Below are 52,977 nucleotides of genomic sequence, written 5' to 3' on the forward strand. Positions count from 1 at the left end.
TCTGAGGGAGGTGGGGGAGGAAGGAAGCACCCTGGGCTCTGCGACAGATGGAACCAGAGGGGCAGTCACTTCTCATCCCACATCCTCCACTGCACTCTTATGAGGGGCAGCCCCAGCTGGGCCTCCTGCCACTTGGCAGGGCTTTCATCCCTCACCAATTACCCCTCCCCTAAGTTGCCCAAAGGAATTGTGTCACCTCCTCCCTCTTCTCAAATGGGTTCCCCTACACCCTGGCCAGCAAATAACCAGCTGGCTCCCCTGAGAGGTACCAGCTATCAGGGTAAGTCAGAAGCCTCTTCTGGGGCCTCCCCTCCACCACAAGTGCTTTCTGGGTCAACACCCATCCTTTTCCCCTCCCGCCTTCCTCCTTCAGGGCAGAGGGGACCATCCTCTTGTACTCAGCTGACATTCCCCTGCCCCAGTCTGGCCTCTGCAGGGATCACCTACCTCCACTATCTCCTCTCCTCCTCTTATCCCCAAATCCCTCTTCCTGTGTTTTTCTTTCCCTTCACCCCACAAGCATCCTCAAGGCTTCGCCCCTCTAAAAATGCCACTTTTACTGTCCGTCAAAATGCTCTTCTAGCCATTGCCTTCCCCTCATAGGCTGAATGAGTAGATAGAAGTCACTTTTATGCTCCCTGGCTACCTTCTCCAACCTCAGAAACTTGGAGTCTGCAGCCAGCCACCACTGGTGTGAGTGTACATTTCAACATTTTGAATGGGCATACTCTTTTTTGCAAGGGAGGGGGCATCTTTTTGTGTGGAACGTTCAATTTTTTTTAATTTACATGAAAATGTTTTTTTAAACATGAATAGTTTGAAAGGATATACAGTGAAAAGTTCATCTTCCTCCCACTCCTGAACCCCCACCTTCTGAGGGGAAACCACTGTTACCCATGGTAGTGGGTTGAATGGTGTCCCCCCAAAAGGTAAGTCTAAGACTAACCCCTGGTACTTTTGAATGTGACCTTATTTGGAAATGAGATCTTTGCAGATGTAATTGACCTGAGGATCTCATGAGGAGATTATCCTGGGTTTAGGGTGGGCCCTAAATCCAATGACTGATATCAGAAGAGAAAGGGGAGAGATACTTGAGACACAGAAACACATATGTAATGATGGAGGCGCCGATTAGAGCGGTGCCGACCTAAGCCAGGGAATGCCGGGAGCCCCCAGGAGCTGGAAGAAGCAAGGAATGTTTCTCCCCTAGAGGTTTTGGAGAGGCCACGACCCTGCAACCCTTCATTCCAGACTTCTGGCTTCCATAACTGCAAGAGGACACCTTTTTGTTATTTGAAGCCAGCAAATTTGTAGAAACTTGTTATAACAGCCTCAGGAAATTAATATAGCTATTTATTGGGGATGTTTTCGGAGATAGTCTACTTTTATACAACTACTTGGATGGGCTCTTTAACCCACTTTTTAAAATTGTAAAAATAGTTTATGATTTACTTTTAACTTTTTATTTATATTGGTGGGGTGGAGAGGGACAACTTAATCTAACGTCTTAACCTAGCCCCAATCTTGGAATAAAAACTACACTGGTGCACCTACATCTACTGCCTTATTTTTCTGATTGCAGATTATTTCATTCTATGTATGTTTCACAGTGTCTTTAGCTAATGTCCTATTGGTTGGTGTTTCTGTCTTTTGCTATTACAATCCAAGTTGCCATGTCTATCCTTATCCATAGCTCTTTGCATATGTGAGAGTATCTGTTTCATAAATTCCTGGAAGTGGAATTTCGAGATAAAGGGCACATGAATGCTACATATTGATGATGTCTTCCCACGAACAGTGCTGGAGGAATCCACCAGAATAGGCTAGGTTCTGCTTCCAGCACATGCACGCCCCAAATCTCAGGGGCTTGAAATGTCAAAGGTTTATTTGTCTCTCACCCCACATGTCCATCAAGGACTTTGCTTCACTACTTCATTACCCTCACCCCAGAACCAGACTGATAAAGCAACCATCATTCAGAACATTGCCGAACACTGAGGCTGATGGAAAGCAAAGAGGTGACTCCATGCAGCTTCCACCAAAAGTGACCCACAACAGTTCGGCTCACATTTCCTTCTCCTAAGGGAGACAAATGACCACATCTAAGGTCAAATGTAGGAAGCTGCAATCACACCAAGTGCCCAGAAGGAGGAGAATGGGTATATTTGTGAACACCACTGGCAACTACCACTCATGGTCACACCTAGGCCAACACAGAGTTGCCAAATATTTTGACCTTTCCTTAAGTTAAACAATTATCTACATGTGTTTGTCTTTGAACTGTCTCTTCATTTTTTCATTTTGGCTGTGGATCTTTTGTTTGATGATTCATAATAGCTTTTTATATATAATACCAAAATTAGCCTGCTGTCTCTTATGTATGTTACAGATCTATTTTCCAGTTGTTTGATTTTTTACTTTATTGTATTTTTTTCATAGAAAATTTTAATTTTCATGGAGTCAAACTTATCAGCCTTTTATTTCATGACTTCTTGATTTTGTACTGGGCTTAGAAAGCCCTCCCCCTTATCAAGATCATATAAAAATTGTCCTCCTTTTTTAAAACTTTTTTTAATATCTTGGCTTCCACTGGGATTTACTTTTGTATAAGGAGCGAGGTTATTTTTCTCCAGAAGGCTAGCCTATTGTTCCAATACCATTTATTCCATAACTCATTTTTTCTCCCTGATTAGAAATGACGTCTTAGTAACAAAACTCCCTTGTGGCTCTGCATCTAATTCTGGCTGTTTTTGTAGCTTTAATATCTCTAGTCAGTAGCAAACTGTGAAAATGTGCTATATACTGACCTAGCTATTTGATTTCTGAGGAATTTATTCTAAGGAAATAATTAGGCAAGTGGCCAAAGAGGTACTAATGATGCAGAAATCATTGTGCAAACGGAGAGCAACTAAAGTGGGTGGAGGCCCTACTGTAATCTAGCAAGGACCCCAGCGATGTTCACCCACCATTCAAGGATGAGGCTGGAGCTGGCCCAATGGCCCAGGATGGCCAAAGGGTCCAGGACAGCAGCACGCTTATCTGTAAGAAATTCTGCTGTAAAATGGGTGTGCTCAGCTCTCAGAACAGCCTCTGACTCAGTAAAGACTGAACAGGGTATGGGAAGCCCAGACATGTGGTTGGGTGGGAAGTTTGCATCTGGTCCCACTGCTGGGAGCCAAAGGGAGCTGTGGCCACAGCTCCTCAATGCCCTTCTGGCTGCACTGCCTCCTGCCTCTTCGGGTGGTGTGAGTCTGGGCTCCGACTGCAACATGTTGATTCATTTAGCTCTCCCCCCCTCCTAGCTTTACTGTCTCCTCTAATAAAACTCTCACTTTGATCTGCCAGGGTGTCATATATTACACTTCTGTTTGCTCTTATTGAATTTCTTCCAGAAGTTCAGCAATCCAAACATCCATCAATGGAGGGACAGATTTTAGTCTGTTCATATGGTGGGATATTTGGCAGCTGGTAATAAGAAATAAATGGATGTTTATATGTTGACATGGAAAGATGTCCAACATCAATAACTTTTAAACCACATGTTATGATCCCATTTCAATAAAGTGGTTACACATGTATATATAATGTTTGTCTCTGCATAAACAACACAAGATTTAAGGTACAGACCCCAAATGGAATTATAAGAGAGCCTTGATGTCTGCGTTCTACAGTTCTATCATGTTTAAAATTGTAAAATAGGCTGGATGCAGTGGCTCACACCTGTAATCCCAGCAACTTGGGAGTCCGAGGCAGACGGATCACTTGAGGTCAGGAGTTCGAGACCAGCCTGGCCAACATGATGAAACCCCATCTCTACTAAAATACAAAAATTAGCCAGGTGTGGTGGTGGGTGCCTGTAATCCCAGCTACTAGGGAGGCTGGGGCAGGGGAATTGCTTGAACCCGGGAGGCAGAGGTTGCAGTGAGCCGAGATTGCACCATTGCACTTCAGCTGGGCAACAGAGTGAGACTCCACCTCAAAAAAACCCAAAAAGACATAACATTGTAAAATAAACATGGCTCCCCTCCTGGAGCACTTAGAACTCCTCCTGTTTGTCCACAAAGCATTTTCATCCTTCCTGTCTCATTTGCCCCAGCCCTGTGGGGCATGCTGAGCTGGGACTATCATCTCTGTTTAATAGACAAGAAAATTGAGAGCCAGAGAGGGAGAGCATTTTGTGCACATCACACAGCTGTGGGTCAGAGTGGACTTAAACTCCCTTTCCAGCTGTTACCCATAGCCCCAGAGGGCAAGAGTTGGAGCTCAGGGCTCCTCCTCCTGAGGTCGGGGAGACGGGGCTGCAGCTCCCTACTTGAGAGCATTTCGTCCCATGTACAGTAAGGGCTACATGGCAAGTGACAGATACAAAGAGCTGCCCGCAAACCTGTCAGGGAATGCATCTGTCTCCCCCATGGGTTGTGAACTCAGTATAAGCAGGGAACCTGTCTGAGCCAGGTCATCCTTGGCATCCCTAGCAACAGGCTAGAGCCTGACATGTATGTTTAATGACTGAGTTAATTACTGAGCACCTACTATGTGCCAGGGATTGTTCTAGATGCTGGGTATGGCAGTAAACAAGAGCCACAGAATCCCTGCCCCTGTGTAGCCCTCCCTCTAGTAGGGCGGAACAGACGACAAATCAAACATGCAGTGTGTGAGATGGTGATGAGTGCCATGGAGGAAAAGGAAAAGAGAAGAGGGCGGGAGACCTGCACTTTAAAACAGGGCAGTGTGCAAAGAGGACACTGGAGGAAAGCAGCTGAGAGGACGGGCCGTGGACCCAGTGGAGAAGTGCCGCCCCAGACTGGAACAGCCCAGAGATGGGAGGGAGCCGGCAAGGAAGAGCTGGGCAGGAGGCTGGTGCGGGGGCAGACCTGGGGGAGCTCGCCAACCATTCTGGGGACTCTGGCTTTTCTCAAGGTGGAGAGTTAAGGGCAGGTTTTAAGCAGAGGAGGGTATATTAGTTCATTTTCATGCTGCTGATAAAGACATACCCAAGACTGGGAAGAAAAAGAGGTTTAATTGGACTTACAGTTCCACATGACTGGGCAGGCCTCAGAATCATGGCAGGAGGTGAAAAGCACTTCTTACATGGCAGCAGCAAGAGAAAATAAAAAGGATACAGAGGCAGAAACCCCTGATAATCCCATCAGATCCTATGAGACTTGTTCACTATCATGAGAACAGCACGGGAAAGACCAGCCCCTATGATTCAATGACCTCTCCCTGGCTCCCTCCCACAACATGTGGGAATTCTGGGAGACACAATTCAAGCTGAGAGTTGAATGGCAACACAGCCAAACCATATCATCCTGCCCCTGGCCTCCAAATCTCATGTCCTCACATTTCAAAACCAATCATGCCTTCCCAACAGTCCCTCAAAGTTTTAACTCATCTCAGAATTGACCCAAAAGTCCACAGTGCAAAGTCTCATCTGAGACAAGGCAAGTCCCTTCCACCTATGAGCCTGTAAAATCAAAAGCAAGCTAGTTACTTCCTAGATACAATAGGGATACAGGTATTGGGTAAATACAGCCATTCCAAATGGGAGAAATTGGCCAAGACAAAGGAGCTACAGGCCCCATGCAATTCTGAAATCCAGCAGGGCAGTCAAATCTTAAAGCTCCAAAATGATCTCCTTTGACTCCAGGTCTCACATCCAGGTCACGCTGATGCAAGAGGTGGGTTCCCATGGTCTTGGGCAGCTCTGCCCCTGTGGCTTTGCAGAGTACAGCCTCCCTCCCAGCAGCTTTCATGGGTTGGCATAGATTGTCTGCAGATTTTCCAGGAGAAGAGTGCAAGTTGTCAGTGGATCTACCATTCTGGGGTCTGGAGGACGGTGGCCCTCTACTCACAGCTCCGCTAGGCGATGCCCCAGTAGGGACTCTGTGTGGGGACTCCAACCCCACATTCCCCTTCTGCACCGTCCTACCAGAGCTTCTCCATGAGCACCCCACCCCGAAGCAAATTTCTGCCTGGACATCCAGGCATTTCCATACGTCTTCTGAAATCTAGGTGGAGGTTCCCAAACCTCAATTCTTGACTTCTGTGCACCTGCAGGCTCAACACCACATAGAAGTTGCCAAGTCTTGGGGCTTCCGCCTCTGAAGCCACAGCCCAAGCTGTATGTTGACCCCTTTCAGCCATGCCTGGAGCGGCTGCGACACAGAGCACCAAGTCCCTGGGCTGCACACAGCACAGGAACCCTGGGCCTGGCCCACAAAACCACTTTTTCCTCCTGGGGCTCTAGGCCTGTGATGGGAGGAGCTGTTGTGAAGGTCCTTGACGTGGCCCGGAGATATTTTCCCCATGGTTTTGAGGATTAACACTAGGCTCCTTGCTACTTAGGCAAATTTCTGCAGCTGGCTTGAATTTCTCCTCAAAAAAAATGGGTTTTTCTTTTCTACTGCAACATCAGGCTGCAAATTTTCTGAACTTTTGTGCTTTGCTTCCCATTTAAAACAGAATGTTTTTAGCAGTACCCAAGTCACCTCTTGAATGCTTTGCTGCTTAGAAATTTCTTCCACCAGATACCCTAAATCGTCTCTCTCAAGTTCAAAGTTCCACAAATCTCAAGGGCAGGGGCAAAATGTTGCCAGTCTCTTTGCTAAAACATAACAGGAGTCACCTTTGCTCCAGTTTCCAACAAGTTCCTCATCTTCATCTGAGACCACCTCAGCTTGGACCTTACTGTTCATATCACTGTGAGTATTTTTGTCAAAGCCATTCAACAAGTCTCTAGGAAGTTCCAAACTTTCCCACATTTTCCTGTCTTCTTCTGAGCCCTCCAAACTGTTCCAAATTCTGCTTGTTACCCAATTTCAAAGTCACTTCCACATTTTCAGGTATCTTTTAAGCAACACCCCACTCTCGGTACCAATTTACTGTATTAGTCCATTTTTATGCTGCTGATAAAGAAATACCTGAGACTAGGAAGAAAAATAGGTTTAATTGGACTTGTAGTTCCACGTGGCTGCGGAGGTCTCAGAATCATGACGGGAAGCGAAAGGCACTTCTTACATGGTGGCAGCAAGAGAAAATGAGGAGGACGCAAAAGTGGAAACCCCTGATAAACCCATCAGATCTCCTGAGACCTATTCACTACCATGAGAATAGCATGGGAAAGACCATCCCCCATGATTCAATTACCTCCCCCTGGGTCCCTCCCACAACACGTGGGAATTCTGGGAAATACAATTCAAGCTGAGATTTGAATGGGGATATAGCCAAACCATATCTGAGGGACATGATCTGATTTATAATTTTTGAGGATTGCTGTGACCGCTATTTGGAAAATAGATGTCAGGGGGCCAGGGTAAAAGCAGAGAGAGCAGGTGGGAGACTGTGAGCCACACTGCTAGTGGCTTAGACCAGAGGCAGCAGTGGGACTGTGAATGTATTTGGATTTGCCCACAGTTGAGATGTGGGATGTGACAGTGTTTTGGCCTTGTCACTTAAGGAGCAGCTGGGGAGCCCAGGGAGGAGTGGCTTAGTGGGGCACTGAGGAGTTCTGGGTGCATGGGTTTGAGCCATTCACCAGATGGCCAAGGTGTGACATGGAACTTAGGGGAGATGCTGGGCTGGGAGCTGTCAACATATCAATGTAATTCAATGACAGGGGACTCACAGACATCACGAGGGAGCATGTCCAGGAGGAGGAAGTGACCAACTGGGTCAAATGCGGCCCACGGGGCAAGCAAAGTGAGAAAGGAAAATCAGTCAGATGCTGGGGTCCGGTGCTCTGATTTAGCCATGTGGAGATCACCAGGAAGGCCTGTGTAGAGACAATGCAGGAAGAGGAGCCAAAGATGGCCACCACAGACATCGCTTTCAAGGATTTCCCTGTATCCTTGGAGAAGCAGGAAGATGGGTGATGGCCCAGAGCTGATGGAAGTGATACAGTCGAGACAAACAAGCTGGCAATGCTGGAGAGTAGGGAGCATCTCTTAGGAGGTGAGAAGGGATGGATCCTAGTGCACAGGTGGAAGGCTCCATCCTCTGGACAAGGGTGCAGCCATAATCACAGGGGAAGGTAGAGAAGGAGGCACAGGCAAGCAGGTAGGGAGATGTGGAGGTGGGAGCCAGTGGAGGTTCTCTCTTTATTGAGTCTATTTTCTCGTTGGAATAGGAGGCAAGGCAGCAACTATAAGGAAGGCTGGGGGAGAAGGATTTGGGGGTTTAAGGAGAAAGGAGAAGGCATGTTGCTGTTATTATCTGGGGGCAGGGCAGCACTGCACGGGGCCACGGGCCTGGGCTCCAGGACAAGTCACGCAGTCTCTTCCTGTGTGTCCATCTCTTCGTCTGTGAAATGGCAATAGTTACAGAATGTACCTCACAGAGTTGTTTAAAAAATAGTTGATAATAACGTGCTTAGAATATTGCCTGCAACATACAACTATTATATACGCTTTTACTGAGATAAAAAATAAAATAAATAAGTCAGGCAGAGTGATGGACTTGGAAATGGAGTGGGTTTTTAGGACGGCCTCCAGGGCCCACCAGAGCCGAGTGGTTGGTGAGCGAGACCGGAAAGCGTGTGTGTTTCTCTCTGGCTGTGCTCTCTGGAGTTGGGAGAAAAGGAAAGTGGTGGTCAGAAAGGGGGTGTTTGGAATGGAGGTTCTGGAGGAGCTTGTTATCATAGTGACAAGGGCAAGAGCATGCAGGTGGGAATGGGAGGCTGAAAAACGGGCAGGCAAGGTCTCTGGAGGTGGAAGAACTGAGGTGCCAGAGCCTGCAACCGACTCTCTGGAAACACGCTGAAATCCCCCAGCAGAGAAAGGGGCTATGAGCCAGAGCTGTCTTCCGGTATAATCTGATGACAGGAACTTCAATACAGTCGTGCATCCATATGTCCTTGGCAATTCTGTCATGGTGCAAACATCATATAGTTAGACCTAGATGGGGTAGCCCACTACACACCTAGGCTATATGGGATAGACAGCCTATTGCTCCTAGACTGCAGACTTGTACAGCACAGTGCTGAATGCTGTAGCCAACTATGACACAATGGTAAGTATTTGTGCATTTAAACAAATCTAAACGTAGAAATAGTATAGTAAAAATACTATAGTAAAAATAAAATATAAAAGAAACAAATGGCACGTCTGTGTAGGGCACTTACCATGAACAGAGCTTGCAGGACCGGAAGTGGCTCTGGGTTTCAGTGAGTGAGTGGAGAGTGAATGTGAAGGCTGGGGACATTACTGTACATAACTATAAACTTTACAAAAACTGTACATTTGGGCTACGCTAAATTTATTTTTTTAAGTAACTGTGCTACGACGTTAACAATGACTATGATGTCCCTAGGTGAGGTGACAGGAGTTTCTCAGCTCCGTTGTAAACTTATGGGACCACTGTCATGTACGTGGTCTGTCATTGCTTGAAACATTGCTGTGTGACGCATGACTGTGTTTATGGAGGAGAGAAGGACAATATCCAGAGAGTGGAGCACTGACAGCAAGGAGACCCTACCCTCCTCAGGCCGGGGGAAAGGACTGCAGGGACGGCAGCAGTGTCCTTGGGGGACAGGGACCTTCCAGTCAAGGCCAGAAAGGGACGGAAACGCTGCCAGAGGCTGTTGAAAAGCGAGGGGTTGCTGGTGCTGGAGCAGGATTTGGAGGACGCAGTGACGTTTCAGGAAGGGAGGAAGGAAGGAACAGGGAGAGAGGGACAGGCCCAGAGAACCAGGCCTCTCCCAGGAAGCTTCCGGCCACTCTGGAGCAGCAGCCGTGCCCAGCTAGACCAGCAGAGGGCGCCAGGTACCTGTCAGCGGAGCCCACGGCCTGCCCGCCGCCCAGGCCCGGCCCAGCCCATAAGCTGCTGGCACCTGCTCTCACCCGTGAGCTGAATCAGCCCCCGCCTCACCCTCAGAGTCCACAGAGAGGCAGATGAAAGCACAGGCGACTGTGAGAGGAGCCAAGACTCACAGAAGGGACAGGCTAGGTGCTGCGGGAACTCAGTCAGATGGGCACTGAATCCGGGCAGGCTTCCTGGAGGAGGCAGCTTGGGATCTGTGGTCCAGTTATAATGGTGGTAGGAAGCAGAGCATGGCCCAGCTGGGGACACTGGGATGGGAGGCTGCTTTTTAATGCCTCTCGAGGCCAAGGCATGGCCCCCTCCTGAGGGTAGGGGACCCTGGGAGATTCTGAACAAAAGAGGGTCATGACCAGCGCGCCAGCCTCAAAAATGCTTTCCTCTCCACCTGCTCAAGAATGGCTCTGGGCGCAATGCAAATCACCAGTCTCCACCCTCTCCTCTCCTCCCCTCTCTTCCCAGGAAGCCCCTTGTCTGCCACTTCATGGAGAAAAGGAAGCCACTGGGGTCTTCCTGGCACCTACCGCAGGCAGCCCCTCTCCATCCTGTACCTCCTCACTCCCTGCCGGCTTAAAAGGAAGAGATGTTGCTGTTCTCTGATATGTCTGCCTGGCTCTCTCTGTCTCTCTTTTGTACACATCAAGGCTTACTCACCCCTTTTCCTGCCAGCCTCTGAGCACGCTCAGATCTCTTCCACCCTAAAAAAACAAAATGCAGTCCGGGCATGGTGGCTCACACCTGTAATCCCAACACTTTGGGAGGCTGAGGCAGGTGGATCACCTGAGGTTAGGAGTTCAAGGCCAGCCTGACCAACATGGAGAAACCCCATCTCTACTAAAAATACAAAATTAGCCGGGCGTGGTGGCACATGCCTGTAATCCCAGCTACTCGGTAGGCTGAGGCAGGAGAATCGCTTGAACCGGGGAGGCGGAGGTTGCGGTGAGCTGAGATCGTGCCATTGCACTCCATCCTGGGTGACAAGAGGGAGACTCTGTCTCAAAAAAAAAATGCAAACAGAACAAAACCTCCCTTGATCACCTTCCATGTTACAGACATTGGGGTACAGCAGTGAACAAGATAGACAAAATCCCTTTCCTCATGCAGCCCTCATAGTTGAGTGAAATAGGTAATAAATTAATGTTCAGCCTATAAGTTGGTGATAAGAGTGCTAGAGAATGATGAAAAGAGAAGGATAAAATGTGTCAGTAGAGATGGGGGATGGGCAAGCCAGACTTTTCAACAGGCTTGTCCAAGAGGGTCCAGCTCCTGCAGCTCTTCCTATAGCGCACCCCACCTCTGCCTCCACCCCAGACCCCTCCACAGTGCTCTGCCCAAGGCCACCTCAGTCCTGCTAGTGTTTCTCCAAGCATGGTCCAGGGGCCACCTGCATCAGAGTGGTGGAATGAGGCTGCGGCAACTCCTCCTACCCTCCCGCTTTGAGAATTGTAGATTCCTCTGACTGGCCCAGAATCTCCAGGAACTGGGCCCAGGAATCTGCATTTCATAAACTCCTCAGGAGATACTGAGGCAGCCCTAGGTGTAGGAACCACAGATTTACTCCCTGAAAATGTAGCACTGCCTCAAGGGGTCCAGGCCACCCAGCTCCACTCTGCAGCCATGGCTCATGCTATTCCCTCCTCCTGGAATGCCCTTCCCGGCATTCTTTGCCTGATAATTCTCATGACACCCACCCCAAGGGTCTGCTCCTCCAGGCAGCACTCCCTGAACTTTCTGCCCTATGTTCCCTCTCTCCTCTTTGCCAAGGGAGTCCTCTATGTGACCATCTCTTCCTCTGGACTAGGAACTCCTACAGCTGGGACCCCCTTTAGTCCAATTCGGATTGGTCTGGAGAGAGTGGTTTTAGAGCCCAACCACCACTTAGGAGCATCCCTCTGGTGGGTGTGGTGGGGTCCAGCCTGGAGACAGTACCCAGTGAGGGGCCATGCGCTAGTGAGCACCGGCTGGAGGGGTGGTGACAGTGGCTATGGTGGGGAGGGAAGAAAGGGGGGAAGGGAACCTTGTGGAGGCAGAAAGCCAGGCCTTGGCAGCAGAAGGGACACGACCCAGGTGGGGATCCAGAACATGAGTTCTAATCCCAGCTCTGCTACAAATTCATGGTGTGACCCTGGGCAACAACTTGGACCTTTATGAGCCTCAGTTCACTCATCAGCAAAATGGTGGCAATCACTCTACCCTCACTGAGGACATGCGAAGTCAAACCAGATGGCACGTCTGAAACTACTTTAGAAAGTCATGACATGAGGCCAGCATGGAGGAGGAGGAAGGACGGGATCTGAGTGGTCAGATGGCAGCCCCACTCCTCCACACAAACACCCAACTGTGTCACCCAGACTGGCCATTTGGATCCAAAGGACCCCAAGGGCATGCACCCAATTTGCATCAGTGCTCTGAGGTCCAGGGTGAAAGGAAAGAATCCCCAGCAGCCTGGGCCCCAGGGCAAGTGGAGGTGGGGACCGGGAGGAATGTGCCTTCAGCTGCTTCAGGGGCCCCTAGCCGTCACCCCTAGGCCAAAATATTTCCATCACCTCCTGGTCAGGGTGTTAATGGTGCAGAGAAGTCAGCCATCTGAGCCAGGGAGGAAGGTCAGAGCTCCAAAACCTAGCCCAGCAACAACCACTGAGGTCCCCACGAGGTCCCCAGGCCTGGAATCATTCCTGTGAGGCAGGCAGGCAGAACTGCCATCCCATGCTAGGGGGTAGAAAACTGAGGCTGGGGAAAGCCCCATAGGGAACCAGGGCCAGGGTCTAATCCACCACCACAGGCAGGGAAGAGAGAAGTTGCTCCCTGGGAAGGGGTAGGGAGGCATTGACTGGCACCCTATTATTGCGATGAGAAACCCCAGGCTTGGGCAGATGACTTGAAATTCAGGATGCAGAAGGCAATGCTCAGAGCTGCCCAACGAATGGGCAGGAACATGTCTGAAAGAAGTTACACTTCCTATCCGAGAGAGAGAGAAAGAGAGATAGAGAGAGAGAGAGAGAAAGCTAAAAATCAGACAGGATTTTTGTTTCCTGTGTTTTAGATCTCTGTTGTTAGATGCATATGTGTTTAATTGTTATATCTCCTGAAGGCTTAACCTTTTATCATTAAAAAAAAATAGTCTTTCCTGGCCGGATGCAGTGGCCCCAGCACTTTAGGACACCAAGGCAGGTAGATCACTTGAGGTCGGGAGTTCGAGACCAACCTGGCCAACATGGTGAAACCCCATCTCTACTAAAAATACAAAAAAAAAAATTAGCTGGGTACGGTGTCACGCAACCATAGACCCAGCTACTTGGGAGTCTGAGGCAGAAGAATCACTTGAACCTGGAAGGTAGAGATTACAGTGAACTAAGATCGCGCCACTGCACTGCAGTCTGGGTGACAGAGCAAGACTCCATCGCAAAATAAAACAAAACAGTTTCCCTAGTATATTTTCCCTTTCTTTCTTTGCTGACACTTTTTTTTCCTCTCCTCCGATTTTCCTCAAGGTCATTTTCGTGCAGATGACGTGGGTTTGTTGCGGGAAGAGATGGCCCTACTCAGCTTTCTGAAAATATGTATTTATAGCCAATACAGGTGCCACGGGACATCAGCGCCACCTGCAGATCCCACGGCTGCCCCGGCTTCCCGAGGCTGCGGGACCAGCTTCCCCTTCCTCCTTGTCATAGCCCTGGTGCTGTTGAGAATCTGCCCCAGCAGGCTGGCCAGCAGAGGCCTGGGGGCCTAATCCCAGGTGAGGACAGATGTGTCCTTGTGGGAACTGAGGGACATAACTTCTCCTCACGGAGCCTCAGGTTTCCGTCCATTTCCCTGGGGCTATGATGCCTGCCTGCCTGCCTCCCTCAGAAGGTTGGAATCACACTTGTTTTGGAGGGGAATCTTCGTAGGTCAAGTCCAGCCTCCCACTGGTGCTTGAATCCATGCTCCAGGATGGCCACAGGTGGTCATCTAGCTTCCTTCGAATTCACTTATCTCATGGATGTGATAAGTGGGGACCTAACATTTTGTTAATTTTTTAAGTAGAATTAGCCCAAACACGGTGACTCATGCCTGTAATCCCAGCACTTTGGGAGGCCAAGGCAGGTGGATCACCTGAGGCCAGGAGTTCAAGAGCAGCCTGGCCAACATGGTGAAACCCCGTCTCTATTAAAAAAAAAAAAACAAAAAACAAAAAAACACAAAAAATTAGCCAGGCTTGGTGGTGGGCACCTGTAATCCCAACTACTTGGGAGGCTGAGGTGGAAGAATCACCTGAACCCAGGAGATGGAGGTTGCAGTGAGCTGAGATTGCCCCACTGCACTCCAGCCTGAGCAACAGAGCGAGACTCCCGTCTCAAAAAAAAGAAACAATTAGAGTTAGCATGATTGCTTATTTTCTGAATGTAAAAAGTTCTTTTTCTGGTTATTATTTACATGCTGATTGGAAAAACTTCATAAAATAAAAAATATCAATGAGAATCCTACCACCCAGATATAATCACTTTAATTTTTTTCTATTCATATTTGCATATACAGATATACATATATATATATATATATAGGATCATATTCCGTATCTATTGGGAGGGCATTAATCTGCAAGTATAATTATTTAACAAACACTCATTTTTCTTCCTAGCTAGAGTAGCTATGGTGGCTGGCCGTGGTTCACTGGTTCAACAATGTTAGGTCCAGCATCTCTGTGAGTCTCTTGGAATTTCCCTCATGACTGCAAGAGAGCTGCTGCAGCTCCAGCCGCTACATCTGTTTTCAATGCCAGCAAAGGCAGTCACTTCTGCATTTTTATTATAAAAGCAAAAACTTCAGAAAGTGACCCCCAACAGATTTCTCTTTAGGTCTCACTGGCCAGAGCTCAATCTCAGGACCACCTCCAGCAGCAGAGAAAAGGATTGTCATGATTGGCTTTGGACCAATCACAATTCATTGACTGAAAGTGGGGATGTGGTCCTCACTCACAAACAAAATCAAGGAAGGAGGGAATTAACAATGTCTGTTACAGCATGCATGCTGCTTTATAATCTGCTCTCTTTCTCTTAATTATACATTACAAAATCTGTCCACATCAAAAAATATAGACTCAGTCACTCATTTAACAACAATTTATCGAGAGGATACTGTGTTCCAGGAACTTAGCTAAGCACTGAGGGCACAATAATGAATGTAATAGAGTCCTTGCCTTCACAGAGCTTAGCGTCCAATGAAGGAGATAGAAATTCACCAAAGAAGTTCACAAAGAAATGTAAAATTATGGTGGTAATAAATGCTACAAAGGAGAGAGATCTGTAGTGCTGTGAGAGTGGTGATAGGGGATTTGATTCAATCAGGAGGGTCACTGTTTTGAATGGCTGTGTATCTGTCCCTTGCATAGTTGTGGCATGATGACTTAGCCGGTCTCCTGCTGCTGAACGCTGAGATTCTTTCCACATTTCATCTACCATGATCAACGTGGTGATAAACTGCCTTCTGTAAGTATAGTCTAGCACAGTTGTCTGATTTCTTCCTTAGAGTAAATTCTCAGGATAAAGCCAGGCACTGTGGCGTGCTCCTGTAATCCCAGCTACTCAGGAGGCTGAGGCCAGAGGATCACTTGATTCAGAGTTTGAGACCAGCCTGAGCAACACGGCAAGACCTTGTCTCAAAAAACAAACAAACAAACAAACAACAACAACAAACTAGAATAAATGAGCAATTCCTACATGTGGAATTGCTAAATCAAGGGGCAGCCCCGTGTGAAGGCACTCACACTCTGCCATGCAGCTCTCTCAGAAAAGCTGCCACCACTCCCATTCACATCAGCAACGTCAGAAAGAGCTCTGTTCCTCCACATCTGCCGGCTCCACCTATTATTATCTTTATTATACCATCTTTACAAGATGATGCCAGTGTTATGGGAGAAACATAGCTTCTTGTTTTAATTTGCATTCCCCTGAGGTTAACCATGTTTTCATTTATTTCTTTTGTGGGATCACAGATCTTTCTGGTGGATGAATTCCTTTTCTTTTCCTGTCTGATTTCTAGTTCTCTCTGTCTGTCTCTCTCTCCGTTAGGAACTGTAACCTCTTTCAGACATGTTCCTACCCATTCTTTGGGCAGCTCTGAGCACTGCAAAGCCCTCCTTCCATGGAAACTGTAGCTGTGTCCTTGTCCATCACTGGGGCCTCCCATGTGCTCCAGGGCAATATCCACAGCCCACCCTGGTCCAGTCCCCAGTCACTCACTCACCCACGTCCTCTCCAGCCACCCTCCTCTCCTATTCTAAGCTCAGTTCACATCTATCCCAGGTCAATTCTGGAACGTGGTGGGGTGGCTCAGGGCTGGAGCCTTCGCCCAAGCTGTTCTTCCCTAAGGAATCCTTCAGAACATAGCAAACCCTTCAGGACACAGCTTGGTGGGAGTTCCTCTCTGAGAAGCTCCTGCTGACTCTCCAGGTGGGGTCAGATCCCCGCCACGCTTCCTTCTGCTCAGCACTGACCTGTCACTGTTCACTCTGCAGTTAGCCTGGGGTAGTAGAAGTTCCCCCAAGACAGGAATGGGTCAGAAGTGTGTCTCTGCCCCCAGTACCTACCACAGGCAGTGGCACTAAGCAGGTGCATAGTGTTTGTGGTTAGAATAAATGAATAAGTGAACAAATGAATGAACACATGACTAGATACAATCTAGCCCTCCTTACCCCCAGGCTTGCTGATCTGACCCCCAAAGCCTGGTCTCGCCCACCTACCCACCACACCGTGTCTACTCTTCTCCAGGATGTGCAAGGACTATCTGCAGAATCACCAGTGGGCCCATTTTCTGACCTGGGGACTTCCTGAGCCACTGGGGCCCTCATTTGCCATTGCCCTGGGTCATCTGTGAACTAAGCACTGCCTTGGCCAGGGCTCTGGTGTCTTGGCGGGAAGCAACAGCCTCTGCCACAGGGTTCCCTGCCCTGCTCTGCTGGGTTTGTGGTCAGCAAGGAGGAATCCAGGACACCGGCTCTGCAAGTCTCAGTCCTGACCTGGCATCCACCCAGTGACATGAGTGGAAAAAACCTTTCACAGGGCAGGTTGAGAGTGAAATCCCTGCCGCAGGGCACAAACCAGCCTTCTTGCCACCAATACATGCCCCCATTCCCTTTTGTATCTGTTAGCCAGTATATGACTTGAACATTTCTTTCATGTCACTCCTCTGCTCAGGAACCGTCAATGAATCCCCCTTGCCCATCAGAACAAATCTGAGCTCCATGGCAGGAATTCAAGAAGCCCCATGGCCAAGCTGCGGCCTCCCTCTCTGACCCTGTCCTCCACCACTCCAGCTAGGACAGTCTCCTTCTTCCTCCTTTCCTCCCCCAAGGCTTTGCCTATGCCATGCCCTCTGCCTGAGATACCCTCGCCCCTTCATTCTACTGTTTTAAATCCTGGCTTGCAACTCCCACCTCCTCTGGGTTGCCTACCAGCTATCCAGTGTTTGATAACTCATGTAAGAAAAACAAACAACTAAGCCCTTCAGCACTGAAGAATCACCGGGCTTGCTTATGCAAAATCCAGACCATCCCAGACTTTTCTGAGGATGGTTCTAGGACACTAGATTTTTAAAGTTTCCCAGGAGAGTCTGATGCCACCAGCCCAGCTGGGTCCATTGACATGCACTTGGAAGCACTGATGATACAAAGCTCGAATTATGCATGTGCTTGGATGACACAGTGCCTACAGGCTTGGACAACCCAGGTGCACATGGGCACCTGATGTCTACTAATATCATCTCTGCAGGCAACACTAACAATGATGACTGACTTTACTGGGGGCTCACCAGGTGCCAGGCACATGCTACACTCAATATGCATGATCTCATCCAATCTTCACAACATGCCTATTGGGTCGACATCACTAAACTCAATTTATTAATAAGGAAATTGAGGGCCAGAGAGGCTAAGTCTCCTTGCCAAAGTCACAGAGCTGGCCAGTAGGGAAGCCTAGTCTCCAACCCAGCGCTGTTTACTCCAAAGCCAGTGCTCCTCAGCCCTGGGCTAGTAGTCCATGCCCCTGGGCCATGAGCCTTCAGAGTGGGCATCCGGTTCGGTTCAATTCTGTTCCACCAGCACTACTGTTCGTTGCTTTTGCTAAGTCCTGGGGATGGAAATATGGGAGGAAGAGGCCCTTGTCCTTGAAGGACCTCCCAGTCCAGGTGGGGAGACTGGTACTCACACAGCTAGTCATTCAGAAGTGCTGGGGACAGAGCGGGGCACACAGTTTGGGAGGGATTCGGAGGAGAGGGTGCAGTGGAGATAGATTCCACCCTGGGAGGGGAGAACAGGGCTAATTCAGGCTCCAGGGAACAGGTAGCATTTGAGGGATGACAGAGAAGGGGATGAAGGGCACCTGGGTGGAGGGAACAGCATGAGCCAAGGCAGGGTGGCTGGAAAGGTGAGGATGCTGGGGCTGCTGCACAGGAGCATATGGCAGATGATTCAGCTGGATTGGGCAGTTGGGGCCAGATCGTGAAGGGCCTCAAATGCCAGCCTGAGGAATCTGACTTTTATCTTGTGGGCAATAGGGAGTCGTGGAAGATGTTGGCGGGGGTGTCTCCCTCCACCCTAGCACAGAGAAAGGCACAGGGAGATGCTCAGTGGAACCTTGCTGCCTGACTTATTGATACTGATTTTTCTCCTTTCCCACTAGGGTCAGAATGGCCTGGGGCTACTGGATGATTCCTGGCAGAAACAGAAGGCCCTGCAGCTCTACCTCCTCTCCTCCATTTAGCTCTTCTCTGCAAGGATGGGCAAATTATTCAGCTTCTCTGAGCCTCAGTTCCTCATCTATAAAATGGGGACAGCTGGGTGCGGTGACTCACACCTGTAATCTGAGCACTTTGGGAGGCCGAGGCGGGTGGATCATCTGAGGTCAGGAGCACGAGACCAGCCTGGCCAACATGATGAAACCTCATCTCTATTAAAAATACAAAATTAGCTGGATGTGGTAGCGGGCGCCTGTAATCCTAGCTACTTGGGAGGCTGAGGCAGGAGAATCACTTGAACCCGGGAGGCGGAAGTTGCAGCAAGCTGAGATCGCGCCATTGCACTCTAGCCTGGGCAGCAAGCGCGACACTCCATCTCAAAATAAATAAATAAATACATAAAAATAAAATGGGGACAATACACCAACCTTGCAAGCTGCGAGGATGAAATGAAGTCAAGTGTGCACAGCACAGCAGGGGCATTGTTGAGTCTTATGACATGTGGACCAGGTGGCATCGTGGGAAGAACACAGGCTCAGAGGACCTATGTTTGAATCTCAGTTTCTCCCCTGGTAATACCCATCTCTCAGGGCAAATGGAAAGATTAAATTCAACGAAATGATTTATGGGAAGCACCTGACACTCAGCAGCTGCCTCGAACCCTGTTTGACACCTGTCTGACAGCACAAGCAATCCTGCCCCTCCTCCAAGCTTCCAGGGTGCTGCCCCTCTCACTCAGCATGCTGCTCCCCTCCTGCCCCGCAGGAGGCATTTTATACACCTTAGTCCCTGCACTTGCTGTCGGCTCACCTGCCTCTCAGCACTGGGCACACAGACTTTGTTTACCCCTTGCAAGAAGCTTTTACATGCATCTTCCTCCTGGTGAATGCACTCACCTATTGTTTTATTTATAGGCAGGACAGTGGCTCCCTGCTGCATAGATGAGGGAAGAGACCCAGAGAGGGAAGAAGACCACCACTGTCTAAGCACCTACAATGTGCCTGAGGCATTATACCCATTATACCCAGCTCTCCACAAAAACCCAAGAGGGAGGTATTATCCTCCCCACTGCATAAATGTGGACATTGAGGCTCAGAGAGGGGCTGTGACTTGTCCAAGGCCACACAGCAAGGAACTGGCTGAGGCTGAAGGTAAAACCAGGTCTTTCTGATTCTAGATTCTGGGATTTATAACAAACATTTGCAATGTGGGGTCAACAGATCGGTCCCCCGGGGCTGTTTCACGGACTAGATAGGGTAATAGGTGTGGCGGTGCCTTGCATGGTGCCTGGCATGCAGTGCTCAGGCACTGGGAGCAGAAGTGGAATCTTGCCCACCCTCACCCAATTTTACAGAAAATAGAGGAGCCCAGGGAGGGCTGTGATATGCCCAAGGTCACGGCGAGCAGTCAGCAGAGCCCAGGTTCCCTGCCCCCTGCCTTCCCTTGCCCACCCTTTCCAGTTAAGGGCAGGGGCCATCCCTTCAGGGCCTTTCCCTCCCCAGAGAGTGGAAACTTCCAGAGTCCCTCTGACCTGACAGGAGAGTGACCAAGAGCAGGAATTTTCACCCTTGCACACACACCTGGAGCCTGGGGCTAAACGCTAGAATCCCAGGCTTTGCCACCCCAAAAGGCCCCTCCTGACCCTTTCAGAGCCTCCCCAGCTTCTCCCCAGGACTTTCACCAGCACCTTGCTCCTCTCCCAGTGGAGAGGGGGTGCCCCAGAGGCTCTGGTGCTCTTAGGGGGGACTGCAAGTCGGCAAGGCCAGGGGCGTGAAGCACAGTGTTTTATGATTTTATTTTATCCTAGATAAGGTTGAAGAAGATACCCAGTCATAGAATAAGCCCCGCCTCCTGACAGCAGCCGGTTCAGAGCAAAGGCCCGCTCCTTACACCCTCGCCAAGCCACGAGCACTGGCCCAAATCCAGTAACAAGTCCTTTCTAATACCTCTTTCAGAGACTCCCCCTGGCTCGCCGTGGTGTTCATTCCCCCTTACTGCAAGGAGAAACCCAGCTTGTTAACCACAGGTGCTCCCAGTGGTCTTTGGCTGCAGGGCATTGACAAGCTACGTCCCATCAAACACCCCCAACACTTCCAAGATTCCAAGATTCCAAGCTATGCGCACTTCATCTGTCATTTGCACATGAGAAAGCTGAGGGCTACAGAGGTGACCAGACTTGTCAAAGGTCACAGAGTAGGTAAGGTAACATTGTATCATCCAAATGAGGTATCTTTGAGAGTGAAAGGGGGCCTCCTCATAACTTAGCAGAGGCAGTCGGTGTCAACCGGGACCTTCCTGGGCAGATCAGGTGTGTGGTCTCCCCATCACGCAGCAAGAGCCAGGGAGACCAAGCCTGGGTCTCACCACCTCACTCCACTACCCCAAGCCCCCTGCAGATGCTAACTCTACGACAGGGTTAGCATCTTCCCGCTGGCAGGTCCAGCAACCAGAGGCTCTTGTTTAAGTCTAAAGGCCCTGCAGTTGTGGTTCAGGGGTGTGGGGATCACTCTTGAGATTCAGCACCACACAGCACACCCCACGGTCATGCCACTGCAGTGAGAGCTTACTTCCCGAAGAGGGCCTGCGGTGCCCGCCAGGCGTGAGGCCTCACGTATCCTGCCCCGAGGGAATGGGTGGTTTTAAAGAAAAGAATTTGCAGGTGAATGAAGATGACCCCTTTAAATGTTGAAAGTGGTTTTATTTTAGCCCTTAGTGCTGGCGCTCTTTCTAATGTGGGTTGTAGGCTGCCCTGCCTTAGGCAACAGAGTACAGGAGCGTGCTACCCCTCACCTCATCCGAAGACTCAGCTGTGAGCAGGAACTCCTGTCCCGTGTCATGACAGCAGAGAGGGTGTGCCCTGTGGCATCCTTCACTGCAGAGGCAGAAGTGACCCAGAAAGAAAAGGGAGTGTGTTCCCAGGGCCGTGACCTTGTGACCCAGCACACAGGGGCATTTCCTTCCCTAGGCCGGGACCCCCAGCCTCAACCCAGAACCCGATAGCCCAGGTGAAGGTCTCCGACTCCCAGGTGGCCCAGGGTGCAGGCTCTGAGGACGTGGTCCTGGTTTGAGGTAGTGTTACTGCCATTTTCTCTGCAGCTGCCAGGATCCTGGGCTGGGGCAGGGGCAAGCGTTGCAGAGATCAGTATAACAATAGCATCACCCTGAGATGGTTCAATAGGGTACAGTGATGTCTTCAGGGGCTGCAGAGACAGCTTGAGCTATTTCCTGCCATGCTCAACTGCCCCGAACAGCTGGGAGGCTGTCACTCTTCTGCCTCTGGTGTGTCCATTTTTTACTTCTCTGTTCCCACGTCAGCTTCTGCTCTGCACTCAGAGAAATCAAGCTCACTAGGTCGTGAGCCCTCTGAAGGCAAGGACGGTGTCAGTAGTTCATGTTTCTTTACCCCTGGAGATCACAGCTCAATATCTGGCATATAGTAGATGCTCACTAAATGCCATCCAATTCCAATTGTTTTGTTTTGAGGCAGGGTCTCACTCTGTTACCCAGGCCGGAGTGCAGTGGTGCGATCTCAGCTCACTGCAACCTCCATCTCCTGTGCTTAAACAATCCTGCAGCTCAGCTTCCCAAGTAGCTGAGACTACAGGCGTGCACCACCATGCCCAGATAATTTTTGTATTTTTAGTAGAGATAGGGTTTCGCTGTGTCGCCGAGGCTGGTCTCCAACTCCTGGCCTCAAGTGATCCACACACCTCCGCCTCCCAAAGTGCTCAGATTACAGGCGTGAGCCACCGCACCTGGCCAGCCAACTGATTCAAACTGAAGTAGGCCAGGAAGCTGAATTTCACTTACAATTCCAAGTCAAAGCACATGTATTCCAGAGGCAGGGGTGGGGGTGGTCTTCCTCTGGGGGCTTTTTGCCTGCTTTGTGAATACATACAGGCCATTTAGAAGTTTGAATGCTGGAAAGTAAGAGGGCTGTGAGTCTAAAAGTTGGGAACGTGGGGGAGAGTGATTTTATCTGCAACAGGTTCCTGGGTCCTGGTGAGTTCTGTACACCCTTGATGACCACCGATTCTGGGCCAGGCCAAAGGCCCATCTGGGCACAGGCGATCTCAAGGTGAGTAAAGTCAAGATGCTGCCCTTGAACGGGAGGCAGGCAGCCATGCCACGCTGATAAATGTACAGATCCCAAAGGCAGTGCAGAGAAGCAAGACCGCCTGGTTCCAGGAGGCAGTGACATCAGGAAAACCTTTCCAAGGGGGGGTCATCTGTTCAGGGGTTTGAAGGATGAGCATGAATTTGCCAAGCTGAAAAGGGAGCCAAGGGCATCCTGGCAGAGGAGAACAGCTTGGGCAAGAGTGTGAGCTGCAAGATGGGCAGGGGGGCTAGGCTTGGAATTGGAGAAGCAGAGAGAATGAGGTCAGCAGGGGTCAGTCACAGAAGGTTTTGGGTCCTGGTGAAGGAGCAATGGGAGCTGCAGGAGGAATGTGGCCCAGGGGGAGATGAGGCTCCCTCTGTGTAAGACGGATCACGCCATCCACCAAGTGGACTATAAGACACAATAGGAATGGGAAACCTGACAGGTCTTCACAAAGGATCAGGGGCCCAGAGGGAGCACCAAGGAAGGTTCCTGTCAGAGGTCAGCTTTGGGGGGAGGTGGAAAATGCCTTTGAGGGCTTCAGCTGCTGCAAACCTCAACAAATCATATTTTGCCTTCAAAGGTGGGCCAAAGACAACTAATTACTGGAAAAACAACAGTCCACTAATAGTCATCATCCCCTCCCTGTGCGTTTCTTTACCATTCTCAAAATGCCACCATCTCATTGAACCTCCATAGCATCCCATTTTGCAGATAGGGAAACTGAGGCCCTGTGATGTCACACAGGGGTCAGCAGCAGTTCCAGACTAGAAGCTACAGAGCACAACCATCTCGGCCCTGGGCGTCAGGCTCAAAACCCAGTTCCTTGTCCGGGAGGGGGTCCCCGGGGCCATCTGGCAGCCCATAGTACAGGTCTTCCTCTTCCTCCTCAGGTTCCTCCCCACCTGTGTCCGAAGCCTCCTTCTCCTCCACCTTTGTCCTTGGGTACCACTGCCAGTTGTTGGGCAGGGCTATTTCCCACTGCTGCCCCTCTTCGGGCTCATCCTCCAACGTTGGGGCATCAATCAGGGCAAAGTCTTGGAAGCGGTCCAGCAGGCACCTGCAGCCCTGAGGTTCCTGTTGTGGGGAACAAGCTTCCTCCCCGTCACGTGGAGATGCGCTGGGGCTGCTGCCTTCACTGGAGTCCATGTCCAGGTCATCTTGGAAGGAAGCCAAGGGGGCAGGGCCCTGGGGACAGGCCGGGGGGCTGCAGGGGTAAAGACCACAAGGGCAAGGGTATCTGTGAGTCAGAATGCCTGGGTCCACATTCCAGCCCCTAGCTGCAAGACCTAGGGTAGGATAATCCACCTTCCTGGGCCTCAGTTTCCTCCCGATAACAGAATTCACTCCTGCAGTTCTTTCTTAGGTTTACAGCAGATAATATGTGCAAGGCACTTTGCACGGTGCCTGGCACATAGAAGGTGCTCATGAAATTGGGCTATTACTATGTTATTATCTGAACCAGGTCACTCATCTACTTCTCCAATTATTCAGGGTTCTCCTCTGTTGCTCATAGGCCCAGTTACACTGGGGTGTCCCCCTGTGTCTTTGCCTCCCCCATTGGACTCAGAGCTCCTCAGGGGTAGATTCCAATGAAGGCTGGGCAGGGAGTTGGTGCTCAGTGATGTGGATGGAATAAATAAATACACGGATGAATAAGGAGCTCAATTCACAAACAGAGATGGGGGTGGAGTGGGGAGTGCCTTGCCCAAGGTCACAGAGCAGGTCAGCGGCAGACCCAAATCTGAACTCAGGTCCTTTGGCTCCTGGCCCCCTGCTACTCACGACAAGCATTCAGAGACATCAAGGGCCTACTGTATGCCAGGTACTTAAATGCACCGTCCCAACCCTCAACATTCCTGGGTAGTAGGAATGATCATTCCTGTGAGGGGAAACTGAGGCTAGGGAAAGTAAGGAACCTACCACAGCTACACAGCACAGGAGCTGGGATCTGAACTGAGGCCTGACTCCCAAGCCCATACTCATTTGTCTGCCACACCTGCCGCATCTCAGGGTGTCCCACACCCTCCACTCCTTCTCCTTACTCCCAGTGTCCCCACCCGCCCCTGGGCAGTCCCCCACTCCTCTCCTTTTTAACCCTTGAACTGGGCAGAAGCCCCGCTCCTGCCCTCTGAGCACTCACCCAGGCCAGCTCTGAATTAGACATCTTTCCCCTTCACTCTCATCTGAGCCCCTGTGGATGACCACAGCGGCCTCCATCCAGGCCTGAACGTCGCCAGGGCCACCTTCTCCTCCATCACTGGTTCCCAGCTTCGGCTGCCCCATCTCAGGGGCCAGCAACGAGCGGGGGTCCTCGCTGTAGCTGATGACTTTCATCTGGATGTGGCTAAAGTCAGGCAGGCTCTGGTCATAGGCAGCTTCCTCCCACAGCCTTACATAGGGCGGCTGGGGACTGGGGCTGGAGTGGGAGAGAGAACAGGCAGGCGGCAAAGAGTCACTCAGCAAACACCAGTGTTCTCCTCGGCCCTGTTTGCTTTGGGTGTGTGGTCTCCCCTCATCTCACAAGAAGCCTTTGGGGGATGTTACTGCGCCCGTTTCAGGGATGAGGAGGCTGAGGCCCAGCAAGGTGAGTAAATTAAGTGACAAAGCTCTGGCCTGACCCCAAGTCTGACTCTCTATCCAGTGTTCTTTTCACCTGATACCTCCAAAATTAACCACAAGGATGCAATTGCAAAACGAAGACCGGTTAATATTGAGTTTGCTGGGTCCCAGCTGGTGGATAAAGGCTGAATGCTTATCAACCCATTATTCTAAACAATGCCTTGAGGCAGAAATTCTCATTCCCGGTTTACAGATGAGGTCATACCCAGCAATGGCAGTCTACAGCAGTGGGGAACTCCTTTCCTGCCAGGCTGTGTTAGTTGGCTCATCTAACCCTCACCATAATTACACGAGATCCTATGAGGAAACTGAGGCGCAGAGTCTCTAACAGACTTGTACCCGGGTGACACGGACCCTAGGTGATGGCACTGGAGCTCCAGACATCATGTTCTCTATGACTGTGCTACGTCCCTCTGGAAAGTAAGGTTCAGAGACTAGGCCCCTTGCCTAGGGTCACACAGCCGGGAAGAGACTGGGAAGAGCTCAGAACCCAGGGTGGCCAGAGCCCCCACTCTATCACAGGAGCCCACCCCAAGTAACCGGCCCTGAGACAGATCTCAGGCTGGCCTTCATACCCACAGGGTCTATCCCCTTCCTTCCCACTGAGACAGTTGTTCACCTTGTGTGCCAGGGGCAGAAAATGCCGTTATCAACCCCTTCCCCAAGCAAAGCTGAGATCATCCCTGACCCAGCCGACAGACCCTGGGCTTGAAGCCCGGCCTCCTGAGCGCAGAGTCACAGCCCAGGGGGTTGGTGGTCCCATTGCCTCTCCAGGGCTGGAGCATTCTTGGTTGTGCCATGGGAGCCAGGGCTCAAAACCTCCAGGGAGGGAAGCAGTTTGTGGCCAGATCAGGCCTGAATTCAGGCCTCGCCTCCACCACTGCTGAGTGCAGGTCCCGCCTCCACCACTGCTGAGTGCAGGCCCGGCTTCCATCACTGACTCCCCATGAGGTTTGGGGCTTGTGACTACGCTTCTCTGAGCCTCAATCTTCCCATCTGTATAAAGGGCCTAACACCCCCACCTCACAGGGCTGTATAAAGGGCCTAACACCCCCACCTCACTTCATGAGGACTGATGGAGATGATGGGTGCACAGTGCCTGACTCAGTCTCCAGCACACAGAAGGCACTTACTAACGATGACAAACACTCATAGAAGACCTGTGTGTCAGGTTCTGTTCTTAGCACTCTGCATGTATTATCTCACTTAACCCTCCCTGAAGCCCTAGGAGATAGGTACTATTAGTAACCCCATTTTACAGACGAGGCAAAGAGAGGTCAGTAGCTTGCCAGAAGTCATGCAGCGAGTATGTGTTTCTCACAGTACGTTTATTTCACTGTATGATCTGTTTCATGGAGATCTTGTATTCACCAAAACACTCTGTCTCATCCCTGACAAGACACAGTCCCTGGGCCTCAGTTTCCTCATCTGTACAATGGGAATAATAATGCCTAACTCACAGAATTGAGAGTTGAAAACAGTCCATAATTTCTAATAACACATTCTCAGTAAGTGAGAGGGCAAACTGCCTTCCCGCCCTTCTCTCTCACTCTCCTCAGTCAGGGGAGACTGGCCTATGGGGCTTACTGCTCCCCTCCCCAGAGGGCCTGGCACCTACCTCTTCATCTCGGCAGCAAGCCCATTCTCCAGCAGGCCCATCGCCTTTGGGGAGAGGATGCCTTGGAAGTCAGAGTCAGCAGGGACAAAGGTGATCTGCAAGCAAAGAAGAGACAGCCTCTATGCAGTTGACCAGGGTAGGGGGCTACTGTCCCCTCAGGGAATTGGCAAACCTCTCCACAGGCTCTGGGAGACAGGCTGCACCATGGAGGCCTCCCTGCTTGACAGGAGAGGGCCCTACTTGGGGCACAGCACCAGTGAGAGGACGGACCTCTGCGCTCCTGCTCCCTCCCTGGTTCTTCATTCACTCAACAAACATTTATTATCTGCTGTGTGCAGGCACTGTCACAGGCACTAGGAGCAGCAGGGAGTGAAAGAGAACCCTGTCCTTGAGGAGCTCACATCTTGTCATTTCCCAGATGTCTTCGTCCAGTGCCCAGCACATGCCTGGCACATAGTAGGTGCTTCATCTATATTTGGTGTGAGTGGCAAGCAAGTCATTGTCATGTGTTTTTTGCCACGTGGGCTGCAGTGAGTGATAGAGAAGTTATGCCTGCCAGTCCCTGTCCCTGAACTTTCAGGAATCAAGAGGTCTCTGCAAGTCCAGCCCTAGGTGGGCACTACGTGGTGCAGTGGGAGGCAGATCACGAAAGAGGCAGTGGGTGAGGGAGGTGAGCTGTGCCTGTGGGGTCTGGGAGATGGGTTGAGGATCCCTCCTCCACCAGGTTCTCACTGTGGGCCCTAGGCAGGTCATCTCTCTTCACAGTCTCTCTGTGCTCTTCTGTATAACAGGGCTACCCTCGAAGAGATACTTGCACAGCCATGTTCAGAGCAGCAGTATTCACAAGAGCCAAGCGGTAGATGCAACCCAAGTATCCATTAATGAATGAATGGATAAACAAAATATAGTCTATCCATATGATGAAATACTATTCAGCCTTAAGGATGGAACTTCTGACACATGCTACAACATCACTGAACCTCAAAGACATTATGCTGAGCAGAAAGACAAATACCGTATGATTCTACTTTTCTGAGGCACCTGGAATAGTCAAATCCATAGAGCCAGAAAGAAGAATGATGGTTGCCAGGGGCTAGAGAGTGGGATAATGGGGAACTGTGATTTAATGGGTATAGAGTTTTAGCTTTACAAGACAAAAAGCTTTCTGGAAACTGGCTGGACAACAATGTGAATGTACTTAGCTGTACCGTACACTCAAACATGTTTAAGACACTAAGTTTTATGTTACATGTATTTTACCACGAGATTTTAAAATGGGGCTGGTTATGCTGGCCTCTTGAGGTTGCTGTGAAAATTTCATGAGATCATATATAGGGAATCCCTCAGCATGGTCCCCATCACATAGTAACTACTCAGTAAATCATAACTTGATGCTATTGATGATTCAGTTGTCTGACTTCTCTGAGTCTTGCTCTCCTCGGCTGAAAATTTTTCCACCAAATATTTGTTGAGACCCCACTGTATTATACCAGATTCATAAATAGCACTTCCCTATTCCCCTTCCCATAGAGGAAAGTGAGTAGAAGACACTTGTCTGCACTAGGAAAGCTCCATTCTGATGGGGAGACGGGAATGGTGGATGGAGGGGGCCTTTGTACTCCTATGAGGAGTGAGCTTCCTCTAGATGTCTAGAAATAAAACAGAGAGCCTGGGCAATGAGGCAAGACCCTGTCTCTACCAAAAAAAAAATGAAAAAATTAAATAACAAATTTCTCTGGATGTCGTGGTGTGTGCCTGTCATCCCAGCTACTTAGGAAACTGAGGCAGGGGGATTGGTTGATCCCAGGAGTTCGAGGCTGCAGTGAGCTATGATTGTGCCTCTGCACTCCAGCCTAGGTGACAGACTGAGTTCCTGTCTCTTGAAAAGGAAAGAAATAAGGCAGGGGCCTGGGCTTCTTCCACCCCCATTAAGGATGCTTTGTACTTCCCAGCTGGTACTGTACTTCCTAGAAGCTGCCTCTTCCTCTGCCTCATTACCTCATGGCCCAGTCAGCACCATCATCATCACCATCACCATCATCATCATCATCATAATCATCATCATCGTCATCCTCATTACCATCAATCGTCACCGTAACCATTATCACCACCAAAATTATCATCACCATCGCCATCATTATCACCACTATCATCATCACTATCACCATCATGACCATCACCATCATCATCACCATTATCATTATCACTATCACCATCATCATAACCGTTACCATCATCATCATCATATCACCATCATTGACATCTTCATTACCATCAACATCGTCATTACCATCACCATTCTATCACCAATCTCATCATCACCATCTTCACCATCACCATCCTCACCATCATCATCACCATGACCATTCTCACCATCACCATCTTCATCATCACCATCTCCTAATCACCATCATCATCACTATCATCATCATCATCATCATCACCATTATCACCATCCTCACCATCATCATCACTATTATCATCATCACCATTATCACCATTACCATTCTCACCACCACCATCCTCATCATCACCATCTCCTAATCACCATCATCATCACTATCATCATCATCATCACCATTGCCATCCTCACCATCATCATCGCTATTATCATCATCATCACCATTATCACCATCCTCACCATCATCATCACTATTATCATCATCACCATTATCACCATTACCATTCTCACCACCACCATCTTCATCATCACCATCTCCTAATCACCATCATCATCACTATCATCATCATCATCACCATCGCCATCATCACCATCCTCACCATCATCATCACTATTATCATCATCACCATTATCACCATTACCATTCTCACCACCACCATCCTCATCATCACCATCTCCTAATCACCATCATCATCATCATCACTATCATCATCATCATCATCTTCATCACCATTGTCACCATCACCATCCTCACCATCATCATCTCATAATCACCATCTTTACCATCATCATTCTTATCAGCACCATCCCTAACGTTATCGTCATCATTATCACCATCACCATTCTCACCCTCACTATCCCCACTGCACTGTCATTATCACTATCATATCACCGTCACCACCCCTAGGAAAAGCTTGGAGAAGGAAAGGATGGGGCATCTTAAAATACAAGTTTTTTGATGAGGAAGGACAGGTAGAGTTGAAGCTGGGGAGGGGATATCAGACCATGGAGACCACCAGAACACCAAACTAAGAAGCTTAGCCTTTCTCCAGAAGCAATGAGGAGTCCTGAAGGACGCCCAGCAGGAGAGTACACTGTCAGATTTGTGTTTAAGCAGAATACTGAGCAATCTCCAGAGAGAGGGAGGCCACCAGTCAGGACCCTGGTCCTGGGCTCCAGCACAGCAGGCAGGAGTGAGGAATGGGGAATGCATGGGCAGAGACCCTGCTCTCCCTGCCACTCCTTTCCCTGCTCACAGCTCCCCCGCCCCATCTTCACTAATGGGCTCAGCACCTCCAACTGTCCCATCCACTAGATTTGCCCTGATCCCTTCTCCTCTCTCATGCCTGAGGTCCAGCTGACCACCAAATCTGACCAGGTCTACTTCAGAAATTCAGTAAGATAACCTGGGTGGAAGTGCTGGTGCTATGCCTAGCCACAGCGGGTACTCTATGTGTAGTGAACTGTAAATGTCGCCTTAGTTCCTACAGCTTTGGGTTTAAATTTTGCATTATTCCAGATGACTGTCAGCTCTTACCAAGACCAGAGAAGAAGCCTCCCTACTGGTATGGCTGCCCCTAGACCGTCCTTCTTCTGGATGTCTTTCTCAAACTACAAAGCTCGTCGTGTCCCATTAACTAAAGGAAAAGCTCCAAATTCCTTACCATGGCATCCCAGGCCCTGAAGAGCTGAGCCCCACTCCCTCTCTACCTTTACCTTCCTCCCCTCTGCCTCTCATAGCCACAATGGCCCACTTGCCTTATTCTTTTACCACATTGCTTTGATCATGCTGCTCTTCTGCCTGAAATGTCTTTCCCCATCTTCTCTGCTTGGTGAACTCTTATCTCACCTACAAAGCCCAGCTCACCTACACAGCCCAGCTCACCTTCTCTGTGAAGCCTATTTCCTCCCCATCAGGCAGCAAATAGCCTCTCCCACTAGACCTCTAGCCCCTAAAAGACATGGACAGCTTAATGCATGTTGGTATTGGCTACCCCTCACCCCTATATCCTAATTAGCTAATTCGATTCCCTTATATTTATATCTCCCCATTTATCAAAACTTTCCATGGGTCTGGCACAGACAGCCACGGGGAGGAGGCTGAGGGGAGGACAGGCAGGAGCACTGCAGGCAACGTTGGCCCAGGCACCAATGAAACCAAGCAGGATCCAGGGAGCTTCGCCTCTAGAGTGTCTCCCTGGTTTACAAGGTGCTTTCCTCCTTTCCCTTATTGGAGTCCATCTGTGCGGGCTCTACCAGCCTGCATCTCTGAAACACACATTCACACACACCTGCACTCATGCAGAGGCCCACCCAGTGCCACAAATACCAATCCTCAATCCTGAGAACAATGCCTTCACATATGTTCCATGTCAGGCATGATGCCAGGTCTCCCCCAACACACACACACACACACACACACACACACACGATCCCACTGTGTTCTCCCAATCAGCCATACAAGGCTCAGAGCTGGAGGGGAGGGACTCTTTCTGCCAAGGTCACAGAAGTGGGACATGAAGGAGCAGGGATTTGAATCTGGGCCTGGAGGTTGCCACAACATGTGCCATTTTCAGCCCACCACTCTGCCTCCACAGCACGTGAACCCATGAATCTATCAACAGTTACTCATTAATACCCAGCAATATTCCCTCCTCCCCTCCCCTCCCCTCTACCTTCACTCCCATCAGCCTAGCCACCATCCCAGAGCCAGCTCTATTTAAGAGCGGGGGCAGGAAGGATGCTCCCCTCCACACCTCTGCCATCCCTCTGCTATCCCTCTGCTGTCCCCCAGTCCAGCCTCCTCACTGGAAGAAGGATTATGATGGCAGTGGTGACATGAGTGGCTTTGGCCCCAAGGACTTCTCCCAGTGACCTCTGCTCAAGGAATTGCACAGACAGAGGCAAGTTGACTGTAAACTGCCTGCTAAATGACTACAAACCAGCCCGGACCGCTCCAGCACTGAACAGAATGACAGCCCAGGGCTGGCCGGTGGAGGGGGCAGGGCTGGGGAAAGCCTGCCCAGGCCCCGGGGAGCCATCCCCCTCCTTCCCTGAAAACCTGAGCACAGCCACCCAGGTGGGAGGAGAGGAGGTGTGGGGGTTCCTGAGGACTGCCTGGGCCTGGAGCCCTAGATATTAGGTCCAGCAGGGCCCCCAGATATACCCCCTTTCCCACCCCCTCCTCCTAACTCACACAGTGTACAAATGAGGAAACTGAGGCTCAGAGAGGAAAGGGGCTTGAGCAAAGTCTCCCAGGCAGTTAGAGACAGGCCCCAAGTTAGAGTCCCTATTTCCCTCCTTTTCTCCCTGGGTCTGTACCTGACCAGCTGTGTGACCTTGGAAGTCACCCAGCCTCTCTAGGCATTGAAGATTCACAACTCCTGGCATTTCCATTCCACAGAGCTGTTGGGAGGATCAATATCGGTAACAGTGGTAGCCCTTCATCTATAAATAACACCTTACAGTTTACAAAATATTCCTATATCTTACCTCTTCTCTGATCTTTATAATGACCCTGTGAAGCTCTGTGCAAAATAGGGGGAGGGGTCTCATTTGCAGATGAAAAAAATGAGGCTCAGAAAGACAAAGGTCATAGGGAGTTTGGAACAGGACTTGAACTAGAACTCAGGACTCCCAAACCAGTGCTCTTCCCATCACTAAATTACACATAAGGCTGAGAATACATGAAGACTCTAAAGGATACTGCCCAGTGCATGCCACCAAGGTTAGACCTGACCTACCCTGGAGCTCTCAGCCGCTCTGGGACCCAGAGGTAGAAGACCCAAGGTGAAGGGTGACGTGTAAGTCACATGCATCTGAGCTCCAAACCTTGCTCGTTAGCTGCGCAGCCTCTCCTTCTGGACCTCAAAAAGGCTCAGAAGGTGGAACTACAGAAGGCACCAAAAGGCTTAGGATGAGGGCTGAACTGCACCCTGAATGCAGGAGTGCCTGGCAGGGGGTCAGCACTTATTAGCTTTTGTTTCAAGCACATGAATGGTGCATCGTGTTTACTGCATCTATACCATAGCTTCCGGTTCAGGCCTCCAGATCCAGGGGCCTTCTGATCAACCCTTAGGCTAAGGGATGGATGGATGGATGGATGGATGGATGGATGGATGGATGGATGGATAGGACAGATGCTCAGGAGAGCAGAGAGAAGACCGAGTCAAAATGAGAAGAATGAAAAGACAACTAAAGGATAGGAGGTGAGGCATGGCATACAGGCAGAGTGTCCAGCCCTCCTGGCCCCAGCTGACCTGGCCCCACCCAGCCCCACTACCACCTACCTTGGGGTAGCACTGGCACATGCTCCAGACGATGCCCCCAATCACCATGACGCTGCCCATGGCATAGAAGGTGCCGTAGACCTGGGGCCGATCATGGCTCATGAGGAATGTACCAAGGGCCAGCAGGAAAAGCCCCAGCACGATGAAGCCAATCCGGAAGGTCTTCTCATCAGCCATGGCTGCCTGGCCAGGCCCGGCCTGCACACCCCCAGGAGAGGGGGTGGCTGTAGTTCAGCCTAAACACTCAGACAGGCTTACACAGGCAGAGAAGACACTGAAATCTCTGCAACTCGAGGCTTCAAGGGAGAGCAAGGTCCCTTTCAAGACAGCTCCAGCCCCTGGGCCCACCAGTTCAACAGGGCTGGAGGCGGCTCGCTTCAACGGACCCACATACCCACCCAGCCACCTTTACTCCTCGCCCTCTCACCTTCCCTCTGGGCCGGGCTGACCTGGAGTATATGTGTGAACCTGAGTGAGGGAGCATGCAGGGGAGGGAGAGTGGGAGGTTACCGGGGCTGGGCCCCAGCCAAGGCTTTGACATCACCTCATTTGCCTACTGTGAGGCTGAGCTGGGTGGACAGGCAGCCTCACACCTTCCAGCTCTGGAAAACAGGGTACAGTTCTGCAGCCCAGAGCTGTTAGAATGCTACCGGAGGATTCCAGGATCCCACAGCCTGGCATTTCAGAAGCCTGAAGAATTCTATGCTCTTCAAGGACATGTGCCTATCCAGGGATCAGGAGTAATGGCCCATATTTACTGGCTGGTGACTATGTGCAAGGCACCATTCTAAACATGTTACAGCTATTAACTCATTGGAGGGAACCCCATGAAGCAGCTACTACTATCCCCACTTTACAGAGGACCCTGGGGCACAGACAAGTAACTTGCCCAAGGTCACACAGCTAGAGATGGCAGAGCTAGTGGGATGTGAAGCCAGAGGCCGTGGGCCTAGCCACTGAGTGATACTTCTTAACTGCAGCTTGAGGGTGAAAAGTGTGGCTCTGGTGGCAGGGCAGGCTGCCTGGGTTTGGATTCTGGCTCCTCTACTGTGGGGCAGTGTGGTCATGAGCAGGTTACCTGCCTGTACCTCAGTTTCCTCCTCTGTAAAATGGGAATAATAATGGTACCTCCCAGAATTGGTGCTATCTCCAGGCCTGGCCTCCTTGGGTTCCTCCGTCCGCTTCACATTCACATGCTGTGCACCACCCAGGTCTGCTTTCAATGAGCTGCTCCCCACCCACCCCTAAGGCTCTGGGAATTAGTGCCCCTGCAGGGCATGAGTGACTGACAGTCACTTCCTCCATTTCCTTGCAGCCTGATCTAGGAAGATGCCTCCTAAGAATAACACTAATGAGGCACTTTAGTCCTAGGGACAGGCTGATGGAAGAAATCAGATTCCTTTACAGGATTACAGGAAAATGAGGACCATCGGTTTCTACAAGAGAATGTTCACTTGGCGTTCACATGGGGTTAAATCGCCGATGCAGGATAAAAGGCTTTCACTGGGCTCCCTGACTTGCTGGGCTTGGGGATTTCCTGCTGGCGGTCATCACCTTCTCCCCTCCTGCCAGCAGGGCTGCCCTTGTTCCCTAACCCCACACCTGTGCTCACAGCTGCCCCTCTAACTAGACGTCCTTCCCACAGGCCCTTTTTCCAGCAGGGGTTTCTCCTTCCTCACACCCACCATCGCCAGCCCTCAGAGTCCAGGTGCACTTGACAGTTCGCAGAGGACAGTTCGTACTGGAGGGAGCTCAGGGGCCCTGGCTGAGCGATGGCTGAGGGGCAGGAAAGGGCTGAGTTATCAGGTCATGTACCAGGTCTGGTTCTCAGGGTGAGCTCAGGCAGGTGACTCTGCTCCGGGCTTGAGTTTTGTCAACTGCAAATTGGGGATAGGTATTAGGCCAACTCCCAGGTTTTGTACAGGGAATGGACATAAGGGGGGTGGGAAAAGTCTAGTGCTTTGTAATCTGTGACTATTAACAAAGCAGGACCCTCCAGGGAAACATTATTATCATCATCTACTACAGGCTCAGAGAAGGGAAAGGACGAGTCCCTCGGCGAGTCCCGCGTCACCTAGCCGGTGCCCCTCCCTGGAAAGGAGACGGGGGCCCAGAGGGACCTCAGCCCGTCTGGCCCTGGAGCCCAGGCGGGTGGCGGGAACGGTCTCCGCAGCCGCGGTCCTGCAGGGCCTCGTGCGCCGCCCGGCGCTGAGCAAGGCGCTTCCCCCGGGGGTGGCGGCTGGGCTCGGACCCGGTGATGAGCAGTCGCGGCGGGGAGGGGAGTCATCGCCCCCGTTTCACAGGCCAGGAAACCGAGCCCGCGGAGTGGCGGGGACTGGCCAAGGTCTCCCTCGGCTGAGTCGGCTGCTGAGCGGTGACCGGACCTCCCCTCCCAGCCCCATGTAGACGGATCTGGTCTTCAGCCACTCCTCAGAGGCCTCGCGGTCACCCGGGCACTCTTCTCCTCTCGCGCCTTTTCTTTCCTCTACACGGCCCAGCCTTCTTCGCCCCTTTTCTCTCTGAGTTGCTTCTCCTCTAAAAAAAAAAAGGTAACTACGAGTAAGAAATTCAGTAACAAGTAGGAAACAAGTAGGAACTCAGGAAAATGGGTCTCACCTAAGCTCTTCCACAGAGTCAGGCTAGGGATTAAGTAAGGACATGTGTGTAGGGTGCGCTGGAAGTGTTCGGGTGCAGCAGCTCCCCCTCCTCTCCTGCAGTCCCCCCGCCCCCACGCCTTGCTCCACCTCCCCCGGGGGCCACTTGGGGAACCGGGGAGCAGAACGCGCGGAGTCTTTCATCGTCCAGCAGAGGGCGCGCTAAACCCTGCTTTCGGGATCCCCCTTGCGAGCGGGCTCCCGAGACACCCCGAGGCAGGGAGGGAAAGAGCACGCCCATTTGACAGAGGTAGGCATCGAGGTCCACGCAGGCGAGGCGAGCGACCCAACGTGGCAGAACCTGGGAACAGACAGTAGAGCTAGGAGTCCACCCAGGTCCCCAGGCAGTCTCTGGTTGAGCCCCTACTGTGTGGGGGACACTGAGGTGTTAGGAACTCATAAACACAGTGCTTCAGGGATGGGTGGCGCTCAGTCCTAACTTCTGGGGTAATATGGTAATGGCTTTGCGATGCGTGCGAGGTCCCGAATGTGCACAAAGCAGAGAGAGGAACAGATGGGGATGAGGGATGAAGGGACAGATTCACGGAAGGGACCCTTGAGAAGGCAGTTGGAGTTCTGACGGGGCAGGAGAAGCCTTCCAGGCACAGAGGCCAGCATGTGCAAAGGCACTGAGGCACGTACCCGCCGACACACGGCTGGCAAGAAAGCTCCAAGTGCTGTGCACAGGCTGCCTGCATTGCATCTTCCTCCCCAGACCTGCCCCTCCCACAACCCCATCCTTCCAGTTAGCGATCCATGCCACGACCGCACTTCCTCCCTCACACCCACGTCTTATGGGCTGTACCTCCAACATGTAAGAATCCAATCACTTCTCACCAGCCACGACTGCTCGTCACTGGGGCTGAGCCTCCATCATCTCTTTCTCTCCGTAAGTGGTCTCTACTTCCATCCTTGACCTCCGAAGTCTCTTTGCAGCCCCAATACTGGGTCAGATCATGTCACTCTTCTGCACGGAGCCCTGGAATGGCTCCCCATCGCATCAGAGTAAAAGTCAAATGCTTTAAGACGACCTGAAAGGCTCTGGATAATTGGCCCACGCTGCCTGCATATCAACCCTCTGAGCTTGCCTCCCGCCACGCCCACTCTCACTCACCCATTCCACCACCCTGGCCCCATGCTGTTCCTGGAATACGCATGCACCCCAGGGCCTCCGCACCTGCTGTTCCTTCTGCCTGGAGTACTGTTCTCCCTGTGGCTGCATGGCTCCCTCCCTCACCTTCTTCAGGCCTTTGCCCAAATGTCACCTTCGCAGTGAGGTCTTCCCTGATCCTGCTATGAAACTGCAGAATCGCCTCCCCAGGGGCTTCCTGTATTATTTTCTCAATGTTTCTCCATAGTGCTCACAGCCACCTATCATACTATATGCATGATTTATCTTGTCTCCTGTCTGTCTGTCTCCCCAACTAGAACTCAAGCCACACAGGGTGGGGACTTTGTTTTGAGCACTGCTGTATCCCCAGGGGCTATGACAGGGTAGGCTCTGGATGTGTGTGTGAATAGAGGGATGGAATCTACGTGCCTGGGAGAGAGAGGCCGGAGAGGAAATGCAGGCAGGAAACCTGCTGGGGCTAAGGTATCTGACATTTTTCACAGAGGTTATGCAGGGGAAAGACGAGAACCAGATTTTAATTTTTCAATTCCAGAGAGAAAGATCCCAGCGAGCAGCAGTGAGCCACTGAGGGGGTAGCATAGGGATTTCTGACTGGGGTGGGCTGATTTAAGGTGGAGAGCTCCAGGGGCAGGGGCCACCAAGCCCCCCCAGCAGATAACAGAAGCCCGGGAGGGGCCCAAGGAAAGCATGGGAGAGGTCTCAGCTCTGAGGCTGCCTGTCCTCTGAGACTCTGGTGGCCAGCACAAGATGAGGTCTGAATAGGGGGTGAAGAAACTGGACGGTCGGGCCCAGGAGGAAAGAAACCAGCAAGTAAACTGGTGCATCCTGGGGGCTGCACTGGCAGAGCTGGCCCTCACGTGGCTCCATGGTCGGGCACCCTGCCAGTGGACACGAGGAACCCCCATTCACAGTGAGGCCACTTTGGCTTGGAAGGGGACAGAAACATGGCTTGGTCAGGAGTCTGTCTCCCTCTGCAGCCCTGACTCAGCCTCTTCCATGATGCTAGTGACCTTGAGCAAGTCATGGCCCCTCCTGCGGGCTTCCAGTTAGGACACAGATGAGTGGATCGGAGAGAAAGGCAGAAAAGGTCTCTGTGCTTCCAGCCCTCCCGCCCTTGCCCTTTCAGTGCCTGCCCAGTAAAGTGGTGCCTCCTGGTCACATCAGCAACTCATTAACTCACCTAACCCGCCCAAGGTCACCTCACACCTACACCTCCAGGCTCCTAGACTGTCCTGGGTTAATACCAAGAAGGGGAGGGTGAAGCAGTGATGTAGAGGAGAGGAAGGGAGGGAGGCACAGGAGGGATCCAGAGTTCGGTGATGGGACAGGGAGAGGGTCAGAAGAGACACCCAGGTTGCTGAAGAGCCAGCCCCCAGGAAGCCCTTCGGGAGAGAGGAAACGGCCAGTGCAAGAGCCTCAGTGAGACTGGTTGGAGCAGAGAGCAGGGAGAGGGAGTGGCAGGAGATGAGAGGGTCAGGAGAGAGGACAGGCTCAGACCAGGCCTCAGAGCCCCCTCTCCCCAGACCAGTGTCTGGGCTTTTTTTTTTTTTTTTGAGATGGAGTCTCGTTCTGTTGCCCAGGTTGGAGTACAGTGGTGCGATCTCGGCTCACTGCAACCTCCATCTCCCGGGTTCAAGCAATTCTCTGCCTCAGCCTCCTGAGGAGCTGGGATTACAGGCGCCCGCCACCACACCCGGCTAATTTTTGTATTTTTAATAAAGACGGGGTTTCTCCATCTTGGCCAGGCTGGTCTTGAACTCCTGACCTCATGATCCACCCGCCTTGGCCTCCCAAAGTGCTGGGATTACAGGCGTGAGCCATGGCGCCTGGCCTGGGCTTTCATTATTGAAAGTGAGCTGGCAGCCACAAGGGGGGGTGGGGGTGGGGGAGTGCGGTGGGAAGGGTGGGGTGCGGCGGGGCCAGGGGCACGGTGGGTCATGATCTGACCTAGGTCTGAACAGCTCACTCTGCCTGCTGGACTGAGAAGAGACTGCAAGGGCCTCAGGGAGAAGCAGAGAGAGACCAAGACTGTGGCTACTGTGATAATGATGCAGCCCAGGTGGGAGAACCCCACACCGGCTGTGACTTTATTGTCTGGGATTTTTACCTCTCCAAGGCTAGTTCCTCACCTGTTAAATGCTGACACCACCACCTGTCGCAGGGCACTCTGAAGATACCACAATAGCAGAGGACTGGGCCCAGCACACAGTAGGCTCTGGGGATGCCACCCTTCTCCAGCTGACTAAGCCCCAGGCCTTTGGACCCCTGCTGGCAGTGTGACCCTGGGAAGATTACTTCACCTCTTTTCATAGAAGTGGGGTGGGCTAGAGACGTAGGGATGCAGAACGGAGCTGGTCAAAAGTAGATGTTTCTGCCACATCTGCAAAGTGAGCAAAAGTAGTGAGCTTCCCGTCAAAGGAAGTATGGGATCAGAGGCTGAATTTGCACTTGGTGGAGGAAGGTTGTCTCTACTCATAAAATTACTGCACACTTACTAGGCACCTGGCTCAGGGCTAAGACCCCTGCCTTTATTATCTGGTGCCTCAGCACTGAGCCATTGACGGCGGTGTCAGTGTGAACTCACATGTCAGTTGCTACCATCTCACCGAATCCTCACAGATCAGCTCTTTGAGGGAATCCTCAATTCCCATTTTACAGATGAGGAGGCTAAGGCAGAGAGAGGAAAAATCACTTGTCCAAGTCACTAAGATGGTACATGGCAGACTGGGCACAGTGGCTCACGTCTGTAATCCTAACACTTTAGGAGGCTGGGAGTTCAAGACCTGCCTGGGCAACATAGCAATCTCCCTCTCTACAACAAATTTTTTAAAACTAGTCAGGCATGCTTGTGGTTTCTGCTACTCGGGAGGCTGAGGTAGGAAGATCGCTTGAGCCTGGGAGGAAGAGGCTGCAGCGAGTCATGATTGAGCCACTGTACTCCAGTCTGGGTGACAAAGTGAGATCTTATCTAAAAAAAAAAAAAAAAAAAAAATGGTACCTGGTGGAACCCATACATAGGTGGTCTGAATTCAGAGGCCGTGTTCTTCTGGTTATAAACGTGATGTGTGCCCCTGGGCCCCAGTTTTCTCACCTGCACACAATCTCCCAGCTGACAGCCAGCACTCACCGCTGGCCATAGGAGTGCCACCCAGGATGTCCTGGCCAGCTGGGCCCCTGATGACTGCAGCCTCACCCATACACCACAGAGGGCAGAACACCCCCAGCTGGGCCTAGGCAACTCACAGAGTCGTGAGACATAATAAAATGGGATTTATTTTAAGCCACTAAATTCTGGGGTGGTTTGTTATACAGCAATGGATAAATAGAAAAGCCTTCAACAATGAACGTTTGCTGAGTGCCTACTGTGTCCCAGGCACTGCATAAGAGTCTGGAGAAGGCACAGCATTTTTGTCTCTGGATTCAGGGCCTGCTAGGAGCCTTTGACTTCCTCCCCATGCAGTCTGAACCAGGCCTGAGCAGGAGCATGTGGCACTCGGTGTCGTCTCTGCAGAAACGATATCAAGAGCAAGGCTGATGCTCTCATAGCTGGGTGGAGGCCAGGGGGGCTGCGTGCTGAGCAGGGCATCCCTCGATGCACTTGGCTCCAGGGCTTCCTCCGTAGGGTATGCAGGTGGTGTTGGGGGCCCCTCGGCCACTGGGAAGCTCACGGCTTCCTCGTAAGTGGGGATGTCAACCACTTTGGGGGTCCTGTGGGAACAAAAGAGAGGCTGTTAGCAGGGGCTGGGGCAGACCCTGCTGCCTGCCAGAGAGACAGTGAGGAAGGCTGGGGGCAGAGAAGTCTTCACACCCTGCTCCAAGCCTTTGCGGCTCTCCAGGGCCCCATATACACCGTTGAAACTTGGCATGAGCCAGCCCCTGCGGCCCTCAGCCTTCCCGCCACCCACTCCCTGCTCCATAGAATTAGTTCCCTGTATGTGCTCCCAGCACCTCCTGGTGCCTCCTCAGTTCTCTCTGCAGGGTAAGTCCTACCCTAGGGCAGTGACTGAGAGTCCAGGGGCTGAGGGTAGCTGCTTAGGGGTGTTTCATGTTGAAAGATTGAGTGATGGTGGTCCATAGACAGAAGACTCCCACCTATTGAAATATCCTTTACAAGGTCAGAATTGGGATGCCCAGGGCAGAATGGGAGACCTCAATTCCTCTGCCCATCTGGATGCTTTAGATTTTGATATGATGTCTGCCAAGTGATTATCTGTACTTGCATACCTCCAGGGATGGAGCGCTTACAACTTACCAGATCAACCACTTCTATCTCTGGACAGCTTTGCTATCCTGTGACTCTTTTCTGGTCCCCACCCCTGGCCAACTAAACCACCCCATAGGGGCTTGAGGCAGAGACCAGGTTCTGCAGGCCAGACCCCGAGACAGATCACCCACGCCCCAGCCAGCCTGAGGCCGATAGGAATGAGACCAGCTGTCGGCCCCCTCAGAGCCCTGGTGGGTCATCTCTGGGGATCCAATGCCCATCCCCCACCTGGGACACACAGTGGGGAGTGGGGTGGGAATGTCGCTGATCCTAGGTGTGGGCTGCTCCTGCTTTGGGGGTGATCCTGAAGGTCCCTTCCAACACTGAGGGTGGTTATGCGTCTGGGCACTGGTTGGTTCACCTCCCTGCTGGGAGATCATGAGTCTGTAATTCCATTCATCGAGGCCTGGTTTCCTCATCTGTAAAATGGGGGATGGTAGTGGCACCTGCCTCACAGGACAGAGTGCAGGTTAAATGGGCTCACGGAGGGCGGCACTCAGCGCCTGGGACGTAAGTGGGGTTATGAGCAGAATCTCAAGGGGCTCCTGTGGGGAATGGGTGGGGGAGCAAAGCTTATCACAGGCCTCAAGATGGCAGGCCCCACAGGGCTCAGAGAGGCTGAGTCACTTGCCAGGCTCCTCAGTTTGGAGCTGCTGGGAAGCAGTGTATTCCACACCTTTGGTCCTGCTGCCTAGACCGAGGAGGGGCCAATGGCAAGAGGCCAGTCTAGGGAACAGAAGAGGCAGTAGATGGGACTTAGCTGATGGAGGGGTCCATGCTGGGAACCTGCTGCTGCCCCTCAGGTGAACGCCCAGCACCCGCCGGGGACCTGGACTTTGTCCGGCAATGTGTCTTCTCGGCCCACTGCAGCCTCACAGCAGCGTGCTGGGAGGCTCACTGCCCCCAGTCACAGACCAGGGTGACGGAGCAGATTGATAGGATCCTGGATCTGAACCCCAGCCTATATGTCAGTACAGGGCAGGGCACTAGCCAGGAGTTCCAAACTTGGAACTCCCTGTCCAGTGCTCCTGTGAATTCTCACAGACCTCCCTTCCTTCTCTGGAAGACAGCCCAGGAAGCTGAGATGGTGCCTGTCCTCACCCTCCTCTGAGCTCCCAGCATCCTTGCAGATGAGGGCAGGACAGAGAATATTGCTCCTGGAAGCAGGCAAGTTGGGTTCTATTGCTGTGTGACCTGGACCACATTTATACCTTCTCTGAACCTCTTTCTCCTCATCTGTAAAATGAGGATATTATTTCCCCTTTCGGATTCAGGGAAAGAAAAAATGAAAAACAAATGTTTCACAACACTCAGAAAAGTGTGAGTAATTAGCTTCCAGAGCCCCATCTCCTGCCTGCTCACCTCCCAGCCATGCTCCAGCCCCGCTCAGAGCCCTGGACACCCGAGACAGGCTTTGGGTAGGCCTGGGGCCATCCCAGCAGGTGACAGCTGGCAGGGCAGGGCACAGGTGCCGGTGAGTTCTGCCCACAGCAGGAAGTTTGCTTAGAGGGCAGATGTGAAGCGGCCCTCACACCACCTTCTGTCACCTTAGCGGCCAGCTGGGCCCGCCCAGCTCCAAGTCGCCAAGGTCACGGTCGAGGATGCCAGGGACTCAGCAAGCAGGGCAGCTGCATCACACCCCACTGGGACTGGGCCCCATTCATGGTGTCTCTGGATGTGGCGCCTCTGCAGCTGTGTGGGGCAGTCCTACCACAGTGGTCTCCCCAAACAGGAAGTGCCATGGAGGCTACGGCTCACCCCAATCTTTGGAGCCTGGTTGGGGCAGGAGACCTGGGCCTGGCAGCAGCTCCACTGCCCTTCAGCTGAGTCGGGCAAACCCAGGAAGAGTAGGGCAAGGGATGACATACAATTTGCCCAACACTTAAGTTCTCTGATCTCCTTTCATATTCACAACCACCCTAGGGGGAAGAGGCCTGCACCCACTTTACAGATGAGTAAAGGCCACGTGTCAACTAAGTGGCAAAGCCCCAGCTTCGTCTGACTGCAAAGCTCAAGCTAAGTCCACCTATCACACCTCTCCCCCAAGTCACCTCATCTCTCCTCACGTCAGTTTTCTCAGCTGTCAAATGGGCCTAATGCTTACACTTACCTCATAAGCAGTTGAGGCTCAAATCTAGTGGGCATGAGGGTGCATTGTAAACTGAAACAGGAACAGCAGAGAAAGCAGATGTGTGTACCAGCTACAGAGTGCACGCTTCCCTAACTCTCGTCTCAGTTGAGCCTGACAGCGATGATAGGGAAAACGTCTTCACCCCAGTTGAGAGATGAGGTGTCAGACACAGCTCAGAGAGTCTAAGTAACATCCTCAAGGACACACAGCTTCTAAAAGAAAGATCAGGGACTACTGGAGGCCCCACATCCAGCTGCCTCACTACGGGGACTTACACTCAAGACAGGAGCTTCCTGAGGGCAGGGGTTTTGTCTGTTTTGTCCACTGTGGCACTGTCAGTTCTCTGAATAGCACCCAGCATACCTACGTGTGCTCAATCAATATTAGGTCCATGCATGAAAGAGTAAGTAGATGAATAAACAGGGAAACCGGAGGGCAAGAGGGGAAGGGACCTGCCCAAGCCATCAGCCCAGGAAGGCTTTATTTCTAACCTGGAGTTACCCATAGCGGGCACCACCAGAGACTGAGGTGCCTGGGAGCAGGAATAGCAGAGTAGACACCCATGGGGGTCAGGTGCTGGGCTCTGCAGGCAGCAGGGCTTGGCTAGGTGAGCCTCGGGACAGGAAAGAGCACCGCCAGCAGAAGCAGCCTCCTTGACCCCCAGCCACCCAGTTCTGAGTCTACGACTGGGGTCTTGGGGCTCGATGGGCTAGGATCACCCTGTGGCCTCTTAGGTGGGCTTCCTCCCTGGCCCACTGGGAGTGAAGGCCAAGGGGCCCCACCTGCCAGGCGCAGCTATGCCTAGACCCTGTTGCATCAACATGGCTGTGTGTACAGGCAACACCCACTCCCTGCACTCACGCCCGGCTGGGTGGGAGGAGCAGGCTCTGGTCCAGAGCATCTGGGGCCTGGCCTGGTTCCAAGTGACCACTAACTCACTGTATGACCAGCTAGGTCACTTGGTCTTTCTGAGACCCAGGTCTCTCATCTGAGAAGTGAAGGGTTTGGCTGGAGAGTCCCCAAGGCCCTGCAATATCTAACACTATGTAAATGCTACGTAAATACACATGTAAATGCTATTTCAAGTATTTTGGATCCATGGTTGGTTGAATCATGGATGCAGAACCCATAGACAGAAAGGGCTGACTGTACTGCATCATCTCTAGCTTTAAGAAGTCACAGGCTGGTAGCAGGAATGCTCCTACATTCTTTGACTCGGAAAACATTTTCCCTGTTAACACAAGGAGGAAGAGCATTCAGGTCCCAGGTCCCAGGCCAGCTCACGGCAGTCTGGCTTAGCCCCTCACACACAGGGATCCAGGGCTTAGGACTGACGTGGGAGGAAGAATGCCAGCCGAGCAGCCAGCAGGCTCCTGCCACTTTCTAGCTATGCCTCCCCTTCCTTTTCTGCAGACACAACAGTCATTCTTACCTTGCAGGAAATAGAAAGGACAGGAGGTGGTGTACACAGGCCCCTAGCACATAGGCACACTCTGTACTTTGTTGGATAAATAAGTACATAAAAGGGCATGCATAATACATGCATTCTCAACAAGACAAACATTGGTTCTTGGGGAGGGTAATACTCTTTTTATGTATAAAACACAGATATACATACAGAACATAAACAAATACACAGTGTATCTGGGGTATTACAATTTCATGGAGGAAGATTTGGAAAAAAAAAAAAAGTCTAAGAAGGATGGCACAAGGCAGGGTGGGGAGCCCAATAATGAAAATAAAAGGTTGAGAGATGCTGTCTTCATGCAACACTTTGTCCCCAACCCCAGACCTTTGTGCATGCTCTTCTGCCTGCCTAAAATGCCTCTTTTCCACCATGTCCACTAGAGGAAAAGCTGACATTTGCTGTGCACCTACTGTGTACCAGGCACTGGGCTAAAGCTCAACATACATATCTCATTTAATTTTCCCAAGTGTCACCTGAAGTAGGGAGTGGGAGTGAGCACTCTGAGGCCAGACTGCCTGGGTTCAAGTCCTCGTTCTGACACACACTATCTGATGTCTTTGGCTGAGTTATTTAGTGTCTCCATGCCTCCCTTTCCTCCTCTACAAATGGAACTCATAACAGTAGCTACTTCAGAGGGCTGTTGTAAGGATCAGCTGAGTGAGTATGGAAGAGCACTTTGAACAGTGCCTGGCACAGGGCTGTACTGTAGAGGGGTTTGCTATTATTGCTGTTGCTATTAGTCCTTTTCATTTCAAATGAGGAAGTTAAAGCTTAGGGGGATTGCATGACCTACTCAAAGTCCCACTGCTAGTTTGTGATAGAACCAGAACAGGGTCCCAGTGGGTCTGACTCTTGTGCCTAGGCTTTTAACCCTCTGCTATTCTGTCCCATACCAAGCTGAGCTCAGCTGCCACCTCCTCCAGGAAGCCTTCATGGGTTTCTCCATGTCTTTAGAAGCCATGCCTGTCTCACATAGCACTACCTACTCTGGTTTGTCATCATCAGCTTCTGTCATGGGGCTTTAAACTCCTTCAGGGCTGTACTGATCAGCTTCCGTGTACCCAGGACACAGGGCAAAGCCTGATCCAAAGGAGGAACCCCATGAGAATTTGCTGGAATTACAAATGCTGGCTGGTGGGCTGGTGTGACTGGGCCCCTACCTGCAGTCCCCACCCGCTGCCCCACCCTGCCCTGCTGACCTGCAGCTCTCCTTCTCTGAGGACTCCACAGTGAGGTAGTACAGGTCTCTGGAGAGGTGGTAGGGGTCCCATCGAGGTGGCCCAGGGGTGCTGGCCTTGACGGACCACAGCAGGCCAATGAGCAGCAGCAGGCCACCTGCACCGCAGCAGACGAAGCTGACGGACCTGAGCAGGGGGCTGGGGCCCTCGGGCACCGGATACTCCGTGGGTGGGGCCAGCTGGCCAGGCTGGGCGCTTGCATCCCCTTCGCTCCACCAAGCGAAGCAGAGTGTCCCGGCCACCAGAACCACTGTGCCACTGACTGTCATGCAATAGCGGAGGGTGGAGGCCATGTGGCTCCTGTCACACATCTGGACACAGAGAAGGAGGGAGAATAGGAAATGGGCCATATGGAAGGTGCTGGAGGCCAGGTGTTAATCCTCCTCTGCCTGAGGTCACTGTACAACCTTGGAGAAGTCACTTAACTCCTCTGGGCCTCAGTTTCCTCACCTGTGAAGTGGAGATGATGCCCCTGACTTTGCTGGGCTATTTTGAAGGTCAGAGGTAAACATGTATCAGCACCATGCCAGGGAAATGGCAGGAGCTCAGTAAGTGTGACCACTTTCACTCAGGGCCTCCCTCCAGGCCTCAGGGGCCCCATCTGCCTGGTGGATCTAAAACTTCCCACCCTGACTGCCACACAGGAAGCTGGGACAGAGAAAAGTAACACGTGTTAGAAACTCCAGGCCTGCCAGGATCAGGGCTTGCTGGCTATGCACTGCCTGTCTTCACCTGGTCACAATCTTGTGAGATGGACACTGTTATTGAATAGAGGAAGATACCGAGACCCAGAACAAGTGTGAAAGAGGGGGTATTGAAGAGTCTAAGGCTGAAATTCGCAACATAGAGCAAAACTTTATGGAAAAAGATGTTCACCAAGCTGGGCGCAGTGACTCACGCCTGTAATCCCAGCATTTGGGAGGCCAAGGTGGGTGGATCACCTGAGGTCAGGAGTTCGAGACCAGTCTGGCCAACATGGTGAATCCCCATCTCTACTAAAAGTACAAAAATTAGTCGAGCATGGTGGCACATGCCTGTAATCCCAGCTACTCGGGAGGCTGAGGCAGAAGAATCATTTGAACCTGGGAGGCAGAGGTTGTAGTAAGCCGAGATGGCGCCACTGCACTCCAGCCTGGGCGAAAGAGTGAGACTCTGTCACACACACACACACACACACACACACACACACACACACACACGTTCACCGTGGCCTTATTAATAATGGTCATAATTTGGAAAGTGCTAAAATGTTCAATTATAAAGAAATGGTGAGTAAACTATGGCATAATCTCTAGAATGAATAATTAATATTAGCCCATTTTTAAAAAAAATCAAGCTCAGCACAAAGGTTTAACAAGAGGAGGAAACATTTATCATATCTTGCTTTTTTCAACTTAGTATACTAAATTATGCATACAGTGTTGTCTCAATTAAATAAAAGAATGCACAGGGGGGAAAATCCTGGAAGGGTCCTGGCCCCAGATCACACAGACTTAGGAGGCTGAAACCTAGGTCTGAGTTGTCCCCAAAGCCAATTTCTAGGCTGCCCATTGTACCTTCTAGTCCCTGTACCTATAATTCCCATTAGCTCCCCTCAAGGCTCAGCTCAGCCTCACTAGGGAAGCCTTCTCTGAAGACACTTTAACTTTAAATCCCTGAGTGCCCTGGGCCACCTTTGCCACAGCAGAAACCTGTGCTTAACTTCTGCTTCACTTGTCCCACTCCCCGGTCTGTGAGCTCCCTGAGGGCAGGGTCCATATTGGCCTTGTTCACCACTATATTCCCTCAGTGCCTAGCATATAATAGCTGCTCAATAAATCCTCTGAACTAAGGGAAAGTGTTGCTGGATAAATAAACGCTGGTTGGGTGAAAATCCACCCTCACAGTTGTGAAGAGCTGGGAGAGAGGAGGCAGTGCAGGATTCCAGCTGCCACAGCACAGGGACATGAAGGACAGTCCTGGCTTTGGTCCCCCCTCTACAGCTGTATCATGGGATAAGCCTCTCACCTGCCCCAGGCCTGCTTCCTCATCAGATAAAAGGCAGGCTCTCTAGGAGGCTGCTAGGAGGATTTGCAGAAGCACTGTCTCCTCTTCCAGAGGCTGAGCCAGTGAAGCAGGGAGCGGGGGCCACATACCTTAAAGGGAGGCTTCAGTGATCACAAATCCCTTCCAAGTGGGGCTTACCCAGCCAACAACAATATATCCAACTGACATACCACTGTGCAGCTGCTCAAAGGCATGATCCCGTGGGAGCTGAAGGGCATGGCAAATGTTCAAGATGTAGTAGGTGAAACTTTAGATTTCAAAAGGGCATGTTACCAAATGTGTTTAAAAACACACACACGTGTGTGTGTGCATGTATGTGTGTGTGAGAGAGAGAATGTATACATGTAAAAGGGGTGATCTGGGAGTGGACCTCAATCTTTCTGCACCCCTAGACCTCTGGATGCATATAGAGAAATTCCATTCATAAATTACCTGCAGTTCTATTTCTGTGAATCTGTCCAGGGGGCAAGTGCCTCCTGTCTCCAGCTCAAAGCCTTTTCATGTAGGGAGAAAAAAATTCTGACTATCCCCAGTCCCCCATCCCCAAAGTCAAAGAGCTAGGAGAGGCTGTCAAGAGGAGAAACCTCCTTCTGGGAAAAAAAATTCAAAAAAACAAAACACACAAGCAAACCAAGAACAGTAACCCCTGCCTGTATGTTATGGTACTCAACAGTCCCCATTTATACCTAGCAACACACCTGCCTCCCTACAGGTGGGCAGGCCAGATGAAAAGTCTCATTTTACAAATGAGGAGAGTGAGCCCAAAAAGGTGAAGGACCTTGTCCAAAGCCAGGTACAGCAGGGTTCTCAGCACTGGAGGAGCACACACCTAGGCACACCTGCATGAGGCAACCTACACTGCTTTTTACTTTCTACCAAACAATAGTCGCTGCTCATTGTGGAAAAAGGAGAAAACCACAGAAGAGAATAAAAATTAAAAAATACAGGCTGGGCACAGTGGCTCACACCTGTAATCCCAGCACTTTGGGAGGCCGAGGTAGGTGGATCACCTGAGGTCAGGAGTTTGAGACCAGCCTGGGCAATATGGTGAAACCCCCGTCTCTATTAGAAATACAAAAATTAGCCAGGCATGGTGGTGGGCACCTGTAGTCCCAGCTACTCGGGAGGCTGAGGCATGAGAATCACTTGAACCTAGGATGTGGAGGTTGCAGTGAGCCGAGATCGCGCCACTGCACTCCAGCCTGGGTGACAGAGTGAGACTCCTTCTCAAAAAAAAAAAAAAAAAAAAAAAGCAAAACACAAATCACCACTAATCTTGCCTCTCAGAGATTAGCAACATCCCCAGGTGGCTGTTTCCTGTTCATTGCCCCCTTGTCCTGCATACAGGATGATGGCAGCAGCAGATGTGTGCTGTGCATTTATCAGGCTGGGCATTTACCAGGCTGGGCACCACACCAAGCGCTTTACAGGTGTCCCTTCACTTAATCTCCACAACAGCACTGTGTCCTAAAGACACTGTGGCCACTAGGGTGACAATTTCTCCACAATTGGTGCCCACAATAGGGTGACAATTTGTCCACAATTGGTGACAATAGGGTGACAATTTGTCCACAGTTGGTGACCACAATAGGGTGACAATTTGTCCACTATTGGTGACCACAATAGGGTGACAATTTGTCCACTAGGGTTACTGCTGGATTTGGACCCAGGTCTAGTCTGAGTCAAATCCCTGTCTGCGTGTACAGCTAGGTCTCTCAATATTTTTTAATACAGAAAGTTGAGACCATGCTGTGAATAGATGTGCTTGTCTTTGGCACGGGCAGCTCTCACTCTTTAGAATGCATGGCCCTCCTTCCCAGCTTAACTCCTCCCAGGCCTCAGACTAGCCCCTGCAACTGCCCTTTGCGTGTTGTCACATGGGGTCGGGGTCATTTTCTGTGTGGGTCTCGCTCCTTCCATGTGGATCCCCCACAGCAGGCAGGGCACATGCTAACCTGCAATCCTGGGGGACGGTTGGGGTGGAGAAGGTCAATGTCCACTGGATGAAGGGCAGCCTGTTCCATTGTGCAGTGGTTGTTTTCCTTATGATTAAAGGTCAGGGATGTCACTATCAGCAGGGTGTTCTCACCCAAACTCCTTCCACCTGGACCCTTTACTAGACCTGTGCTCCCTCCACCTGGAGCGCCCTCTGCTCACATCCAGGACCCTCATTGCACCCCTTCCCAGAAGGCTGTCTCCTGCAGCTGCCCCCACCTCCCTCCTTTTCCGGGAATCAGATGCATCCATTGATCACCCCTCTGACTACAGTGGCCATTCCCTGTTAGCTCTGTGACCGCCCGGCATCTCTGAGTTCAAATCCCTGCCTGCAAGGGGAAAGCAGGTAATGAAATGAGATGGCAAGACGGCAGGCTGTAAGTGAGGCACAGGGACACAAGGCTGGACCAAGGATGCACCCTGCTCTGACACTGGCAGGATCCAGCTTCTCCACGCCTTAGTGCCCTCCTCTGTAAATGGGCACAATAACACCATATTGCTTCTGAGAATGAGAATATATTAAAATAAAATTTATTCTTATTATGATTATTTTTATTTCCACAGCAGTGCTCAGTACCTGTCCCTGCCCTTCATCTTGCCCTATCTGCTCACTAGTGGCAGTGCCAGCCTGAGTCTATCATCTGCCCCCTGGCAAGGGGGCAGCATCTTCAGTAAAATTCTAGTAGAAAGGCCCTGCTCCTGTCAGGAGAGTCCAGAGGACAGAGCCTCCCTCCTGCACCCACTCCTGCACAAAGCCAGGATGGAACACCATGCCATTCTCCATGCCCTACTCCATACCAATAAGGGCACTTTTTTTGTTGTTTCGTTTTTTTGTTTTTTTGGTTTTTTTGAGACTCCATCTTGCTCTGTCACCCAGGCTGGAGGGCAGTCCTGCGATCTTGGCTCATTGCACCCTCTGCCTCCTGAGTTCAAGTGATTTTCCTGCCTCAGCTTCCTAAGCAGCTAGGATTACAAGCACCCGCCACCATGCCCGGCTAATTGTTGTATTTTTAGTAGAGACAGGGTTTCATCATGTTGCCCAGGCTGGTCTCGAACTCCTGACCTCAAGTGATCAGCCCGCCTCGGCCTCCCAAAGTGCTGGGATTACAGGCGTGAGCCACCGCACCCGGCCCCAATAAGGGCACTTTAGATGCCGCTTTCTGTAAAGACGAAACTGTCCGAACAAGAATTTGTTCTTGTTCCCCAATTGAGGCCCTGAGTGCCATGGCCTCAAGCCACCCACCAAGATAAAACCCAGGCAGAGCCCCGGGTGTCCACACTGCCCACCAAGCCACCGTGACCGAGGAAGGGGTCGGGGCAAGGTCGACGATGGAAGGGGCTGAGTGCCCGCAAAGGAGGGAGAAGGCCGTTTCCACCCACCTGGGGCAGGGCCATCGGGAGGCGGGCAGCAGGCGCTGTCCAGGCGCGCAGGGAGCCGGGCGCGGGTGAAGGTGTGGTGGTGGAGGACGCCAGGGCTGAGCGACCCTGCCGGCGGCGACCCTCGGGTCTGCAGGAGGCGCGGGTGTTAGGGGCGGAGGGGCCTGGCCGCTGCCCCCGAGCCCTGCTCCCCAGCCCGCAAAACCGAGGTCTGGCTCCCGGGCCCTCCCGGGGCTCACCAGCCCCGCCCTCTTCTCCGCCCGCACCCGGTGCGCAAGGACCGAGCCAGGCCTCACCCCCGGCGCCCGCCCCGAGGGCTGCGCGCTCCCCGCTGGGCTCTGAGGCTGCCGTGGGGCGCCCAGGGGCTCGCGGGACCCGGGCCTCGCCCTCCACTCCAGTGGTGACGCCCGCCCCACCTCTCCTCCGCGTCCTCGCCGAGACTCCGGGTGGCCCGGGCTCCGGGCAGCTCCAGGTGTCCAGCGCTGTCGCCCAGCCGGCCCCGCCCGTCCTTAAAGCGCCAGCACGATTGGGCTGGCGGGGACTGGGGCTTGCCAGCGCGGCGGGGTCCGGGGAGCGGCGGGGCTGCTGCTGACCGGAACGCCTTGGCGCGCATCGGAACCTTGGGTCCGGGGGGCCGTCACGCCCCCGCGAGCGCTCCAGGAGGGGCTTAGGAATGGAGGCAAACTCCTCCGAGCCATTAACGCTCAGTTGGACAGGGCTTAGGAGTCCCGAGCCCAGTCCTGTTCACCCCCATTTTATAGAAAGCGAAACTGAGGCCCAGACAGGGGAAAGTCACTTGCCGAGGTGTTTACTGCAGACTGCGTTGACCGAACGTGCTTTTTCACAGCAATCAGACAGCAAGCCCTCCTGTCCCTCCAGGACCCTAGTTCCTGGCGAGAAAGGCGTTCTCAGCGATAATGACCAGCATTAAAGTGCTCCCCGTTACCGGCGTCACCGCCCCAGCCAGTGGAGGCCCCGGAGAGGGGCTGAAGATGTGTGACCTAACTTCTCTGAAACTTCCTCCCTCAAGGAGAGCTGATAATCCCTAACTCACAGTTCTGTGAGGATTGAATGCCTTAAGCATGCAGGTTAAGTGGCTACTGAAGGCAGTTTTTGTGGACAGGTGATTTGGGAGCCTGAAGGAAGGGTTACGTGTGCGTGCGCATGTGTGTGCATGTGTGTGTGTGTGTTTGTGTGTGTGTGTAAGAATCCTTCCATGAAAGGACATCTGAGGTGTCTTAGGAGAGCAGGAGTGGACAACAGCATCCAGGCAAAAGGAGCAGCATGTAGATGAAGTCACTGGCTGGTGAGATCCTGACAAGTTCATGTGGGCC

General features: G+C 51.6%; 2 protein-coding genes across 2 annotated transcripts; both read right to left on the reverse strand.

The window, feature by feature from the left end:
• Positions 1–23,401: 23,401 nt before the first annotated feature.
• Positions 23,402–33,515, reverse strand: BSND (barttin CLCNK type accessory subunit beta). The gene is made up of 4 exons (XM_055233985.1): positions 33,339–33,515; positions 26,868–26,962; positions 24,771–25,046; positions 23,402–23,834 (listed from the first exon to the last, which is right to left on the reverse strand). The coding sequence occupies exons 1-4, from the start codon at positions 33,513–33,515 to the stop codon at positions 23,402–23,404; spliced, it is 981 nt and encodes a 326-aa protein (XP_055089960.1).
• A 6,864-nt stretch (positions 33,516–40,379) lies between these two features.
• Positions 40,380–52,166, reverse strand: TMEM61 (transmembrane protein 61). The gene is made up of 4 exons (XM_063613584.1): positions 52,060–52,166; positions 51,647–51,773; positions 46,187–46,536; positions 40,380–40,832 (listed from the first exon to the last, which is right to left on the reverse strand). The coding sequence occupies exons 2-4, from the start codon at positions 51,659–51,661 to the stop codon at positions 40,484–40,486; spliced, it is 714 nt and encodes a 237-aa protein (XP_063469654.1). The 5' UTR covers positions 51,662–51,773; positions 52,060–52,166; the 3' UTR covers positions 40,380–40,483.
• Between the last annotated feature and the right edge of the window lie 811 nt (positions 52,167–52,977).

This window comes from Symphalangus syndactylus, chromosome 19, assembly GCF_028878055.3.
Source record: "Symphalangus syndactylus isolate Jambi chromosome 19, NHGRI_mSymSyn1-v2.1_pri, whole genome shotgun sequence".
Classification (NCBI taxonomy): domain Eukaryota; kingdom Metazoa; phylum Chordata; class Mammalia; order Primates; family Hylobatidae; genus Symphalangus; species Symphalangus syndactylus.

Coding starts and splice junctions, on each gene's coding strand:
- BSND (XM_055233985.1), bottom strand. CDS start 33,515: ATGGCTGATGAGAAGACCTTCCGGATTGGCTTCATCGTGCTGGGGCTT. Junction 26,963..33,338: donor TGTGCCAGTGCTACCCCAAG/GTAGGTGGTAGT, acceptor CTTTGCTTGCAG/ATCACCTTTGTCCCTGCTGA. Junction 23,835..24,770: donor CTAATTCAGAGCTGGCCTGG/GTGAGTGCTCAG, acceptor TTACCCCTGCAG/CCCCCCGGCCTGTCCCCAGG.
- TMEM61 (XM_063613584.1), bottom strand. Junction 40,833..46,186: donor TCAGAGAAGGAGAGCTGCAG/GTCAGCAGGGCA, acceptor TTGTTCCCACAG/GACCCCCAAAGTGGTTGACA.